The 65107-nt window shown below is 35.3% G+C and overlaps 3 protein-coding genes, 1 long non-coding RNA gene and 1 other non-coding gene across 6 annotated transcripts; 3 read left to right on the top strand and 2 right to left on the bottom strand.

Annotated features, from left to right (window-relative positions):
- Positions 1–305: 305 nt before the first annotated feature.
- Positions 306–3823, top strand: LOC110784867 (protein FAR1-RELATED SEQUENCE 5-like). Its single transcript, XM_056839158.1, has 5 exons — positions 306–458; positions 1039–1550; positions 1851–2409; positions 2793–3323; positions 3618–3823. Exons 1-5 carry the CDS (start codon positions 311–313, stop codon positions 3821–3823), a joined length of 1956 nt encoding a protein of 651 aa, XP_056695136.1. The 5' UTR covers positions 306–310.
- Positions 3824–8894: 5071 nt separating this feature from the next.
- On the bottom strand, positions 8895–11018 carry LOC110781298 (uncharacterized). The gene is made up of 2 exons (XM_056838057.1): positions 10568–11018; positions 8895–9834 (listed from the first exon to the last, which is right to left on the bottom strand). The coding sequence occupies exons 1-2, from the start codon at positions 10936–10938 to the stop codon at positions 9729–9731; spliced, it is 477 nt and encodes a 158-aa protein (XP_056694035.1). The 5' UTR covers positions 10939–11018; the 3' UTR covers positions 8895–9728.
- A 1512-nt stretch (positions 11019–12530) lies between these two features.
- On the top strand, positions 12531–33096 carry LOC110784878 (uncharacterized). 2 transcript variants are annotated; one of them, XM_021989328.2, is made up of 10 exons: positions 12533–12909; positions 13299–13355; positions 14821–14898; positions 17130–17183; positions 27150–27229; positions 28737–28836; positions 28928–28990; positions 29634–29858; positions 32534–32594; positions 32755–33096. In XM_021989328.2, the coding sequence occupies exons 1-10, from the start codon at positions 12673–12675 to the stop codon at positions 32850–32852; spliced, it is 1053 nt and encodes a 350-aa protein (XP_021845020.2). In that variant the 5' UTR covers positions 12533–12672; the 3' UTR covers positions 32853–33096. The 2 variants fall into 2 exon arrangements, with proteins under 2 accessions (XP_021845021.2, XP_021845020.2); XM_021989329.2 differs by lacking the exon at positions 17130–17183 and having other exon boundaries at positions 12531–12909.
- A 3881-nt stretch (positions 33097–36977) lies between these two features.
- On the top strand, positions 36978–41214 carry LOC130469052 (uncharacterized). Its single transcript, XR_008929431.1, has 4 exons — positions 36978–37352; positions 37445–37529; positions 38030–38094; positions 40858–41214. It is a non-coding gene; the product is annotated as an uncharacterized lncRNA (long non-coding RNA).
- An 11956-nt stretch (positions 41215–53170) lies between these two features.
- LOC130470912 (small nucleolar RNA R71) lies at positions 53171–53277 on the bottom strand. The gene has a single exon (XR_008931628.1). It is a non-coding gene; the product is annotated as a small nucleolar RNA R71 (small nucleolar RNA).
- Positions 53278–65107: the final 11830 nt, after the last annotated feature.

A 65107-nucleotide genomic window follows, 5' to 3' on the forward strand; every position in this document is an offset into this window, starting at 1 on the left:
ACCGGATCAAGATATTGTTGGAACACTGATGGGATACACTGCTGAAACAGTGGAGGAACTTCTAGGTTTCTACGAAAAACATGCTAGTGAGGTTGGATTTTCCATAAGGAAAGGAAACACGAGAATCAAAGTTGGGACAAGAATCGTGCTTGAAAATACATATGTTTGTTCAGCAGCAGGAGTAACAAACAATGGAAAGAACAAAAAGAAAAAAGTGCAAACAGTTGTTCCTATAGTGCCCAAAAAAGAGAGAAAACCAAGGCAAGTTTCGATCACGAGAACTCAATGTAGGGCTTGATTGAGAGTGAAAATGAATTCTGAAGGCAGATATGAGGTTGTTAATCATGTGATAATGCACAACCATGATTTAACTAGAAGTCAATGGCACTACTTGCATAGATCTGAAAGGCAAATAACGGAAGAGAAGAGGGAGGCAATTGAAACTATGCAAAAATCTGGTAATAGTTACATTTTGATAGTTAAACTTTTATGTTCTGTGTAAAAGTTATTGTTTTGATACTCATCCTTTTGTTACTGCAATCCCCTTCTAAGATGAAAAAAGTTGGAAATATAAAAGTCACACTCATCTCAGTTAAAGTTAAGCTTTTTAAAGTAAAAGTTAGGTTAGAGTAGAATGAGAACTGTCTTTAACTTTGACAATAATTTCCTTAACTTTAACCTACATAACCACAACTTTAACACAAAAATTAACTATAAGGTGTTAAAGTTAAGTTAATGACAATTAAAGTTTTAGAAGTTAAAGTTAAGCTTTTTAAAGTAAAAGTTAGGTTAAAGTAGAATGAAGACTGTCTTTAACTTTGACAACGATTTCCTTAACTTTAACCTAAATAACAACAACTTTAACATAGAAAATTAACTATAAGGTGTTAAAGTTAAGTTATTGACAATTAAAGTTTTAAAAGTTAAAGTTAGCCTTTTTGTACTAAAAGTCAGGTCTGAAGAAGTAAAAGTTGAGTAAAGTTAAACATTTTGCCGAAACTATTATTTTATTTACATTCTTTTATGCTCAACTGACAGGTCTGTCATCCACGGCTTCCTTTAACTACATGGCAATTGAAGCTGGAGGTGAAGAAAATTTGGGACACTCGAAGAAAGACCATCTAAATTACTGCACGAGGTTAAAAATGAAGCAAATAGAAGGAGGTGATGCACAAGCAGTAACTGACATAATGTATTTAGAGCTTGAAAGTGACCCAAACTTCTTTTTTAGATTTAGATTGGATGAAAAAGGTAAATTGAGGAGTTTGTTTTGGAGGGACTCTATGATGATGGAAGACTATGGAATTTTTGGAGATATAGTGGTTTTTGACACAACGTATAGAACAAACAGGTATAACCTAATTTGTGCTCCAATAGTTGGAATAAACAACCACTGGAACAATTGCATGTTTGGTTGTGCATTCATAGGGGATGAAAAGATTGAGTCGTTTGTGTGGCTTCTACAAACTTTCAAAAAGTCAATGGGGGGAAAAAGTCCAATATCAATCTTTACAGATCAAGATGCAGCAATGAACAATGCCATCAATCAGGTAAAAATCCAAGATTTATCCTTTTCAGAGTCCTTAACTTTAACTTCATATTCCTCAACTTTAAGTTCATAGTCCTTAACTTTAACTTCCAAATCTTTAACTTTAAGTTCAGAATCCTTAACCTTAAATTTAGAAATCTTAACTTTAATTTTTGAATCCTAAAGTTTAAATTTAGAATACTTAACCTTAACTTTAGGATCCTTAACTTTAACTTTAACTTTAAAATTCTTAACTTTAACTTCAATATTCTTAACTTTAACTTCAAAAATCTCAACTTTTAAGATTGGGTTGTATATGCAGGTCTTTCCAGATTCAAGACACAGATTATGTGTATGGCATTTGCATCAGAATGCTATTACCAGATTTGGGGCATTGAAACGAGATCCAACTTTTAAGAAGACATTCAACTATTGCTTGTATAAGTGTGTCACAGTAGTTGAATTTGAAACCAATTGGAGATCAATGCTGCAACAATATGAGCTGATAGGGGAAGAGTGGTTTACAAATGTATACGATTTGAGAGAAAAATGGTGCCCTGCGCTAAGCAAAGACTTCTTTTCAGCTGGGATTTTGTCTTCACAACGAAGTGAAAGCACTAATCACGCCATCGGATTTAGAGCAAACAGAACAACAAGTTTAACTGATTTCTATAGATTGTTCAAAGGTACAATACAGCGTTGGAGAAGTACAGAAAAGCAAGCTGAATTCTCTTGTAGTAAATCGGTTCCATCCTCGGCTTTACCACTATCTGGATTGCTGAAACATGCATCAGAAGTTTACACATTGTCACTATTCAGAGACTTCGAGGAGGAATTTGGATATTCAATTGCAACAACAGCAAAATTAATTTGGAAACAAGGTAAATATCAGAATTTAAAGTGTCCATTTTTGAAAAATTATAAAGTTAGTCTTTTTAGTGTAAAAGGTATGCCTTTTTTTTATTAAAAGTTGATAAACTGAAATATAAAGTTTATTAACTTTTACTTCACCAGGGCTAACTTTTATACATATTTTCATAACTTTAAGTAAAAAGTTAATGTTAGGTTTTTTGTTTTAAAAGTTAAGATTTTGAAGTTAAAGTTTAGGCATCTGAAGTTAAAGTTTAGAATTCTGAAGTTAAAGTTAGGTTTTTTGTTTTTAAAGTTATGTAACCTGAAAAATTAAGTTTCATAACTTTAAGTACACCAGGGCTAACTTTTATATTGATTTTCCTAACTTTAAAATATGGTACTACTAATGCAGAAAATACTGAATTCTATGTTGTGTCCATTGATGAAGAACCTTGGTCTGCACAGAGAGTAACATACATCCACGAGAGCCAAACAGTATCATGTACGTGTAAAAACTTTGAAGCTTCAGGATGGTTGTGCTACCACTGCATTAGGATATTGCACCTTCATTCGGTTAACCGGATTCCAGAACAGTACATCAAAAAGAGGTGGACAAAATCTACCAAGTCATCAGTTTGGAACAAATTAGAAAATGAAAAACCAGAAGAGGTGCAGTACACACCTTGGCGCCAAACCATGGCTAGGAAATACTACAACCTTACCTTGAAAAGCCAGTCAAATGAGGAGACAAGAACCCTTATGGAGGATGGTTATGCCGCTAGTGTGTCTCTGGTTGATGAACTTCTGGCGTCATTAAATGTTTCAAACACTGACGACGCTTCAACCACAGAAACAAGTGCAACAGCAGCACCTGAAACAAGTGCAACAGCAGCACCTGAAACAAATGCAACAGCAGCATATGAAACAAACTCAGCACCAGCAGGTAAAAGTTAATTGTTTTTTGGTTAAAGTTAAGATATTCCCTGTTAAAGTTAAGTTAGAGATGATGAAAGTCTGTCTTAACTTTAGAATAAATTTCATAACTTTAACCTACAGAACTACAACTTTAAACCAAAAAAACTATAATGTGTGAAATAAAAACATATTGGAACTCACATTTTCTTAAAAAGGAAAATATGTAAAAGTTACAATTTTATAAGTAAAAGTTAGGGTTTTATATGTTAAAGTTTGGGTTTTATAAGTAAAAGTTATGATACAGTATGTTAAATGTTTGTAGGTACTCATGCAACAACAACAAGTGATACAAGTGTACAACAAGCAACAAGTTCTGAACCTGCAACAAACACAGCAACTGAACCTCCTATGGTGTTTGATCCTGAACGTTGCACAACAAAAGGAAGGAACAAAAGACCACGAGGACCATTTGTCAAAAAGAAGAGGGAAAAACTGCAGCGCCTCCAACAGCAGACTTTGGAACAATAACTCCAAATTTGAGATTATTTTGATTCTTTTAATGTTTCTTATCAAAAATAGAATTTAATTTTTTATTAAAGTTAAAGTTAAGGTTTATGAAGTTAAAGTTTAACACTCTGAAGTTAAAGTTGACTAGACTTGAGAACTTAGTAAAAGTTTGTTTTTACATTGAAAGTTTGAATATATACATTAAAATTTAGTGAAGTATAATATTTCTCTGAAGTGTATATATCTTTTAATCTGTCTTTTTTTCAAAAATGTAAAAGTTGAGATTTATATATTAAAAGTCAGGCTAGATATAGTAAAAGTTGAGGTATATTTGCTTAACTTTTAGCATTAAATTAACAACTTCGAATATGTTACGTAACTTTTTCTAAACATCGCCAAAACCCATGTTACTTGGACTGACTTGGATACGTGTCCAAGTGTCTAACCTAGATAAATTGTGAAATTTTTTTTGGATTTAAGTTGAAAATAAAGTTTCAAAGTGCATGGATACTTAACGTACAATGAAGAATTGAAGTAATATACCAAAAATCAATATTATACTTAAAGTTGAGAGTTTTGTACTTAAAGTTACCCTTTTTGTAATAAAAGTTAGATAAACTAATATTAAATTTTCTTAACTATTTCAATAACAGGGCTAACTTTAATTATGATAATCTTAACTTTAAGCATAGAATCAACAACTTTAAATACATGTTTCAGAATCCTAAACTTTAACTTTAGAACCCTCAACTTTAACTCAATTATCCTAAACTTTAACTACAGAATCCTAAACTTTAACTTTAGAACCCTCAACTTTAACTCTAAAACCCTAAGTTTAACTCTATAATCCTCAACTTTAACTTAATTATCCTAAACTTTAACTGCAGAATCCTAAACTTTAACTTTAGAACCTTCAACTTTAACTCTAAAACCCTAACTTTAACTCTATAATCCTCAACTTTAACTCAATTATCATCAACTTTAACTCAGAATCCTAAACTTTAACTTTGGATTCCTTAACTTTAACTTCAAATGCCTAAACTTTAACTTTAAAATCTTAAACTTTAAGTTCAGAAACCTTAATTATAACTTCAGACTCCAAAACTTCAACTTCAGATGCTTAAACTTTAACAACAGAATCCTAAACTTTAACTTAAGAACCCTCAACTTTAACTAAATTATCCTAAACTTTTACAGAAACTGAACATTACCAAAAATATTGATCTTAACTATAACAATAACAGGGCTAACTTTAATTATAATATTCTTAACTTTAACCATAGAATAAACAACTTTAAAAATACATGTTTCTATGTTCTACTGAACATCACCAAAAACCAAAATTATATGCCATATATACACAAAAATGGCATTATACTCTAGAGAAATATTTTTGTGAAAATGTAAAAGTTAAGATTATTGTACTTAAAGTTTTGATCAACTTTAAAACTAATATTAAAATTTCATGCTACAGGTTTCTTTGCCGTCCGTTTGGTAGGAGCTTGCTTCTTCTCTGGTTGTCCTACATTTTCGGGGGCAGATGCATCTGCTACATTCCTTTTAAGATGTTTTCTTGAAGTAAAAGTCTTCAACGGTTGTTTGTTGCCCTCTGCCGCATTATCATTCACATATGCCACATTGTTATTCACCTCTGCCATATTACCCTCTGGTTTCTTGTTCTCATTGGCATTCTCCTCTGCAATATTACCCTTTGGTTTCTTGTTCTCATTGGCATTCTCCTCTGCTTTCTTTTCAAGTTCCTTCTCCTTTTTGGCAGCTTCTTTCTTCAACTTCTATCGTCTGCCAATTTTTTCTTCCTCCTGGTTACCACATGTGGATAGACATCTACTCGTTTGGAATTGAAATCAGCAAGATTATTGAGAACTTCTGCCCGTTTGTCATTCATGTCAGATAACACAAGTGTGGCACATATTTCGGCACACAGAACAATCCTTTTACGGGGCTGTATTGTTTGAAAAAAAAAGAATAACATTATCAACATCATTTTAAATTCCAAAATAAATAAGGCTAATAAAAGTTAAGCAAATTGCAGTAAAAGTTAGGAATTTTGACTTAAAAGTTATGATTCGAAAAAATTCTAACCTCTTTCAAATCAGGATAGCTACATTTGATTCCTTCAAATGTCAACATACTAATCATCGTATAAATTCCACAGTCAAGGTCAGAACCTTTTGCAGTCTTCCAATCAAACTCAACCTCCTCCATGGGGTACGTTCCAATATCACCTTCATGATTATTGCCTCTATCATCAAGGAAAGTACCCAGGAGATCACACTGAAAACAATATTAAACACATTTATTGGTTTGTAACAGAAAAAAGAAAGTTGAACCGGTAATTCAACATTCTTAAATTGACTAGAGGTAATTACCAGAACTGTTGAAAAACTTTACAACTCAATGATTTGAGCTTCATCATACACAAGATTGTCCACGTGTTGCATCGTTTTGGTTTTCAAATTCAACACAAATAGGAAAAAGTGGCGTTCTCGAAAAAAAGGAACAAAAACCTACAAAAACAAAACATATTGTGATGTTAATAGATACACAAAAACTTAAACTAGTGAAAGTAAACTTTAACTTCAGAATCCTAAAATTTAACTTTGGATACCTTAACTTTAACTTCAAATGCCTAAACTTTAACTTTAAAATCTTAAACTTTAAGTTCAGATACCTTAATTATACCTTCAGACTCCAAAACTTTAACTTCAGGTCTAAACTTTAACAACAGAATGCTAAACTTTAACTTTAGAACCCTCAACTTTAACTCTAAAATCCTCAACTTTAACTCAATTATCATAAACTTTAACTTCAGAAACCTTAACTTTAACTTTAGAATCCTTAACTTTAACTTCAGGAAAATTTAATGTTAGAAGTTAAATTTTAGGATTCTAAAGTTAAAGTTAAGGTTTCTGAAGTTAAAGTTAAGGATAATTCAGTTAAAGTTGAGAATTTTAGAACCCTCAACTTTAACTCTAAAATTCTCAACTTTAACTCAATTATGGTAAACTCTAACTTCAGAAACCTTAACTTTAACTTTAACTTTAGATCCTAAACTTTGACTTCATAAAACTTGACTTTAAATTTAGAATCCTAAACTTTAACAACAGATGCCTTAACTTTAACTTTATAATCCTTAACTTTAACTTTAAAATCCTTAATTTAAGGTGATGCCAAGTAATAACTTACCAGATCAATACAGGTGATGTCAAAGCCATTGTTGTGAATATCAGTCCACTCTTTCCAACAAGTTAGAAGCTGATCCATAGCAGCCTCGTTAGTTGAATCTTGCCAAAGAAGTTCCAAAATTTCCTACAAGGGAAAACAAACAAATTAGTACAACACAAACATTTCCTAAAAATACGTTAACTTTTACTAAACTACTACACAATTTAAGAAACTCACACTTTGGCGGACACCAAAACAAAATTTTGAAGGCGGTGAGGCATGCTGCATTTCATTTGCATTTATCATTAATGCCCAACACTCAATAATAGACAAATAGATCTCTTGATCTTCAGCAAGTGACAACATATCCTCTCTTTCAATCATATGTACGGTATCAAACCAGACCAAAGTTTCCCAAAAAAAAAAGTTAAGATTTATTAAGTTAAAGTTAAACCTTTTGTACTTAAAGTTAGGACAATGTATTACCCTTCACTTGGTCAAAATTAAGTTACATTATATAAAACAATTAAAAGACTTACTCTGCCTTCACTACGACAGGATCATCCAGAAGGCAATAATCAGCAACTTCTTGATACAACTCGGGCAAACGTTTCATGTTCCTCTTGTAGAAACGCATGAAATGTCCGACAAGGAATGGTTCAGTGTTAACCTTTCCACATGGAATTCCAATTTTAGCCTTGCCATCAGTGAAAGAAGAGTGTATAATGGAATGATAACCGAAAGTAGGCTCGGAAGAGGTTCAACAATTCTTTTGGAGCAGTTTCAGCACTTGGAAGAGGTTCAACACTTGGAAGAGGTTCAACAATTGGAAGAGGTACAACCAGCTGCTCAGATAAGCTTGGCTGTACATCAACCTCCAAAGTTGCGCCTGTAGTAGAATAAATGATTTCTTATCATTTAATGTGAAAAGGTTAAAGTTTTTTTAGATATTTCTAAGTTTTGAACATATAGTAAACTGAAATAGAGTAAAGTTGCACCTTCATTGGTCTGCTGAGCTGGATCAGTGGTAGCATCAACAATACGAGGTTCTTCACACTGTACAACAGTCTTGTTAGCAGTTTCATTGACATTAATTTCATCAAGAACTCCTTGGATCTTTTTATTTGGACTATCATCTTGAGGTATAGCATTAGGTTTTCCATCACAATATATGTTCTCCAAACCTCCTGGCATAGACTGAACTGAAACTACCATCTCAGCCAATTCTTGCATCATGGCATAATACCTTGGATCCAAATCATCATCCGGCAGCGATGGAGATGAACGACGCCTCAGTGCTGATACAGCTTCAAGTTGTTTCAAATGAAAATTTGAAACAATTTCCAAGTTCCTCTTCATTCTCAAAAACTCCGCATGCATTTCCTTCAAGATTCGGGAAAAGTTAAACTTTTTGAATTAAAAGTTAGACTTTTGAACTTAAAAGTTAGACTACTGAAACCTAAACTTTAACTTCAGAAACCATAACTTTAACTTTCGAATCCTTAACTTTAACTTTAAAATCCTAAACTTTCAAGTTCAGAATCCTTAACTTTAACTTTAATATCCTAAACTTTAAGTTCAGAATCCTTGAAACAATTTTAGAATTCTAAACTTTAACTTTAGGATCCTTAACATTATCTTCAAAATCCTCAACTTTAACATTAAAGTCCTTAACTTTAAATACATAATCCTTAACTTTAACTTTAGAATCCCTAACTTTAACTTCAAAATCCTCAACTTTAACATCAAAGTCCTTAACTTTAAATACATAATCCATAACTTTAATTTTAGAATCTTTACCTTTAACTTTAGAATCAAATCTCAAAACTACAATAAAAAATTTAATAAAAGAGAAATAACTATAAAAATGTTGAGAAGAAACTTACATCAGTTGAAATTGATTGAATTGCTGAATTTGACAATTGTCCATCAGGAATGACGAACCGTATATGGTTCTCATCATCGTTCACAACATCATGCCTACCACAAATCTTGGCAAAACCTTCTTCAAAACCCAACTTCTGACAAACAGGGTAGGTCACAGTATTTAATAAACCACTGCCAAAGCAAGCTGAATCCTTTTCCAAAACAAGCCTTTCATGAATTTTAGTACCAGACCAATGCTTCATCAACGGAAGACTACAACTCTCTGCAATGCCCCTAAATTGAAGACGATGAAAATAGACAACTTGTAAAACCCATAAACAACCACCAACATTACCCTGGCAGCCTGAAGTTTTATGCTTCCTAATAGCTCGACAAAGTCTCTCATGGACATATCCACACCAATCAAGATTCTTTATTTCATCTACATCCTCAAGAACTTTAACTAAACCCAAATCAGCAGTCCTATTAGCTATAGGAGCTAAGAAAACAGAGAATGCAAACATCACAAATATTCGCTTGAACATTTCTCCACCTTCCACTAATTCACCCATCTTAATCTCCAACAGACGCAATGGAATGGTTGCATTTTTTTAACTTTAAAGTAGTCTCTCCACTGATTTTTCAAACCTACATCCTTAGTCCTAGTGCTGCTATCTATAATAGGATTGTCAGAATGTAATGGGAGAAGAAACACATCATGCACATCACATGGACTAAATATGAATTCCTTTCCAGCTTCAATTTTAAACAACCAACTAACAGGATCAAAATGATCAATCAACCAGGGAAATAATGTTGTATCTAACTTAGAAGTTTGAGTAGGTAAAGATAACAACCAACCGAATCCAATTTCTTAAACAGCCTTAATTTGATTTGAATTGAATGTTTCTATGACAGCTAACAAAGCAGTTGGTCTACACTGGGTAGTCAAGTTTGAAGTACTGCAACCCCTATCCAAGCTGAAAAAAAGTTAAACAGGTAAAAGTTAGACTTTTAGCAGTTAAAGTTTGGTTATTAACAGTAAAAGTTAGGTTTCTGATGATGGAAGAATTTCTTAATATTTACAACAAATACCATAACTTTAACCTACATAAGTACAACTTTAATATTTAAAAGGAAAAAGTTGACTTTTAGCAGGTAAAGTTAGGAGAAAAAAGTCAAAATCCTTAACTTTATATTTAGAAATCTTGTTTGTAAGATTTGACTTTAACATCAAAATCCTCAACTTTAATTTCAAAATCCTTAACTTTAACTTCAAAATCCTCAACTTTAAGTTCAGAATCCTTAAACTTTAAATTTAGAAATCTTAACTTTAACTTTAGAATCCTAAACTTTTAATTTAGAATCCTTAACTTTAATTTCAAAATCATAAACTTTAACTTTAGGTTCCTTAACTTTAACTTTAAAATTTTTAACTTTAACTTCAAAATTCTTAACTTTGAACTTCAAAAATCTTAACATTAACTACAAAATCCTTAACTTTAATGTCAAAATCCTCAACTGGAGTCCAGAGTCCTTAAAACTTTAATTTCAAAATCATAAACTTTAACTTTAGGATTCTTAACTTTAACTACAAAATTCTTAACTTTAACTACAAAAATCTCAACTTTAACTTCATAGTCCTTAACTTTATAAAACAACTTTAACACAGAAAAGTTCAAATTGAGAAATAAAACAAATTGTAAAACTCACATCTGGACATCATTTTCAGCATCAACAGGAACATTAGCATCAACCTCAGCCTTAATCCTTGCCTTCTTCCCTTTGGTTTTTATTTCAACCAACTCACTCTTAACCATTACTTTCTTCTCCATGACTCCCGGCTTCTTCTTCCCTTTGCCTGTCGGTTTAACCAAACCAGCATTAACATCCTCGTCCTCGTCCCCGTTCTCGTCCTCTTCCCAGTTCTCGTCCTCGTCCTCATCAGTATTAACATCCTCATCATCTTCATAAACAACATCGTCATCATCGTCATCATATTCCATATTTTCTGAATCTGGATATTGAATGTCATCATCTTCTTGTAAAATCTCCTTCACATTAACAGTTTTACTTCTCGGCATGATTCAATGATGTCAAAAATCACTGCAAAAGTTAAACTCCCATTAGATGAAAAATTTGTAAATATAAAAGTAATAGATTTAACTGTTAAAGTTAAGATATTAATAGAAAAGTTAAGTCTTAAATGATTGAAAACTGTCTTAACTTTTATGCCAATTTCCATAACTTTAGTATATAAAACTATAACTTTAACACAACAAAGTACAACAGTGAAATAAAACAGACTGAAAGACTCAATTTAGTTGTAGAAAGGTAAAAACGTGAAAGTTAGACTACTACCAATTAAAGTTAAGTTATTCAAAGTTAAAGTTAACTCAATTATCCTAAACTTTAAGTCAATTATCCTAAACTTTAACTACAGAATCCTCAAATTTAACATTAGAACCCTCAACTTTAACATTAGAACCCTCAACTTTAACTCTAAACCCTCAACTTTAACTCAATTATCCTAAACTTTAACTACAGAATCCTAAACTTTATCTTTAGAACCCTCAACTTTAACTCTAAAACCCTAACTTTAACTCTATAATCCTCAACTTTAACTCAATTATCCTAAACTTTAACATCAGAAACCTTGCAACTTTGATACAGATTCAATGATTCACGTGCTTGCAACTTCGAATACAATGTTCTTCACTATTAGGTGAATAACCTTAACTTATTAACAGATTTATAAACTTTAACATTTATATAACCGAAATTAAAGCACATAATTGAAATCGCAGCAAAGGAACAAAATCGCAGCAAAGAAGCTATCTGTGCAAAGGAACAAAATCGCAGCAAAAACAAACGATCGTTGAAGAAAAGCCTAAATAAAAACACACAATTACAAATTCGAAACAACACAAACAAAACGCGACATAATTCGAAGAATAATTCAAGTAGAACAACTAAAATAGTTAAACCTAATTATCAAAATACGAAAAATTAAAGAAAATAGGTAGAAAACTAACATGGATGAACAGTCGAGGTAAATGTAGCCAAATCGCGAAGAAATTGCAGAAGAAATCGCGAAGAAGTTGCGGTTGAGATGCAGAAGAGAGAAATTTCGGTTGAAATCGCGAAGAAAATGCAGCAGAAATCGCAGGAGAAATCGCAGAAGAGAGAGAGAGGAGAGAGAAAAGAGAGATCAGGGAAGAAGAGAGAAGACCAACTGAATACTTCCCCCAATTCGAAAAAAAAAAATTGAACTAACTCACTTCACACGTGCCAGTTGTTTCGAAATGCCTAATATTTTTTTTTTTTTTTTTGGTTCTACTACGAGGAGTTCCCCTTGCCCTCGGCGAGTGGACTAATCTCCCGCGGGAGTTTGCATGGGTACCTCGATGGCAGCATCCCTCCCAGTTGAGATTTTTTCCATTCCCAAGGCTCGAACCGGACCTTGGTTAAGGAGCAAGAGGCCCTTAACCACTCATGCCAACCTCAATTGGTCTCGAAATGCCTAATATGGGCTTGGTGTACAATAATTTATTGTACACCCATTTTAAACAAGATTTTGTGTATCGAAAATATTGTATACGATTTAGGGCAGACAAAAGCGGAACCCGAAAATAGCTAGTTTACCAAAATAAATTAATAGTAGCCGTACCCGAAATTGCAGGCCTGACCAGAGGGTCGCGGGGAGAGTGTGAGACCCAACACCCAAAGTCTTTAAAACTTTAAACAATTAAACCCCATGAATTCATGATTTCAAACTGACCGGAAAACCCTTGAACTAAAGTGAAGTTAGGAAAAGGATGATTTGTAGAGACGGATGTGCAGAACCAACCAATTCATCGTATAGCGGCGAGGCCGGAGACCAACCTCAACGGCCGCCCAAGATCCCCAGGATTGAAGAAGAAGATCAAGTTGAAAGTATGAAGCCACCAAAACCTGGATTACAAAGGTATCTTGTGGCATTTGAGTATATTGGCACTCGTTTCTTCGGCTCACAGCAACAACCCCATCAAAGAACTGCTGTTGGTGTTCTTCAGGTCTCCCCAATTCCTCTCCTCTCTCATTGCACTTTTTGTCATTTTAAGGTTTATCATATTGGATTTCTGTTTCTTATTCACTCATGCCTGATTTGCTCTTTTTGTTTGTTTTGAGGTTAAGTTTATGGGATTTTGTATAACAAAATGGTTGCAAGTACACATTTTTGGTTGATGGGATTTATGTTTTTGTGAGTGTGCATGAGTTTGAGGTAATTTTGTGGGGGGTTTCTTAAATTTGCTAATGTAATTGCAATTGTCCGTAATTGGTTGACATGCTTTTTTGTGAACTTTAGGTTAAGTTCATGAGAATTCATTAAATTTTCTAATGAGGATTTTGCAATCATTCATGTTTGTTTGAAGTGCCTTTTGCATTTTTATGCTTGGTGTAGGATGCTTTTGAGAAATTTGTGGGACAACCAGTTTCAATCTCTGGCTCTAGCCGAACGGTATGTTTATGTTTCTTCCCCTTCTGCCTCGATGTAAACATGTTTTTCTTTGACAAAATACATGAGAAGGTCTTATGAGTTAAATATTAAGCTAAAAAAAGTGAAAACGAGCTGAAAAGCCTGCACCAAACTGAACTTTATTTATGCTCAGTAATTCTTGCATTTTGGTTTGGCATTAGCTAGACATTTTGGTTCAATCATAATTTTTTTTCATTTGGGTCTGATCAACCACATTGATTAAAAGATCTGGTAGCTCTTGTTGAGGCCTTTGATGGGTATCAAACAAACTAGGCTTTCCCAAAATTTTATGGGACAACAGACACCTTGTCCATGCAGTTCAACAAAATATTGTGTGGAGTGTGGTTGCTCAAACCTAATGACCTTTTCTCTCTTATCAAATGGCTAGATACGTTTGGAGTTGTGTTCTTATTAAGTCGAACAAATGAGACTAGGGGAATATGGCACGGACATGGTGCCCCTTGTTTTTCCCTCTATCTTCTCAAAGCTTAATTATACTCTTTCTGTCCCGAATCACTTGCCCCGCTTTGACTGGCACGGGGTTTTGGCCTTTTGGGCAATATAATTGAATTCATATTTAATTAGGTGGTAGTTGATAGTGGAGTTTTTTTCTTAATATAGTTAGTGGGAAATGTGTCGGACCTTTTTTGAAAGTAGGAATACAAGTGGGTCCTTTAAGGGAAAGAAGTTATATAAAATTAGTAAATTCATGCCATTTATAGAAACGGGGCAAGTAAATTGGGACGTCTTTATAAGGAAAACGGGGCGAGTAATTCGGGACGGAGGGAGTGTTAATCTTATTTTTTGATAATATTATAAAGAAATAGTATAGAAAACATAACAAGTGACAACGATGCTATTAAAATCGCGATTTTACTTTGATTCAGAAGGGAAAGAGTCGATCGTAAGATTCTACCAAATTTGCGGAAATAAGATGCTATGCAAGTGTTTACTCATTTTTTGCATTTAAATAACAAACTCATGTACACAATAAATTACCTTATAATATACTCCCTTTTTTTGTTATACCCAATTACTATGGACTCTTGTTTCGAGGAGAGCTCAGTGGGTGTAAGAAAAAAGGTGAGAAAAATAAGAGAGCTGTATTAAATACTGGCTAGTAGTGAATTGGTGTAACAAAAATGTGGGTAAAACAGGAGATAGATGATTGAAAGGTGTAATTATTGTGAGAAAATGGGGTAAGAAAATAAAATATGTTTGCAAGTAGAATAAAGAAGAAGTGGGTATAACAAAATACACCTCATTTGGAAAGTAGGTACATAAAATAATCTATCCCTAATTGCAAAGGTATTTTAATACTGACTAGCCAGTATTTTAATACAAAATAATCTATCCCTAGATTGCAAAGGTATTGCTTAATCCAAATAAGAAACATCAGGGATAAGGAAAAGCAGAGGGAGATTTATGTTTGTCTTTTCTTATGCAGGATGCTGGCGTTCATGCCTTGTCAAATGTTTGTCATGTAGATGTTGTACGAATTAGTAAGAGGAAGCCAGGTGAAGTGGTAATGTTCCCCCATTTATTATACATCAAAGAAGTGTACATATCTTATTGGCTGTGAGTCGATTTGATTTCAGGTCCAGCTTACCATTTGGTGTATCAGTTATCATGCTAATTTCTTATATATGCTAGTTTATCTGAATATATAGATCTAGTTTGAGATTGTGAAGTTTGGCATTCTTAGTTTAATGGTATTGTTGCAAACCTTGTAGTGACCTCCTCCAACATTTTCTTTCCCTTTTGGGCGGTGGATGAGGCAAAGGGGGAAGAGTGTGACACTGGGACTATGAAAATAACCTTCTTTTATGACAGTAAATAGTTATATGGATTTTCTGAGTGATAGGAAAATTGTTTTGTATTCCTCCGTGGTAGTTATTTTATAATTGCATTGTGTAGGGGATGAATAATAATATTTGGAGAGGAGGTAGATAAAAAGAGGGGCCCATGTGATATGGAACAAAACCCATTGCCAAAAGTAGTTATTTTACAATTTGTATGCAACATTCAAATAAGGGAAACACTGCAATCATAAAAAAAATGGAGGAAATATTTTGCGTAACAGGCTATTTTCATTTCCTGACATTGCTAGACTCCTTGTCCATTTCCGATGGAGCCAAAGATTCATTTGTTCTTTTGGCTGTGGGATGTAATGGACTAAATCAAAATGGCTCTTAATACCTCTTCGCTTCATTTCCATGAAGTAGGAAATGGTCGTCCCGTTATCGCTTTTGGGTCAATTGGAAACAACCTCTCTACAATTGTAGGGGTAAGGTTGCTTACGTCCGACCCCCCCTTACCCTGCTTCTTGCGGGAGCCTCTTTGAGGCAATGGGGTAGTGATAATGAAATGCATTGGGAAGACAGACTCTTTAGTAATGAAGATAGTATTGCTGCTTATGGAAGTGGAATGAGCTTTTACAAGTAAACACCTCCAATAGATTTCTGTTTTTCCTTAGTTATCACAATTCATGCATCACAAAGCAATCTTTTAGTCCAACTACACTCTAACAAGCTAAATTTTGCTGTAATGCTTGCTCATTAAGTCCATACTTGGATGACTACAAACACAATATGCCTTGTGGTTGTTTGGTCCTCCTCTTCTCAAGATTTGAGCATCATAGAATAAAAAGTAGACGATTCTTATTTTCACAGATACGCTTTTCCATCTAGATCTTTTTGTTACATGCAGGCCCTCCCTTTCCTTATCTTCCTTAATCCATCCATGTTTACTTCAATGTAACATTTGCCTTTTTGTGAGATTTGTGAGTCTACAAGAAGCAATACCTTTGCAATCTAGGGATAGATTATGTAATATTGCACATTCCCTACCCTAGATCAGGCTGGTTTTTGCATCAACTGGTTCAGCTCAACGAACTTACAACATTGTTCATCCAAATTCAATGTACTGACATTTTATGAAACAGCCCCATATCATAAACCTTATTGCTTAGGCTTACCATAAAGCTTTTGGAATTTTAGAAATATCCACTATGGGTCAAAAGATGCTTGAATGATTGTTAGGTTTTATGTTGCATTAAAAAAGAAATAGTTCCTTCAGGCTATGATGCTTGGAGCCTAGCTTGGACTAAATGAAGATTTGAGTTTTTTGGGATTTTCGGGTGCTTATTAGGGTAATCAACTTATATTTGGTTTGCTCTGTCGGTGACCACTGTTTGGAGTAGTTCTGTTCAGAGCACAGCAATACTATCAGTTCCTTCTTCTTTCATACCAATCGATCCCTGTGGCTTTTCTTATTAATGTGGGTTTCCTTTTAGTCATTGTACATTGAGTTGATTTATCAGATCTCTATTGTTTCATTCTCAGCAATTTTATAGACTATATAGGATATTGTCCCCTATTGAGTGTTGAGTAGTTGGTATATAGTAAGGCCAACAATTTCTTCAACAGCTGGTATAAGACGAAGAAAGGAGAAGGGGAGTTGTATAGATTAAGGACTGCCATCAATTGTTATTTTTAATAACATCATGTATAGGGTTCTTACCAGTTTTGTTATATTCTGTGTCTCTTGGTTTCCTTTTCGTTCTCAGGTTGGCACAGGGCATCTTGTAATATACTGCTTGATTTCCCCCCTGCCCTATTTTCTCTTGACCCTTTTTTTTTTTTTTTTTTATTTAAAATTTAAATATAAACAGTTTACTACATTACAATTTATTATTAGTCTTTCCTTTTTTCCTGATCGATATACAAATTCTTTATTTTTTTCTTCTTATAATAGTTGGAACCGCACGAACCTTCTGTTGTTAGAAGAGCTGTGAATCATTTTTTACAGGTAACTTTACGTTGACCAGATATCTTTATGTCAAATCACTTTGTTCATTTAATTACTTTTAATTCGTTGCCATAATAAGGATTAAGGAGTGCTCACACCTTGTCGTGTACTGGTGGATACATGAAATACCCTCTTGTCATTCATATTTTGGGCTTTCTCAGTTGATAACTTCAATAATGATGACGGTGATGAGCTACGAGGTTTCTTTTTCTATGTAATTGCTGTCATATGTTAGAAAGAAAGAGTTAGCTTAATAACGGTAAGATGGAATAGGGAATAACATTTATTGCCTATGAATACATTTTTGAATATCCACATATGAGGTCTTATCATTTATTTGATCACAACAAGAAACGAGCTTGTTTTCTCCCCTACCACCACTCACTCATGCAAAAGAGAAAACATGGAAAGACCAAATAAAGAAAAGTTAAACTATGCCCTCTTTTATTTCCTACCTTGTAGTATAAACCAGATCTTGTCATATGACCAATTTGAGTTTAAGGAAGATATCTATGTGGCAGTCCTATCATTTATTTAAATGAGGCGGTGAGGCCAATAAGTACAACAATTTTAGATGGTGTAACGAATTAGGTAGGTCTAGTAGAAGGGTTATAAATAGTGGCACATTAGGTTATGGGAGGTATGTTGAGAATTTGGTAAAGCTTAGGCTTTGGAGAGTGGTGACCTCAAGTCACTAACCTAGGGATTGGTGGCCTCAAGTCACTACTTTTATCCTCTTTTGTGTTCTTCATCCACCTTTGCATCAAGTGTGCTGACTGTTTTCCATGGCTGATTCTTTTTCTTTTTCTCTCTTCCTTTTTTCTTTTCTTTTTTTTTCGAAAAAAAAATCAATAATCCCTCTGATACCAAGTGTAACGAACTGAATATTTTGGGCAGAAAAATAATGACAGAAATATGTTTAATTTGATTGAAAGATGAAGAACACCAAACTGAGATACCAAAGTAGTGACTTGAGGCCACCAATCTCCAAGGGTTAGTGACTTGAGGTCACCACTCTCCAAAGCCTAAGCTTTACCAAATTCTCAACATACCTCCCATAACCTAATGTGCCACTATTTATAACCCTTCTACTAGACCTACCTAATTTGTCTTCTACCTAATATCACTTATTACCTATTATTCCTTCCCCTTGCACTTAATTCATTACAGATGGTGGACAAGGGTGCATTGTGAGCATGGTGTACCAAATGAATGAGCATGGTGTACCAAATGTACACATGTGTTTATGTAAAAGAACATAAGTTATGCTTTTCATTTGGAACGGAGGGAGTATATATTATGTTCCTTTTCCTTTGGAACGGAAGAAGTATATAATACTCCTTATAATACTCCTCCCGTTCCATGACGATGTTCCTATTTAGAATTTTGAGAATATTCACAATTGAAGGGAATCTATAAATTATTTCTCATACATAAGAAACAACATATTCATGTGGGGTCTTGATTGGTTTGTCTCAGTGAGTACTTTAATAATATCAAAATTTTATATTTTTTGCTAATGTATAATTAAATATATACTTCCTCCGTTCTTATTTACATGACACAATTGGCTTTTGGACACTATTCGCACAAGCTCCTTTGACTTCCTTTTGTGGTTTATACTTAAGAAAAAACATAGATGTGTGGGTCTTGTTAGATTCGTCTCAATAAATATTTTATAAATATCAAAATTTTGTAATTTTTTCTTATCCACAATTGAATATATTAATGTTTGAAATCGTGCGTTTGCAAACGTGCCTAAATAATTGTGTCATTTAAAAAAGAACAGAGGGAGTAAATGATACAAAATGTGCATTGATACACGTGAAAAGTAGAAATTGAAAAATCATTATGGAACGTAGGGAGTATATATTATGTTCCTTTATCACAATGTAGTGTTCTTATTTACTTATGCACTTGTGTTCTTTTATTGCATCATGCTCTGTACTCTTGGGTCCACAAATTGAATAATAAGTACAAATGTACAACCGATAAATGAGTGTTAAGCTAAAGGTTAGGGTCCAACCTTTCACATTTTCACCGTTTGGGACGTATACTTTTTTTTTCACCTTTTAGGACGTATTGTTCATTTTCCGGTCAATTAACCAAAACAAACAAAAGGGTTAGTCCCTTGGGTTAAAAGTTTAGATCTTTGACTTAAAAATCTGCGTGGCACTAGCATAATGTTTCCTCCCGTGGTTAAAATACACATGGCACTAGTAAAGTTAAAAGCTTTTCAATCATAAACTAGTAGTTATATTTGAGATTGAGTGATTTGATTTACTTTTGTTGGTGTAATAATCTATTATTGAATTTTCAGTTTATTGTTTTAGTTAAAGGTATGTACAAGTAGTGTTCAAATTAAATGAAGTAATAGATGAATTTTGGTAAGCATTTAGAGTATTAATTATACCGAGTAATCATTTTATATAAGGGTTACATCAGATGAGAACATACTAGGCCAAGAAAAGAAATTCGAACTAGCTAGACCAGATATTTAGTCTGATCAAATCTCTTTGTAGTTAATGCAACATTAGCCGAGCAAAGTTGACTTGTGTAGGAGAGAGGTCCGTTGACATTATTTGAAGAAACGCATACAATTATAAATTTAATCTGCACAATTTGGACGGTACAACGCTATGATAATACGTAGTATGTGCTTATATACTACGAAGTACTATACTTCCTCCGTTCATAAATACTCGTAATGTTTGTCAATTTCACGCATGCCAATGCACAATTTAGATCGTCAATATCTTAAATTCTCTTCAAGCAAAAATTATAAAAAGTTGATATTTTGAAAATACATATTGAGACGAATCTAACAAGATCTCACATGACTATGTTTTATTTGACATATAAATCACCAACAATAGTCAAAGTGGAATATGTGAATAGTGTAAAAATAGCAAACGTTGCGAGTATTTATGAACAGAGGAAGTATATGACAACAAAAATGTTTTGTTACAATCAACTATTTCACAAGGACCTTAGTTTTAAAAAGCGCGCCTAGCCGCCTAGGCGCAAGGCGAGTTAGGGCGCGCATGAAATCGCTTCTACAACCCCAGGCGAGGCGATCTACAAAAGGCGCAATAAAGTGCTTGCTTTTATGCATTTTTTCTTTAGCACATGCTGTAAAAGCGCACACTTTTTGCGGTGAGGGGTGCTGGTTGAATTTCTTGTGAGAAAGCACTGATTTTATTTAAAAAGAAGAAGGCCATGTGATGTTATGTTACTACCCAGGCCCCACCTCATCCCATCTACAACTTAGCTTGTCAAAAGTACATAGAAAAGTGTAACTTTTCATTTTTTATTATTTTGCCAACCACCTAGGTAGTAGTTGATGCCTCCACTTGTTGACAACTCTATGTTTCTTACTGGCATAAAAAGAGCTACTTTTCTACCCCACGGCTCCGTCGCACCCCTCCCAACCCCGTTTGATTTTTTTTTCAAAATGCTTTTATAATGTTTATAATTTTTACCTTGTTACCGTTCTTCAAGAAAAGTGTTTTTGAACTCTTTACAATTAACAAAAAACAGAAATTGTTAAAAATATTAGGAAAATTTGAGAAAAAATAACTTTTATCTTAGTTTTAAAAAGCGCGAAGCGCTCCAAAGTGTACAAGGGCCCTGGACACTAGGCGCAAAGAGAAAGCACACGCTTTTCATACGTGAAGCGCACCTTAAGTGCCAAAAACCTTTAAAATCATTTCTAGAACATATTTTGTAGTCAAAACAACATGATACTTATATTATAAATGCATAATTAACAAAGGGAAGCATAATCCATTACTAGACACCAAACCGGGATACCTCTAAGAGGCTAATGTACTAACCAAAAACTTAGAGTAAGCCACAAGCTCACAAAAGTCACAACTACCATTGTCATCCAACATTACAACTCGACGAGAAAATTTAGGAGTAGAGGTACTAGCCGAACCCTTTCCTTTATCAACTCTAGATAAGGATGACATGGACTCCCTAGCAATCCTTGTTGCTCCTCTAGTGCCATAGATTGGATAATTGGCTCCGACAGCTCTACTAACCATAGCTCATGTCAAGCCATCGCCGTCAAACACAAGATGACCTTCATCATCCGAACAGTTCTCTTCCATTCTCCCAAGTAACCACTCAGTACTCTCATCAATATCTCTCAAAAGAACAAGATCAATGGTGTCTTTTCTCTTGTATCGGCGTTCTAAAGCTCGGTTAGCTTTCACATACACCATGTCATTTATCCGACTTTGTGCCAACCGGTTCCTCTTTTTGGAGTGAAGTTGTTGGAAAACGCCCAGTTTCTATCACTAACTTTTTTTTTTTCACGCGAGTTACCCTTTCTATCTTTGGTATGTTATGGTCTCACTCCCAATTATATTAATATTTCTCTCTATCCTTATGATCCCCACATTTACTTATATCCTCTTTTTTCCAACATAAATAATCCACCCACTATCAATTTCTTACAATATATAATAACACACTACCCACACTTACTCACATTCTCTTTTTCCCACTATAAATAATCCACCCACTTATATAAATAATAACACACTACTCCACTTCCATCTTATTTCAATAAAGTCAATTCACCCTCCTAAATCTCGTGCCGGTCAAACTGTAACTCATTTTAAAATACGCAGAGAGTATAAAAAAAAGAAGGAAAAAAAAAGTTAGTGATCAATTATTTTTCAAACATAAAACAGTTGATGTACTTCAAATTTTATAAACTTAGGGTTGCTAGTTTATTACCCGACGATTTGATTTTTCTTTGTCTCTTAGCCTTATAATGACCAAAGAGACCGGTGACATTTTTAAATGATTCCAATTCCACAAGAATATTGTCTTGAGTTTCAACATGCAGAACTAACCATTCCATGCAATCATATAAACCCTTTATCACTTCTTCATATTCGACATTTTCAACATTATCATACTGAATCTTTTATCAATGAAAATAACCGACCGCATGGACAATTCCATCTTTTATCAAAGAAATCAAAAGCTTGTTCCAAAAATCTTAGAGATAGCCTCCTTAGCCCCATCCATGGCATCATAAATACACCCTGCAAGAGGCTTTTGCTCTCCAACAACATTCCTAAGTACCTTAACTAGTGGACCGGTCAACTTAAGAGCATATAAGACATTTCTCCTAAAAGTGTCTTGCAAAAAATATATTGCTATTTTCTTTTCTCTAGCATCCTTTGATCACATAGAGGTATTCGCTTTTGAGAAGTAACCATCTTCCTCAACCTACTCTTTTGCTTATGGAATTGAGCAAGAGCAATGAAAGATGTAGCAAATCTTGTAATTGTCGGCCTATGCAAAATCCTTTGATTTATGAACTTTCTCATCAAGTTCACAAGAGATATATGGTTACATATATAACCATTCATGAAGATGTATTTCTTCAAAACATTCTTGACCATAAGAATTTTCCGATATCTTCCAACATCAAGTCCAAACAATGTGCGCACAAGGAGTCCAATAAAGATGTTGTCTTTTAGCCTCCAACAGTCTTTCTACAAGTATATAACGAAAGAAAATGCATTTAGTTTCTTAGTTTCAAATAAAAGGAAATAAAATGCAGGGCAAAAAGTAAGAAGAAATCCAAAAAGATCTATATTTCTTACCAGCCTTAACATAATTGGATGCATTTTCCGTCACCACTTGGATCACATTTTGTTCTCCAACTTCCTCTACCATGTCATTAAGCATATGAAATAACAAATCTGCATCTTTCACAACATCAGAAACATCCATGGATTTTTTGAAGAAAGATCCCTTTGGAGGGTTGACAAGAAAGTTCAAAATATCTTTTGAGGCAATCGAATCACACCATCCATCGGACATAATTGAACAAACTTTTGTTGCCCACTCTTTATCGTGCTCTTCCTTTTGTTTATCAATCACCTCTACTTCACTCTTAAGGAGAGAAACTCTTATCTCATGCATAATTGGTGGCTTGAATCTCATGTCATATTGCTCGACGGAATCAATCATGACTTTGAAACTAGCATAAGTAGTTGCATGAAAGGCAATTCTCGCATCCAAAAACCACTTTAAAACATCCTTACACATCTTGTCTCTCAATTGTTTATCACAAGCACCAAAGATACCTTTTCTATCATTTCTACCTTTCAAAACTTTCGGGAGGAGAAGTGACAAACATATCCATGGGACCCTTTACTCTTGGTTATTTACGAATTGGTTGGCTATTTTTTGAGTTCACAATTTCACAATCTTGCTCTTCCTCATCATTATTTGCATAACCACTGGCATGATTCGACTATCAATTTTAGCTTGTGCTTTCTTTATCATGAAATCACATGCTCGGGACAATTAGGACATTCAGTCACATTTCTAAAACCTCCTACCAAATGTTGCTTCATTGGTTGAGCCCCTCTTGTTACTTTACCACAAAAGCTACAATGAAAATTAGTCTTATTATTAGGTTCCGACCTACCATATTTTCTTGCCTGATCCATAGTGTCTATTGTTCTCATGGAAGGTGTGCTAGACCCCCTTTCATTGGTAGCCATCTTACTCTAATCCAAATATCCAATAAATCCTATATGAAGAAGAGCAATCGAAAGAGAAGATGGAAATCGAAGATGAAGATGAGAAATTGAAAAAGAAGATGGGAAAATGAAAAAAATCGGATAATAAGGGGAAAAAAAAAGAAATCGAAAACGAAGATGGAAAAGAAATTAAACATACATGAAGATGCGGAATTTTCCGGCAAGAAGGTGGCTTGACGACTGGAGAATTCTAACAGCAAGAGAGTGGCTGGAAGACTTCTAAAATCGCAGCACTAGGGTTTCCAAAATCCCCAAATCGTAGTAGGATTTTCTCTCTTAAAACTTACTCTTCTGACCGTTAAACAAAGTAAAAGCAATTAAAAATGGGTCACATGAGTATCACGCAATCTTTCTTTTAAAATTCAAAATGTTATTTCTTTCTGCTACCGGCTACCCTCAGGGGCAAGAAGCGCTGGCTTCCATCGGCCGACGCCTCCCACAAAAGCGCTTACTGTATATCGCCCCGCTTTATCAAACAAGAGTGATCTCAGCTGCGCTCCCACTCGCTCCGGTTAAAACCCTTTTTTCTCACTTTTTTAGCGAAAGAACACCTTTTAACATTTTTTTTGAGAATACACATTTTCTGTTAATAATTTTAAATAAACGCACATTTGAGCAGAAAAATATGTTTTCCGGCGTCAATTCTCACTTTTTTCCTACAAACATATACGCGCATTACACTATTAGCAATTTCCCTAGCAACCTACGCGCATAGTTGGAGGGAAAAGTGAGAGTCAATGCCCAAAAACTTGACATTTTGGCAAGAATCTGGCTTTAAGGTGTGTTTATTAAAAACTACTAATATGAAAGTGTTTTCTCACAAAAAGTATTAACTACAATATCCTAAATTCCTAAGACTAAGACTACTATAGATATATTTGTTAAACATGGGACGTCTTAACAAATAACAACCAATGATATCAATTTGTCATTGCAAAGTCGCAAAGTGAAATCATTAACTGTTTTTCATAATCGCTTTGTTCCCTTTGCCAAATTCATGAAGCTAAATTCACAATTCACAATTCACAATTTGCCATTTATTTATTTATTTCTGATAAAATAAAAATAAAATATTATTTTAAATGATCTCAATTTTGGATTAACCACCAATGAGTTAAAGGTGGGTTAAATGACCAGAAAATGGGAATGAGGTCCCAAAAGGTGAAAGAAACGGTGCAGGGCCTGGAAGGTGAAAAATCAAAAGGTTGTACCTTAACCTTTAGCTTAACTCGATGAAATGGTCTCTCTTTTATTCCAATTTCCAGGTGAACCAATAAAGTGGCTCTTTTTACTTTATTATTGAAAAAACAATCTATTGGATAAGGCTGTGATACAAAATTTTGTTTTTCTAAACGAGTGACTAAACTTTTGTGTTGTGAAATGCGAAACCAACAATTTATCTTGCATTTGGGAGTTGCAAACCAGAATACGGAAAACGTGTTAGAAATCAGGATGACTGTTCCTATAAGGGTCAGGTGGATGTACAACTCCAAAGACAAATAACATTAACTTCATGTTTTGGCATATCTTACTACACTAGACTGGTGTAGTTGCATTTGGTGATAATTTATTTAAACCCCTCTTACGATCTTATATAAAATCAATTTTAAGCTTGTAAGTTTTCCACAATTGTTAATCAATTTGCCTACTGTCAATGACTCAATATGTTCTCTTTTTCTTCCCCCCACCAAAAAAGAATTCAATTTATAATCATTAGTATTCCTTCTGCCCTAACTTCTTAGATTAGAATCAAGTGCTTTGATTTTCACTCCTTTTGACCAAATATCCACGTGCATATACAGTACACAAGATTATGTAACTGAAAAATGCCTATATGAGTATGGAGAGATCATGAATTATCTCTTTTTGACTCGTTGGATTATCTAACACATGCATTGGTAGATATACTCTTATACTTCTGATGCCACCTGCCCAGAAAGATAAAGAAATTTCACATATATCATATTAGAGATCACTTTATTTACCAGGTAGCATTGGTCTCATGACTCTCATTGTAGTTCCCAAAACTAACTTCAAAGGAAGACCTCTTGATAATTTATAAAAGACCTAAAAAGTATGCCAAGTTCGTAATCCTTGATTGGAAGAGCTTTAAATGGCCCAATATCACCTGGATTAGAGCCATGAGAAATGCATATTGAGATGTTTAATGGATAAACTATCCCTTTAGCACACAAATGTCTGGTAACTCCTGTGGAAATTGCCTATGGTAAACTCTGCCTCCTCTTCAATGTCATTAAGAATTAAGTGTCTTAATGCTAGGAAGGGCCCTTTATTCCTACAGGCTGCAGCTAAATAATGAATAAATGACACCAAGGAGTGGAATTCATATAAGTTAACAAGGTCAAGGACTTCATCATTAGTTGATAAGAGGTAGAATGTGAGGACCACAAGTCATGGCGAAGTTAGTGTGTCAGAGTTGGCTTGCTTTGTTTGAAGGAAAAGTATCCCCAAATTTGGAATTTAATAGATTTTATATGATATCCATTATTGAGTTGGTTTATGTATTTTCTTTTGCCTACCTCACCCCCAAAAAGTTGGTTATGCTTTCTATTTTCGCCCGTTCCTCTAAGTTGGTTACACTTTTTATTTTTTCATATTTCTGCAAGCTTTTTCTTACTCAAAAAGAAAATCCCACATACAACACTCTCTTTCTTAGTTTTCCTTACAGAAATGCTACTTACTACACTCTTTGTCCTACTTTTTCTTACAGAAGCTCCATTGTTTGCTCCCTATCTCCTTGATCTAAGTATCTACACTAAGTGTAGCCAACATTTAAGAATGGAGGAAGTAGTTTTGTATTCGAGTCTAGAGTTCTTCAATATGATGGACGGTTAACTGGTTGGCAATCTCTCATAGACATCTCTTGACTGTCTTATGAATCTGGTCTTCGTTTATGGGCGTTTACTGTGCTTAAACACAAACGAGTATTGTTAAACATTTAATATCAATATAGTTTTTAAAATATTGTTGATCTAAATTTACAATATTTGATTGTTGACATTTCATTTCAGACATTCAGGGTTCAGCCATAGGTAATTTGTATTTCTTAAATAAAAAAAAAATCAAATTTCAATCTCAATTTTTGATGGAGGCGATCAGAGTTACGAGGATAAGTTTCCTAGGTGTTATTTTGATGTGTACGTCACTAATTTTTCCATCTTAAATGAATCAAGACGAAAAGGCGAATGGTTTAGGAAAATTTCAAGCTCTTTAGTTCACTTACTTTGCTTGAATATTTCCAATGGGATGAACCTTTTCCCCCCTTAACGGGGCATTATGCCGACTTATCTCATTTATTTATTCTTTGCATTAATTTTCTCTCGATTTTTTTTCTTACAATACTTAAGTACATTCTACTATGTGGCAGAGAGAAGGTGACATAATGGTTATCGATGTACGTAGTGTTCCCTCTGATTTTCATGCCAGATATAAGGCCCAAGAGCGCACGTAGGTATTTGTTTACCCCTATGTCTATCTTTTATTCCCTCCGTCCCTATTTGTTTGCCTCGAGCCATTTTTTATTCTCTTAACTTTTGGTTGAGTGAAATTGAGAAGAAACAAAAGTGGTGGGACCAAATGTATTTTATGCGAGAGCAAAGTTGTGGTCCCTATAATCTGTTTTAGTATGGGGCAATATTTTACGGGACCAATACAGAAAATGGGCAAACAAAAAGGGAGGGAGGGAGTGTTTAGCAAGATTAAATGAGATATCTTTTTAGTCTGGAACCCTTTCTAAAGTATGATCAGATAATCAGTTTATTTCAACCCACCCATCACTTTTATGTATAGATCATGCGATGTGTGCTTCAAATATAAAAAGTATGTACTATCACTCATAAACATCATTAGAAACATTAAATTTTAAAAGAGTATATAAAAATAAGGGAATTTTACGTGGACTCCAAACTTCTCAAGTTGGCATATAATTTGTAGTTTTTTTTAAAGTATCAACTTTTTATAACTTTAACTAATACTCTCTGCGTCCCAAATTACTCGTTACACTTAACTTTGCACAGAGTTTTAGGTGATAAGTGGTTGTTTGGTTATCAATTGTTATTTTATTGAAAAAGTAGATGTGATGGGAGTTAGTTGGGTATTTTTTTAATTGAATGAGAGAGGGTGTAAGGACAAAAAAAATTTAGTGGGAAGAGAGAGGCAATATAATAATTGTGGGGTCATCCTAATTTAGAAGTGTAACATGTAATCTGGGATGGACGAAAAAGGAAAGTGTAACAAGTAATGTGGGACGTAGGGAGTACTTGGTAAGTATGAGATATATTGATGGTCAAAGATTTGCGTTGGCAAGTGTAAAAGTCAAAGTGTTCACAATAGGAATCTTGATATAATATGGAAAATATTGGAGATTACTAGCAAGCGATAGTATTCTACCAAAAGTACTCCCTATGTCTTTGTTTAATTGACGCACTTGCTTTTTCATGGTGTCCAATGCGCACATTCCCCATATGAAAGCTGTAATTTTTCATCAAAGCTCTTTGGCACGTAGTTTCAGACGAGGATACAGAGGGCATTGGCCAAATTTATTAAGTAATTTATAACCTTAATAACTCACCCTGTAACCGTTTTTTAAGCTATTTGATTTATTCGATTTACACTTTCTGATATCTTTCTTAAAGTGCGAGCCAAGGAGTTTGGTTGCAAACATTTCAATTTTGCCTTTTCCTCCTGTTTAGTTTAAACATACTTGTGTATTTCTGCGCTGAATCTTGCAGTTTGTTACATGCTGTATACTATCATGTTACGGATCTGCAAGAAGATTTTTTTGTCTTTAAAGTTTAAGAACTTTTATTCCTTTTTACAATATCGCAGATGGACATGTAAGTTGGTATTCATTTTCTTGTATCTATTGGGCTAATGGAATCCCAGTTCAACTGAGTAACATATATCAGATTTGTACGTTACATGCAAATCTGAGTTTTCCTAATTTTTTATGTAGGTATTACTACCGGTTGCTGTCAGGTCCAGAATCACTGTCAACATTTGAAAGGGACCGGGCATGGCATGTTCTCGAGGAACTAAACCTTCAAGCGATGCAGGTTGGTTTAAAGTTGTTGTCTTATGTTAGTACGAAGTACTCCTTATTAATTTACAGGCTGCTTCACTTGTGATATTTTCGTTTTTCAATAGGAAGCGTGCAAGGTTCTTGTTGGGCACCACGATTTCAGTTCATTTAGAGCTGCTGGTTGTCAGGTTCTTTCTCTCTTCCCTCTTAACGCTTGATAGTTTAAAGTTGTGCATTGTATAATTATAGGACGGCACTTGTTGGTTATGTTGTTTTTCATATTACTGGACTGATCTTTCTTATGAAAACTCAAAAGTGGTGTAATTGATTTATTTGAATGAAGCAAGCTAAAAGAGTGGTGTGGGTCTTTTTCGTCATAATGGTGTTCATTTATTATATATATTTATCTTTGTAGGTTTAAATATTTTCAAAGGATCAGTTGTCATAATTTTTACATTGAAATGACACATGTTACCTCTTACCAACATCAGGAACCCCCCCCCCCCCCCCCCCCCCTCCCCTCTCACAAAAATAATTCTTTTTGCCCATGACAAAACTGTCGTGCGTTAGACCAGTACGTCTTATGATTCATAAACAATTTATTAGTTGACCAAAATGGTTTACTTGGCATATAATTTCACAAACATAATTCTATAGTCTTGTCACCTGCAATACTTTGACCTTACATTGCTTTATAAACCTGGAAAAGGAGTAATAATGTGGTAATAGCTTCTGGTAACATAATAATGTAAAATAAGTTTTACATACTTCTATTCCTTATGATGTAAGCTATATTTATTATTATTGTTGTCGTTCTTCAATGTCTTTCAGGCTAAGTCTCCTGTTAGGACATTAGATGAGCTTCATGTTACCGAGTCTGTTTCTGTTCCAAATTTTCCATCCGTCACCGAGAGCAAACCGAGTGATATTGGAGCACAAGGTGTTCCAAATAATAGTGAAAAAGAGTTCAATGGATTTTGTCAAGAGTTTGGAATCAGGAGTGGACACCGCTGCTTGGTAGTTAAAGCACGTTCGCACTCCTTTTTATATCATCAGGTTGGTTTTTCTTTATTATTAGAAAATTTCAGCTATATTTTAAAAGACGAATCGAGGGAGTTAGTGGGTGCATTCTCATCTTTTTTCTTAATTTTATGGGATAAAATTGTGTCTGGCAGTATGTTTTCGTAGGACAAAGAGACGCCCTGATAGCTATGAGCAGATCATGTAGTCATAACCTTTATTACTGGTAATAGTAATGGAAATGAAATTCATATGTAGTGTATAGAAAATCAAGAATTTTATATTATATTGTCATAAATTGAAAATAACAGTAGTCGGAGAGGAAGGAAAGGAAGTTACTGATACTTGAATGCATAGGTTTTTTGCCTAAATCTCTATCAAATCCAATACAGTTTGTTTTGAAGTGAAATAAAGGGGAGCACAAATAAAATCGTTTAAATCTTTATTGTTGAATTGTCTTTGTTACTCCCTCCATTTTTAATTAAAATATACACTTTCCATAATTGGCCGTACTTATTAAAAGAATACACTTCCTATTTTTGGCATATCATGGTCCCCACTTCCAATTATATTAATTTTTCTCTCCCTCTTGTGGTCCCCACGCTCATTCACATCTTCTTTTTACTACAATAAATACTATCAATTTTTTACAATAAATAAGAGGAAAATTTGTAAAAAATAATCCAACCTTTGGCTTGTCTTCTTCTAAAAATAGTATCACCTTTGAGTAATTCATGAATAATCCAATCTTTAGGGTGTATCTTCCGAAAACAATCCTTAACTTGTTGGTTAACCGGATTGACAAGTAAATGTGACACATGTCACTCACACATTGGTCTAACTTATTAATTATTCTTTTAGTTTATTTTTTTTTAATTTTTTTTTTTTACAAAAGTTACTCATTTTCTTTCTCTTTCTTATCACCTCCTGTTGCTACCCTCTACCATGTCTGTCATCTTCTATCGCACCGCTCCACTACCTCTTCACCTCCACCTTAAAAAACCACCCCAATTCACCACCAATTATATGCTCCTATACATATTTTGCAAAACAAATATTATTGTCAACAATGAAATATTTCAACTTCATTGACATCAAAACTCCACCTCATATAATTTTCCCATCCAATTCTTCTTTTTGCTTACCTCTCAATTATTTCAACCTCCAGCCAAATGTTAATGACATTGGATTATTAATTTCCTTAAGCGGGGTGGCGGGAGTGGAAGAGAGGGAGAACAGGGGAGGTGAGAGGATGCAACTAGGGGATAGCTTCGTCGGATCTGGAAAGAGACGGAAGTTGCTCGCCGGTAGAGATAAAGGCGGCGTGGTTGGGCGATGGTGGCGCGGCAACGGAGGTGCGACGGAGGAGGGATGAAGGAAGCAGGGAAGCGCGAGGAGGAGAGAGAAATTAGGGGAGGTTGTCGACATGGATTGTGGATGGGCAATGGTGTTGACGCCGACTATGGATGGGGAGGATAGAGATGCCGGGTCTGCTATGAGAGAGGGGAGGAGCTAGAAAATCTGGTAGAGGAGGAAGAGATAGAGAAAAGGGGTGGGGGCAAAATAGTTTTTCTTATATAATTAATAACTAATAATTGCAAAATGATTTTTGGATCAATTATAGAGCGACAATTTATTCGCTTAACCTTTTAAAAAAGAAATTAACATGGTATTAAGGTTGTAGGTATAAAGGACTGTTTTAGCAAGATACACCCTAAAGATTGGATTATTCATGAATTACTCAAAGGTGATACTGTTTTTAGAAGACATGCCAAAGGTTGGATTAAATTTTACAAATTTTCCTAAGTAATAACCCACTTTCATCTTATTTTAATAAATTCAACTCACTGTCCTAAAATTACGTGTATCTTTTAATTAAATACGGATGGAGTAATTAGGTGAGTTATCCCTCAGACTCACTCCCAATCTTCAAACTCTGTCACATCAGCTTTCCACTATTTTTTTTCATTATTTAGACTCACACGAAACTCTCCACATTATCCCCATACTCGCCTCAAACTCAACTAAACTCCTAAAAAAAGATAATTAAATAGAATAAAGTATGATGATGTGGTGTAATTTGATTTGGTTGGAGAAAAAGTAGAATCTTAAGTGAGTCTTGAGTGAGTCTTGAATTTTCAAACTCACTTCAAGACTTGATGTAGTCTTTTACCACATTATCCCAAGATTTATACTTGAGACTCACCTTGAAACTTGGGATAAACTCACCCTTAACTGTTGATAATCTCGGTCTGCCTTTTCATTTATCTATCAAGATTGACTTTTATACATCCAATAGGTGTGAAATACAATGTTCAGGGGAATTATGAGTCAATTTTAATGGGGCGTTCCAGTCTATGTTTGGAAGTGAATTTCAGATAGATGGGCGTAACCGCACCAGACAACACATTTTCCTCAATAATTATGCTGCCTTACATATGATTCTTACTTTGAAAGAGTAGTAAAAGTTGTACAAAGTATGAACACAATCACTTTCTCTCCTTAATAGGAATAATGAATCTGTATTACCCAAACCTGAAATGTAAAATTCCAAACTCTCTTATGCCATTGTGCAAAAGTCGTGTAAATATTGTGTTGAATTTTTTTGTATAATACTTTTTGAAAGAGAAAGTAGCCTATGATGAATGAAAAGTATCTTTAATAAATTAATTTATTAATTACATGCTGATGGATATATCTGTTCTAACCAGGTGAGGCTGCTTGTTGGTGCTCTCAAGTGTGTTGGCACAGGACATCTAACAGTTGCCGATGGTGTGTTTTTCGTACTTGCTAATCCTTTTAAACATTTGAATCACTTACTTCAAAAACTTAATCGTATCTAACCCGTTAGTTCATTTCTATGTTTTTTTTTTCTCCTTTTTCTCGTTGTGAGGGGTTTTCCAGAGACTAATGTGATAAATTCCTGTTTCAGTGCAAAGAATCCTCGATGCAAAAACCGTGGCGGCTGCATGTCCCATGGCTCCTGCTTGCGGCTTATATCTTGGACGCGTGAAGTATGATTTAGACTGAAATGGGATTTAGAGTATTACTTTTAGCCGGAGAAACCAAGGTGATTCTGATTCTCTGGGTGGGAGTGTAGTTTTGGGATTCATTTTGACCTTTTTAAACCCTAGTTGCTGCAAATCAATATTGTAAGATTCCTTAATTGTTAGCTTGTGTTGAAGGATTTGGGACAATGCATTGATGGCGTTGCCCACCCCACCCACTATGATTCTAATTCATAGGATTAGATGAGATTTAATGACCATGATTAGTTGCATGTCTACTACAGGAATGGAAAATGACAAACAACTTAAAACTTGCTGGGATATATAATAAATTAGAACATCACTTTCTCTCCTCAAAACTTGCTGAAATATATTAAATTAGAAGACCACTTTCTCTCCCCTTAAATAGAATTTCCCCCTAAATTTTCTCTCCTAAAACCTCTATCGTTCTCTCTTAATTTCTTCCTATATCTCACCAAAATCATTCAAAATTGTTTATATTTTTCATAAAATCGATAACATCCGAATAATTTACTAAAAGAGAACAAAGAATTTCGTGAAATAGTATCATAGAAATCTCAAGTTTAAATTTCGAGCTAAGTGGCAAATGGAGTTTAGTGTCGATGATGCGCAAGTTATTAGAGAATATACTCATAGGGATATCAATGAGTCTGTCAAAGCTCGTTCATTAATAACGAGTCTGAAAAAAATTATTGCCAAAAAAAAAAAAAAAAAAAAACGAGTCTGAAAAAAATTTGAAGCTCGCCTAATAAATGACACTAGCTCGAATAATTTGGTGTTTAGCTTGTTTCAGCACGTGAATAGCTCGTTCATGTTCGTTATAAGTTTGTTTGTGTCCGTCTAAAAACTCGTTCAAACTCCTTCAGCTTGAATTTTAAAATTAAAAAAAATACGGCTAATTAAAATTTATAGTAAATAAAATAAAATATTACAAAAATATATATTATGCATATGTTGTGTCCTAGGATAAAGTTACCGAAATTATTATTCCCTCCATATTTTTAAATGCATCACTTGCATGAGCACATTGTTTTAGCAGGCTCGTAAAATTATTATTAAATGGTACAAAGGGCAAGTAGATAATTTATTTATTAAAGAAAAATAATACTGGGGACCATGATAGTGATAGCATGTGAGAGATGTTGGTTTTTTTTTAATTATTTAATTAAGTGGAGACTTTGAGAGAGAGAAATAATAAAATACTAGACTAGGTCCCGTGCAATGCACGATTAATACTAAAATAATTTATTATTTCAATAGTAGTTAAATAAAAAGACTTGTGGTATTAAGAAAACGTGAAAATAAAAAGGATATATGAAAAAGTATAAATTCAAAGTTGTATAAAAAATATATTCAAATGAACTAAAGTTGCATATGACAATACAAAGTTAAGAATTATAGTTGTGTACTTGTAGATCGATACAACAAAGTTAACCAAACCCGAATAACTGACCCAACACTAATTTTCGAAAAGATCCGAGCATAATTGTGTTAGTCAAATGCAACATAGTTTTAATTGAGTACAATTTTGATAAATGGACTTCTAATATTAGTCTATTTATCATGTATTATGATTTTAATTAACATTCGTACTTACCATGTATTATATTAACATTAGAAATAGACTTACATTAGAAGTTCATTCATCTATATTATTTAAATTTATTATCATATTACAAAGTCATAATAATACATAAAAATCATATCATAAAGAAAAAAATATTGATTCAGCTTTCCTCCAATAATATATATGTAGTATTCCCTCCGTATTTAAATAGGAGATACACTTGGCCGGACACGGTATTAAAGAAAAATAGTTGAATGAAAAAAATAATAAAGTTGGGTTGGGGTAAAATTTTTAATCAAGTAAATAAGTGGGACTATTAAATTTTGGAGGGGTGTAGGGTGGGGGGTTTATGAAATTAATTGTTTAATGTGGTAGTGGGGTTGGAGTATTATTTAATTAGATGTTAGGGTTGAAAAGTTACTAAAAATGGCAAGTGTAACTCCTATTTATATACGATCGGAAATGGTAAGTGTGTCGCCTATTTAAATACGGAGGGAGTAACATTTATGGTAATTAAATTATATTTTTATTTTATTTTTATCTTAGTTTCCTAATGAAAAGGTAATGTTATTATTTTTTTAAAGTAAAAAAATTATTTTGGCGGGAAAAATTGCACCAGGAAGTGACACATGTCATTCTTGGTGTCTGTTTTAGTATAATTTAATAGATGGTAGAAAGTTACCAAACGTAAAAGTACGTGTTACGTTTAAAAAACACATATTAAAGGAAGTGATTCATTTAAAAAAAACGGGCAGTAATTTTTACTTACTATAGGTTCCCCAAAAATCCCAAATTATATCCTAACACTTATAAAGCTTCATACTTTGATTACTATTCACCCAATAGTGCAATTACGTGCATGCCCCTCATTTACTTCTTTGTTTTATTTTGTCTTATTCTTATCAATAGAGCATTTACGGTTTCACCCTTCCCTCACACTTGATGCTCATTCTATTTGATGCCCTACGCTGGTTTCTTCGCCCCTCTTGTAGATTTATTTGATGAGCATTTCCTCCTCTTCTCCAACCCTGCTACTCAGCTCTTTCCTCTCTCCACATTTTCTCTGCAAACTGTACTCTCAACCATGGCAGAGCAGAAACACAATTGCGATGAAGAATCAACGAAGCATCCCTCACCTCATTCCTAACACTTATAAAGCCTTAAACTTATATTACTTTTCACCCAATAGTGCATTTACTATTTTTCCCTCATTTTGTGCCTTAATTTTTATTTTGTCTTATTCTTATCAATAGTGTTGATACATTTATACCCTTGGTCATATTGCTACCTTTTGTCTCTTTTTTTTTTCTTTTTTTTTTTTCTCTTTTGCCTTTTCTTTTTCCTTTTATGGCCAACCCAATAACTTACGGAATTTCTCCCGTCACTCTTACTAACCTAGCCTTCCTCTGCCCTCTCGTCTCTCCTGTCAATGTTTCTTGTGGAATGCTACAATATCAATCCCACAAATATTGTAAACGTATGTATGATTTCATATTATTAATTACATGCAAATCGAACTTTAGCATTGCTTTCTAGCATATATATAACGTAAATTTATAAATGTTAGTCTTTTACATAACATTTCTGCAAACTAAATTTGTATACCTTGGGGATCGTGCGCTAGCGCATATTCCAACAACTAGTTACTCAAATCTTCAATCAATGAATCAAGGTTTAGTTTCACATAGAAGTAGCAGTTCTTTGCCTCTTACTCACCCACCTCTTCATTCAAAATTCTAATTCTAATTCTAAAATTATTAGAGACTTTGAAAGCAATCAAATCTTCCATATGTCACATGCAACAAGTGTAATTTGATTTTATTTCGGTTATCCAACCCTTAATTTGATTTAGTTTGTTCATCGTTTTCTTTATCCATTTTTAAAATAATATTATGTCTTAATATGTTTTAAAATAATATTATGTTTTAAAATAATATCAGTTTGTTCTTGTTTTCTTTATCAGTTATCCAACATTTTTCAACTTTTGGAATACATATTCTTGCTATTGAACCGAGGGAATAAGGAGAGTGATGATACAAAATTTTGTTATACATAGCAGTTTTAGAACATAAGATATACTCTTTAGAATAATAGAAACATTTTTTAGAATATTAAATGACTATTTAGAACATAAGAAACACAATTTAGAACAAGAGCTTTAAATTTAAAGAAAATGACTAAAAAAGTTTAGAATATTATATTTAGGGATCAACAATAACGACAAGAGCTGTTTCATGTCTATCCAAACAAGGAAAACACCTTCTCTCTAAAAACAAAACACAAATCCTACCCCCGCCATGTAATCCCCCGTAATTTTATACATTTTATTTACATATTTTAACGTATAGATTATTATATTTAAATTAGAATTTACGAATTTTAGAAATAAAAATATAATTAACGTATATTTATTTTATTACATTTTGAATATTTTTAATGATTTATGAAATCAAGATAATTTTAGAATTTGAAGTTGAAAAAAAAAATCGAATTACGAAAACGGATTGAATTTATAAAACGATCCTATTCAGTTTTGGATTCGAATCATAAAAACCAAATCCTAATTCTAGCCCATTTTGCAAAGCCCAAACCATAAAAACCCAAAACAATTCTTCCTCCCCTTACTCTACTTCACGTAAAATTAAGCAAGCCAAAACCCACATCTCCCTCCTTCAATCTCACGTAAACAGCAAACCCCAAGAACCCCTTCCTCACTGCCGACTTGCCCAGTCGCCGGACCTCCACCGCTGGTAAGCCCTCTCATTCCCTTCTCCGTCGTTCCCCTTTTCTTTTCTTTCTTCTTTCTCTTCTCCCTCTGTTTCGTTCTTTCCCCTCAACCATTGCTTTCGGCTTTCGCACAACACCACTGTAAGCACCACCTTCGCCGCACCACTTAGCGCAGCCGCCCACGAACCTCGACCACCGCCGTGCACGGTAGTCCTTTCTCATTCCTTTTTCGTTTCTGATTTTCTTGCTTTTCGTTCTTGATTTTCGACTCTTGATTGAACCATGTCGTTGCTCCACAGCCCGAGCCACGCAACCACCGCCCTTGCGGCCACCCGCCGCCGTGCCCTGTCCGCCGGCCAATCCTTTTCTCTCCCTCTTTACTTGGTTATTTCTTAAACCTTAAGTAAACTAATTATTTTGATTATATTTTGTTAATTTAATTTATGTTTTGAATTAATAATTTTATGATTTTTAATTTTCAGATTATATAAATACATTGAAATATTGATTTTGATTATTTAAAGCATATATGAAAAATATTGATTTTGGTTATTTAAAGTATGAATTTCAAGGTTTTAATGGTTGTAAATCATGATTGGACGATTGTGGATTATTAAATTTATTGTTTCGACGTTCTAAGGACGTAGATTAACCTTGGTGAAGTTTTTAAATGAGTTTATATTGCTGAAAATTTAAAGTACGATGTTTGCAAAGAGTTTTCAACGAATTACAATCACTAATTCAATAATTATGATGCTAGAAAATCAAATGTTCAAGTTTTGATATTGGGGAAGGTTCTAAATATGTTTAGGATGCATTTAGAATGCTTTATTATGGTTGCCAATGATTAGAAATTGATTGAGATTATTTGTTGGTTGTTTTAGGCGGAGAATTCTCTTTAGGTGACTTTTGAAAGTGTTAAAGTGGCCTATCAGTTTGTTTACACAAGGTACGTACATACCTGTGTGCTTGGAATGTGTGTTATTTGTTGAAACCATGTTGAAATTTGTTGACGAACTTGGTTATGTTGGAATTACATGTTTAATATTGTTGGATGGACATGTTGAACATATATATTTCGTTATGAGAATTATAACATGTTAGTAGATGATTGATGTGAACATGTTGGTTAGGAACATTAGATTATTATATATATATATATATATATATATATATATATATATATATATATATATATATATATATATATATATATATATATATATATATATATATATATATATATATATTGATTCAGATCGATCGTTCGTTGTTCCCTTTTAGCTTTTCACTACTTTATGAGGGCCGAGGACCTTTTTAGTAAGTTGAAACCTTATACCCATATAGAGGGGTTGATCAATATTAAAGAAAATGTTGAATTAATTGGAATAAGTATTGATTGATACCTCTGTGATCACTTACTTAATTCCAAGTTAAAGTAGTTGAGAATGATTGTTGATTGTATGACTTATGTGATTGTTGAGTCATAACAGAGTTTTAAATTGTAAATCATGTAAAGTGAAATTGAGTAGCAATAGCTTTAGACTGTGCACGTCTGAAGTGATGGACAATAAGGAGTGGGGGTCATAGGTCGCATATGGCTTTCTCTGGGCCGGATTGATCACCGGTTCTATTTTAGTCAAAAGTTCCTCGATATCGCAGGTCATTGGGGTTACGGAGTCGCGCTCGTACCTCGTCTTCTTTAGTGAAGGCTTCTAGTAGACAACTCAGTCTATTGACTATTTCAACTAAAATAATGTTAATGATACAAAGGTCTAGTTCAGTCAAATGTAGTTTTCAAGTCAATATGCTTTGGTTATCCTTGCTTATGTTTTACTAGTCTTATATGTACGCGATGCGTGCGAAATATTATAAAAACTTAAATTGTGTAATTACAACTAATCGTAACAAATATTAGGCACTAAAATATCATTCACAAATTTCATATTTTAAAACACTGAGGTCATATAATATGTCAAACTTGCAATCTAAATTATGAAACAGTGTAATACTCATGTCCTTAGTCCTTACATGACAAAAAATCAAAATCTTAGTACCAATGTAAAGTAATTAAAAATATAAAAAATAGTGTGTTTCACTTTTGCAGTTTGTTTAAATATTGCCACAAAAATAAACCTTAACATGATATATATTAAGAATATATATCAGTAATTTAAACAAACCGCAATATGTTTTATATGGAATCGGTATGTTACTCAAAATAAAAGCCCCTAATCCCAAATTTTGCTTTATGTGATTTGTTATGTTATATATATATTTTTTTCTTTTATGGTTTTTTTCTTTGTTTATTATTATGGTCTCTCATGTTACCTTCACCTTTGTGGGAACTAATAGTATAGGTAATGATATTGATCCCTCGTTTGGGAAGGAGCTTCTTTTTAGATTTTTAGAGAACTTTGACAAATGTAATGACTAAACTACCCTTACAATTTTAAGTTACCAGGTATTCTTATTTGGGATAGTGTATCTTTTACCGGTAGAATGACAAATTTGGTTGCTAGTTTCACTAAAAGACGGAGACTCCAAGGATCTGTCTCACGGTCTCACCTCTTTCGTTGCTCCTCCTAGCTCTCTCCTCATACCTGAAGCAACGAAAGAGGAGAGAGCTAAACTGATGTTCTGAATGGTTCTCTTTCGTTGCTCCTCCTACCCCTAACGCAACTATATCCAGAAATCAATTATAATCCCCTCCTCCCTCTCACCTCTTTTGCTAACTCATCCCCTCGAGTCTCTCCTCTTTGTCGGTACGAACAACAACAATAAAACCGGCACAACCACCAACCACCTACAGATCAATTCAATCGAATTTCTACAAATTTTGGAGATTCAAGTTTTAATAGTTGCGAAAATAATGGAGGATGAGGTATGAAATCGAAACCCCAGATTGAAAACGGAGATATAGAAGTGTTGAGAGATAATAGGTTTAAGAAGATGAAGAAAATGGCGGAGATGGTATCCCTCGACATGGTGATGGGGATTGTTCCAAGATTTACAGTGAGTTTTTCTGTATTAGTTTGTCCGGTTCGTTAATTGTTTGAGGAAAATGATTGAGTTTTACATCTCTTTGATTTTTGGCGTTTTGTAATGGAATTAAGTGTGGAAAATTGGAGGCCTTTAAAGCTCTGTGATTTTAGGCGTTTTGTAAGTGAATTAATTTTGTGAAATTATGGAGGCCTTTACTGCTCTTTGATTCTAGGCGTTTATTAAGGCCTTTCTTGTTCTTTGATTTTAGGCGTTTTGACCGAATTAAAGCTGGATTAATATTTGTTTCCTTAATTTTCAAGCGAAAAACCAATTGTAATATTGTGTAATATTTTCTTTCCTTAATTTATTTTTCTTGCCTGATTTTAACTATCAATCAACGTGATTTGAGCATAGATATTATTCTGTGGCCATTAATCACGTTTTGGGCGTTAGAAATTGGAGGGGTCTGGCACACTGTTAAACAGTGAAGGGTGTTATTGTAAATTTGTTGGGGGACACGAAAAGTTACTTTACTAAAAAGCCCTCAGGAGCTGGCTTATAGAATAGAGATTAGTATCATGTTAGGGTTGTTCGTTTAATAGAATCATGTTAGGATTATTATTGTTTTAGTATGTAGTACTCATCTTTGCTGATTACGTGCTTTGTTTGTGTGTATTGATCATGGCTATGCCTTATTGATCCTGTTATGACCCATTTTGGTGAGCAGTCTCTAAGGATCAATAAGCATTGTCCATCTACAGGTTTGAAGATGATGCATCATTGGGATCGGGATTAAAGAGCTTGTATTTAGTTTGTGTTGCTATGTGCTTTGGGTTTTGTTAATTTGGACTTTAAACATGTCGTACTAATTACATTTCCTTATTTTCGTTGATTGGTTTTGAGGTTAAATCTGTAATCGATTATTTATAAACCTAAAGTTAGTTTTATGTTTTCCGCTGCAAAATTCTGAATAAGCCGTTACGTTTTCACACGGGCGATAATACTTTGGTAATTCTCCATAGTTATATTTATAAAAAGGGTTATTTTAGAAAAAAGGAGAATTGTCGGGGTGTTACAAAGTGGTATCAGAGCTAAAGGTTTTACTGACTTTTCGTGTCTACTTTTTAAATTTTTAGGCGCCTAACTAACTAGTTAATTACGTAAAACGAATTTCGTTCATATTTTCTTTACTATTTAACAAGGTTCGAAATTATTCTAAGTTCGATTCAAAATCTTTCGTTTATGTGAATTAAGCGTGTTTCCTTTTTTTTGAAATTAAATTAATATTTTCGGAATTTAAAACAAAAAAAAATAAAAAAATATATTTTACTGCTGCTGCTACAGTAACGTAATTTTTTTTATTAACATGTTAATTATTTATTCGTTTAATAATTATTTGTTAATGTAATTATTTCTTACAAATCATTCTTGTTTTATTCTTTAAATGCTTCAATGATTTGACATACTATGACTTATTATGAGAGATGGGTAGTGTAGGAAAGGGCATATAGAATAGAAGCATTACGTTTGCATTATATCAACATGATTGTATTTTCTCTGCCTGCTAATTACTATGTCTTTCCTATGCTTTGCGATTGCTATTTATTCTTACTTATTGTGTATTGTGGGATCGTACTGTAAGTGAGAGTACTAATTACTAACATAGAAACTATGTTTAATTGTTATAGATCACTAATCATGTCTGACATAGAAGAAAATTGAGTAGGGAGCAACTCTAACCCTATTGTTCTGAGCGATGATGAAAATGAAATGGATTATGAGTCTGACATTAATAGTTACACCAGCTACGAACTTATTCTGCGTCGATTTTTAAGAGCAGGAGAACCTGATAGTGATGATGAAGCCCTTCGTGAGTTTGATCGTGCTAGAGGGCAAACTAGGGTCGATTTTATCAAGCTGTTTTGAGACCTGATAGTGAGCCTAAGCCTGAGCCTGAACTTGAGTTTGAGTTTGAGCCTGAACCTGAGCCCGAGCCTGAGCCTGAGCCCGAGCCTGAGCCAGAGGAAGATAATCATCAACCTCAAGGTCCACGAAGATCCTCAAGGCCAAGAAAGAAAGCTTATTATTTTGATATGGATGATGATGATGAACTTAAATACGAGTTATTCACCCTAGAAGGTTATAGAGAATCAAAGGACAAGTCTGATGATGTCTCCCTCTAGCTTTGTTTACATATTTAGTCGTGTTTGAGAATAATGTTGGACAATTTGCCCAACCATGATTTATGTTTATATCCTAAAACCTTTTTATTTTATTTTGAGGACATGTGTGTGTTAATATTTAGGATTGTTATTGACATTCTTTTGAGGAATAAAAGTTAGATTATTGACTATCCAAAGGATCAAGAGTTTATTAGGGGCACGCAAGGGGAATGTTTTCTTCTTTTATTCTACCTTATTATTCGTGATGATTGAAGTTATTCTTTGTTTCTCAGTTGAATGTCCTGCATGCGAATATCATTCGTAAATGATTGTTCATTTTATGTGAATTCTGGATGTTGGTGTGATATTACATTGTTAGAGGATAATATAAGTGAAGTTTTGAACTTGAATTAGAGTATATTAATTTCAGGTCGCGCTCTAGGATGGCCAACGATAACGACCTAGCTGCTGCTATTCGCCTCTTGGCGGAAAGATTAACACAGGAAAGAACTGAGCTCCCCGATTCTGCAGGGGACATGTTTGAAAGGCTTGCGAAAGTTAAGCCACCATACTTTAAGGGGCAAGCAGACCCCACCTTCCTTGAAAACTGGATCAGGGAGTTTGAAAAACTATTTGGGGCGGTAAAGTGTCCTGAGAATATGAAAGTGGGCCAAGTTGTCCTTTACCTGAAAGATGAGGCCGACCTTTGGTGGAGGAAAAATGGAACTAGACTAAGTGTTGCTGAGGGGTTCAATTGGGATTCATTTATTGTTGCCTTGAGGGGGAAGTTTTATCCTCCTTTTATGCGAAAGCAGAAAGCGCAGGAATTCATCAACCTTAGGATGGGGAATATGACCATTACTGAATACTATAGCAAGTTTATAGCTTTGTCGAGGTTTTCACCTGAGGTGGTAGCTACTGAGGAGCTAAAGGCTCAGAGGTTCGAGCAAGGGTTGACCGATGAGATCCAACTGGGATTAGGCGGGGAAACCTTTACATCCTTAGACATTGTGTATGGGAGAGCTGCTCATATTTATGGCCTGCAGACCAGGAGAGACAAGAATATTGTTGTTGGGGATAAAAGGAAAGAGTTTAATGCTGGGGAAGTCAGGGGAACTTCAAAAGGAATAGAAATTGGAATGGGAATGGAAATGGTAATGGGAATGGTAATTTCCAGGGAAGAAATAACCAGGGAAATAACTACAACAACAAAAACCAATCTGAGAGAGTGCATCACTGTAAGATGTGCAATAGCAACCATCCTGGTAGAAACAGCAGGGGAGAATTGGTGACTTGTAATTACTGCCAGAAAAAGGGGCATTGGGAGTATGAGTGCTATACTAAGCAGAAGAGAGAGCAGAATGGTAGTGGGAGTAGTAACCAAGGGAAACCAGGGTTTAACTATTCAGGGAACCAAGGTTCAAAGCCAGCTGGGGCACCAAATAACCAGGGAAACCAAAATAAACCTGCCAATGGGAACAACAATAACAACAAGGCTCCGGGAAAACTGTTCGTAATGAGCAGAAATGAAGCTGAACGTTCTGCAGATGTAGTTTCGGGTACTTTCTCTATTAACTCCTTACCTGTTAAAACATTGTTTGATTCAGGGGAAACTTATTCTTTTATTTCGTCCTCTATTGTTAAAAGTTTGAAGTTAGTAGATTTTGAGGCAATTGATTTACCTGTTAGTATGCCTACTGGTGTAACCATAAGGTGTACAAAATTATTTATGAACTTGCCTTTGAAGATAAAATATTGCACTTTTCCTTCTAATTTGATATAATTTAGTTTGGGGGACCTAGATGTGATTCTGGGTATGGATTGGCTAAGTTTATACAAGGCCAGGATAGACCGTGAGATTCAGAAAGTGAGCCTAAGGAACCCTATTGGGAAATCGATATCATATAGGCGTTTTGAGAAGTCTAAGAACTTTGGGGTGATCTCTGCGATGCAAGTGAGGAAGTTGGTCAAGAAGGGGTGTGAATTATTTTTATGTAGTGTCCAGGATGTAAGTAAAGAAGTTGGGGTGAAGATAGAGGATGTTCCAATTGTAAATGAATTAATGGATGTATTTCCGAGTGAGATTTCAGGTATGCCACCTGCTAGAGCCCTTGAGTTTACTATAGAGTTAAATCCCAGAACTGCACCCATATCCAAGGCACCTTATAGAATGGCACCTCCAGAAATGAGTGAGTTGAAGACCCAATTGCAAGAGTTGTTCGACAAGGGGTATATTAGGCCTAGTGCATCACCATGGGGAGCTCCAGTATTGTTTGTCAAAAAGAAAGATGGGAGTATGTGGTTATGTATCAAAAACAAATATCCTTTGCCTAGGATACATGACCTGTTTGACCAGTTGAATGGGGCGAGTGTGTTCTCAAAGATCGATTTACGTTCGGGGTATCACCAGTTGAGAGTAGCTGAGAAAGACATACCTAAAACTGCATTTTGGACTCGTTATGGTCATTATGAGTTTACGGTAATGCCTTTTGGGTTAACCAATGCACCTGCCATATTTATGGATTTGATGAATAGGATCTTCCACGAATTCCTAGATAAGTTTGTTGTGGTATTCATTGATGATATTCTGATCTATTCGAGGAGTGAAAAGGAACATGATGAGCATTTGAGGGTTATCTTAGAGACTCTTAGGAAGAACCAGTTGTATGCAAAGTTCTCTAAGTGTGAGTTTCGTCTGGAAAAGGTAGCATTTTTGGGACATTATGTGTTAAAGGAAGGAGTCTCTGTGGATCCTGCCAAGATTCAAGCTGTGAGTGAGTGGCCTACTCCAAAGAATGTCTCTGATATCCGGAGTTTCCTAGGCCTAGCTGGTTATTATAGGAGAGTTGTGAGAGATTTCTCAAAGATAACAAGACCCATGACCAATTTGATGAAGAAAGAATCAAAATTCGAGTGGAGTGAAAAATGCGAGGAAGCTTTCCAAATTCTAAAAGAGCGTTTAACCTCCGCACCTATTTTGACCTTGCCTGATGGGAATGAAGGGTTTGAGGTGTATAGTGATGCGTCGAAGAATGGTTTGGGGTGTGTGTTACAGCAAAATGGGAAGGTGATTGCATATGCGTTGCGTCAATTGAAACCGTATGAGGCTAATTACCCTACCCACGATGTAGAGCTAGCTGCGATTGTTTTCGCTTTGAAAATTTGGAGACATTACCTCTATGGGGCAACATGTAAGATCTTTACAGACCACAAAAGCCTAAAATACATTTTCACCCAGAAAGACCTCAACATGAGACAAAGAAGGTGGTTAGAGTTGATCAAGGATTATGATTTGAACATTCAGTACCATGAGGGGAAAGAAAATATGGTAGTCGATGCATTGAGTAGGAAATCGAGCCATAATATGAATGTCTTGGTAGTTCTTGAAGAGTTGTGTCGAGATATGCAGAGACTTAGCCTGGAAATAGTGAATCCTGGGGAGACCAAAGCAAGACTGAGTGCATTATCATTGGGGTTGTCCATATTCGAGGAGATTAAAGAAAGTCAAGCTGGGGATGAATACTTAGAGAAGATCAAAGAACAAATGGGGCAAGGGAAGGAAGTAGATTTCAAGATTCATGATGATGGTAGTTTGAGGTTCAAAGGGAGATGGTGTGTACCGCAGAAGTGTGAAGAACTCAAGAGACGTCTTATGGATGAGGGGCATAATACTCCATATTCTGTGCACCCTGGGGGTGATAAGCTGTACAAGAAGATCTATTGGTGGCTCAATATGAAGCGGGAAGTTGCTGAGTTTGTGTCTAGATTCCTAACCTGTCAGAAAGTCAAAATAGACCACAAAAGACCCATGGGGAAAGTTCAACCTTTAGAAGTGCCTGGATGGAAGTGGGGTTCCATTTCTATGGATTTTGTTACTGCCTTGCCTAGATCAAAGAACGGAAATGATAATATTTGGGTGATTGTGGACCGTCTAACAAAATCAGTCGTGTTTTTTTCCAATTAAAGAGACATGGAAAAAGAAACAGCTTGCAAAGACTTACATTAAGCATGTAGTGAGGTTGCATGGGGTCCCAACCGATATTATTTCAGACCGTGATTCAAGATTCCTCTCGAAATTTTGGTAAAAGGTCCAGTTGAACCTTGGGACAACATTGAAAATGATCACTGCTTTCCACCCTACAACCGATGGTCAGACTAAGAGAACTAACCAGACCATGGAAGATATGTTGAGGGCTTGTGCTATTGACTTTAAGGGTAGTTAGGAAGACCATCTAGACTTGTTTGAGTTTTCATACAACAATAGTTACCATGCAAGCATTAAGATGGCACCTTTTGAGGCACTATATGGGAGAAAGTGTAGAAGTCCCACCTGCTGGAATGATTTCAGTGAAAATATAGTTTTGGGAACGGAATTCATTGAGGAGACTCTCAGGAATGTAAAAATGATTCAAGCTAGAATTCAGGCTGCCCAGGATAGGCAAAAGAGTTATGCTGATTTGAAAAGAAGACATGATGAGTTTGCAGTAGGTGATAAAGTGTTCTTGAAAGTATCACCAACCAAGGGTGTGATGAGATTTGGGAAAAAGGGCAAGCTAAGTGCCAAATATGTAGGCACATATGAGATTCTACAACGAATAGGGAAAGTAGCATACAAGTTAACCTTGCCAATGGAGTTCGAAAAGATGCACGACGTGTTTCACATTTCCCAACTAAAGCGCTATATCCCTGATGAGCGTCATATCTTAGAGCCTAAGAGAATCCAGATTGATAGTAGCCTCACATACGAGGAAAGGCCTGTGAAAATCCTTGACAGGAAGGTGCGTAGTACACGCAATAAGGACGTCAACATAGTGAAAGTGCTTTGGTCGAACCACGAGTACGAAGAGGCAATGTGGGAAGCCGAAGCTGAAATGAAGATCAAGTATCCAGAGTTATTTTCTGAGGTGAGTTACGAGGGAGTAACTCGTTTTCTTTAAAGGGGGTAGAATGCGATAGAAATTCACGCTTTTTACCTATTTTATGGTATTTTTATGCATATATTTTATGCTTATTTTTAGCAACTTATACATGTTGATGCAAGTAAATAGATTCTCCGCATAAGGAAATGTGTTCGTGAATATTGCAAGTAAGTCTAAGTTGGCAAAAGAAGTGCACATGAGTGGCACAAATATTTCTCCAATAAGAATAAGTTGAAAAGTTAGGAATAATATGTGAATTTACGTGTTAAGTTTCGGGACGAAACTTCTTTTAAGAGGGGTAGATTGTAATCCCCCGTAATTTTATACATTTTATTTACATATTTTAACGTATAGATTATTATATTTAAATTAGAATTTACGAAGTTTAGAAATAAAAATATAACTAACGTATATTTATTTTATTAAATTTTGAATATTTTTAAGGAAAATTTGATGGGAATAAGTCAACCTTTGCCCTATTTATTAATAATAAGTCTAACTTTTAATTATATATGATTAAGTTAACCTTTTATACCCATTTATTTTTAACAAGTTGTATTAAAATTTACCGATTGTAATAGGTACCATGTATGACATGGCAGTGGAAAAATGATATGTTGCGTGATTTTCAACAATTTTGGGTTCTTTTAAAAATTTCTTTTGTTTATTTAATTCTATCTATTTTCCCTTCCTCTTCACTTCTTCAGCGTCCCTCTTCTACTTCCCCTTTCTTCATAATCCCTCCATTAAACTTCATCCCTCCACTAAACTATCCCCTTTTTCTCTTGTATTTCCAGATTTTTTTTCCCAATATGGAGTATAAAATCTCCCATCATGCCAAACTTCAGAATAACATCATCAAGCACACCCGATTTCACGATAACGTGCAATTACAACGAGGTAAGTTTAACTAATTAAGCAAAATTATTCCAGAAGGGGAGAGACAAATCCCCTGTTTTTGGTAATTTTGTGAAATTATTGCACTTAAAAAAGCTTAACGATTAATTTTTTTTTAAAATTTATACCATTTTAACGATTGCCACAATGCCCACAACAGCTACCATGGACGTAAGAATGGTTTGGGTAGTAGCCATATGGCTGGGTAGTGGGTACTCTAGCTACGGCCATGCCAATCAAATGAGCCCCAATTCAATTCCATTAACCCAAATCAATGGAGTATAAAATTTTGTTAATAATTCCCCCACCAACACCTAAATTTACCCAAGAATATGAATTTTATTCCTATGATTAAGCAAATTGCTTTTTTAAGTAACACAATTAACCCATAATTCATAATTCAAAATAATTAGGGTTAGCAATTTACACCTGCAAATTTTGCTTGGATTATGAATTAATTTCTCTTGAACTTTCATTGCTGCATCTCTATCACTTTTTCCCGATGATTACATCAATGAAGAAGAAGATGTGAAGGTGGGTGAAGCTCATTAGCTATGGCAGAGAACGATGATCGGCAAAAAATATTGAATGCTCTTATTTTATTTAATTTTCTATTGTTGTCGTATACGGAGTAACTGTATAAGTGAGAAAATTGTAAAGTGGGTGAGCCGTGCGTATTTGTCACAAGTTAATGCCACGCAGACACATTTTGGGAGTTGAAAGTGGAAGTTTACCGGTTCACAATTAATTTAACCGGTTACCGGTTAATTAACTTGTTAAAAATAAATGGGTATAAAAGGTTAACTTAATCAGATATAATTAAAAGTTAGACTTATTATTAATAAATGGGGCAAAGGTTGACTTATTCCCATCAATTTTTCCTATTTTTAATGATTTATGAAATCAAGATAATTTTAGAATTTTAAGTTGAAAAAAAAAATCGAATTACGAAAACGGATTGAATTTATAAAACGATCCTATTCAGTTTTGGATTCGAATCATAAAAACCAAATCCTAATTCTAGCCCATTTTGCAAAGCCCAAACCAGAAAAACCCAAAACAATCCTTCCTCCCCTTACTCTACTTCACGTAAAAATAATCAAGCCAAAACCCTCCTCTCCCTCCTTCAATCTCACATAAACAGCAAACCCCAAGAACCCCTTCCTCACTACCGACTTGCCCAGCCGCCGGACCTCCGCCGCCGGCAAGCCCTCTCATTCCCTTCTCCGTCGTTCCCCTTTTCCTTTCTTTCTTCTTTCTCTTCTCCCTCTGTTTCGTTCTTTCCCCTCAACCATTGCTTCGGCTTTCGCACAACACCACCGCAAGCACCACCTTCGCCGCACCACTTAGCGCAGCCGCCCACGAACCTCGACCACCGCCGTGCACGGTAGTCCTTTCTCATTCCTTTTTCGTTTCTGATTTTCTTGCTTTTCGTTCTTGATTTTCGACTCTTGATTGAACCATGTCGTTGCTCCACAGCCCGAGCCACGCAACCACCGCCCTTGCGGCCACCCGCCGCCGTGCCCTGTCCGCCGGCCAATCCTTCTCTCTCCCTCTTTAGTTGGTTATTTCTTAAACCCTAAGTAAACTAATTATTTTGATTATATTTTGTTAATTTAATTTATGCTTTGAATTAATAATTTTATGATTTTTAATTTTCAGATTATATAAATACATTGAAATATTGATTTTGATTATTTAAAGTATGAAAAATATTGATTTTGGTTATTTAAAGTATGAATTTCAAGGTTTTGATGGTTGTAAATCATGATAGGACGATTGTGGATTATTAAATTTATTGTTTCGACGTTCTAAGGACGTAGATTAACCTTGGTGAAGTTTTTAAATGAGTTTATATTGCTGAAAATTCAAAGTACGATGTTTGCAAAGAGTTTTCAACGAATTTCAATAATTAATTCAATAATTATGATGCTAGGAAATCAAATGTTCAAGTTTTGATATAGGGGAAGGTTCTAAATATGTTTAGGATGCATTTAGAATGATTTATTATGGTTGCCAATGATTAGAAATTGATTGGGATTATTTGTTGGTTGTTTTAGGCGGAGAATTATCTTTAGGGGACTTTTGAAAGTGTTAAAGTGACCTATCAGTTTGTTTACACAAGGTACGTACATACCTGTGTGCTTGGAATGTGTGTTATTTGTTGAAACCATGTTGAAATTTGTTGATGAACTTGGTTATGTTGGAATTACATGTTTAATATTGTTGGATGGACATGTTGAACATTTATATTTCGTTATGAGAATTATAACATGTTAGTAGATGATTGATGCGAACATGTTGGTTGGGAACATTAGATTATTATATATATTGATTCGGATCGATCGTTCGTTGTTCCCTTTTAGCTTTTCACTACTTTATGAGGGCCGAGGACCTTGTTTAGTAAGTTGAAACCTTATACCCATATAGAGGGGTTGATCAGTATTAAAGGAAAGTTTGAATTAATTGGAATAAGTCTTGATTGATACCTCTGTGATCACTTACTTAATTCCAAGATAAAAACAGTTGAGAATGATTGTTGATTGTATGACTTATGTGATTGTTGAGTCATAACAGAGTTTTAAATTGTAAATCATGTAAAGTGAAACTGAGTAGCAATAGCTTTAGACTGTGCACGTCTGAAGTGACGGACAATCAGGAGTTGGGGTCATAGGTCGCCTATGGCTTTCTCTGGGTCGGATTGATCACCGGTTCTATTTTAGTCAAAAGTTCCTCGATATCGCAGGTCATTGGGGTTACGGAGTCGCGCCTGTACCTCGTTTTCTTTAGTGAAGGCTTCTAGTAGACAACTCAGTCCATTGACTATTTCAATTAAAATAATGTTAATGATACAAAGGTCTAGTTCAGTCAAATGTAGTTTTCAAGTCAATATGTTTTGGTTATCCTTGCTTATGTTTTATTAGTATCATGTTAGGGTTGTTCGTTGATATATGCGTTTTATATAGAGTTTTTACCCCCGTCCCTTAGTACTTTTATGTATCAAACGTGCTCTTAGGAGCCGTTTCTAGTACTAATGTGTGTTATTGAGTGTGCCTTGAGTTTCAGGTTTGATTATGAGAAATTGGTCGTTTTAGACCCGTTTCATTGTTGATCAAGGCCACTATATGAGTCCGAGAAGTTCGGGACTTCCATCGTCGACTTTCGGGACCTTAGATGCTTATGGTTGAGCCCCGGGAGTTAGACTTGGTGATACGGGCGAGATACATTGAAGATTGCAAATCGCCCTGGAAGCTGAGAGCGAAATGCAACCATCGGGCGGAATTATAAGCAAGCCAAGTTCATCAACGCGCGCCCGATCGGGCGCAGCTCGCCCGATCCGGATCGGGCGGTCAATCTGGAGGCTTTGTGGAGATTTCGCAATCCGCCCGACCGGGCGGATTTTGGCCCGATCAGGCCGACTATCGAGTGATTCGCCCGATCGGGCGAAGCGTCGCCCGATCGGGCGACGCCAACCTCCAGCAGTTTTTCGCGTTTTTAATTCCGTTTTTAGGCCTTATTTTGGAAAAACTATATAAGCAAACTTGTTTTATTTTTTAGGGACATCTTATTTTCCAGCACTAAACCCTTAGTTTATTTTTCTAAGTTTTATTTCCTCTCTACATTAATTCAAACACTTAGTTCGATTTATATAAAAACACAAGCTTTCAATTTTCATTGTTCGAGAATTAGGTATTGCTTCTTACTTTAATTTATTCTATTGCTTTGATCATGTTTTCCATTATGTTAATCGCTTTGTTATTAGTTATCATGAGTGAGTAGTTTAATTTCTAGGGTTTAGGGGATCCATGAATGCATGATTGGGATTATATGTGGACTTGATTATTTGATTGATTGATTATAATTTCTATAGCTTATTATTATTGCTCGTCAATTCTGTTCGGCCGGACTATTTTGATTTGAGTTTGATTAACCTTAGATTATGCGCCGAGAGGTATAAATCTGATGTTTTTGGTCTGTGGCTATTAGATAGGAATTATTTCTAGTACGTAGCGAGAGCCCGCTAGTTGTTCTATCCTAAGGAATTCATAAGATTCGAGAGATGCATGTTTTCCTAGTTATGATTGTTAATTAATTGTTATTGTCCGTTGTCCAATCCCGGTCTGCATTTGTGGTGAACCGCTGCCCTAGATTCCCTTAATATTGTTATATTCCAGTTTGATTATTTGCCTTAGCTTAATATACAAACCAATCCAATTCTTTGTTACCAGTAGTCTAGATTAGTTAATTAATAGTAGAAAGAACATTGTTTCCCTGTGGATACGATCCCTGCTTCCCTTGCTATATTTTTAGTTGGTGAACGTTAGGTTTATCTTTGATAGGAGTGCGATTTAGCCTGTCAAATTTTGGCGCCGTTGCCGGGGAAACGGTTTTATTTTCTGTTGTTGATTGATTATCCTAGATTATTGTTTGTTACTACTCAAGGAACTCACGTTCCTTGAGACCGGATCTCACATTGTTTTGTAGTCTTTGTCTATGCCCAGGACCGTAGGTACTAGTAATCTTACTCCATTCGATCCTGAGCCCGAAAGAACCTTTCGTAGACGAAGAACTTTCATTGCACAGTGTGGGAATTACTCTGATTCTGATCATAATATTGGCGATCTTTTTCCTTCAGATACAGATTCAGTTTCAGAGATAGAGATGGGTGACGAAAATCTGATACCGCCACCTACCCCTCGGCTTACGGACTATTCTAAGCCAAGTCTGTCCGTGCTGCCAAAGGCGATCATGCCTTCTATTGCAGCTGAGACCTTCAAGATTGAGCCCGCATTGATTAACATGATCGAGAGACTCCAGTACGGTGGGGGAACCAGGTGAAGACCCGAATCTTCACATTCAGTCCTTTATCCAATATTGCTCCACCATCAAGCAAAAGGGATTGACTCCGGAGCAGACTATGGAGATACTTTTCCCGTTCTCTTTGAGTGGGAAAGCTAAACTGTGGATTAATGGGTTGAATCGGGCGGCTTTGAAAATCAATAATTGGGAATCCTTGGCTCTTGCTATTTATGTTAAATATTTTCCACCTGAGAAAACGGCTCGTCTGAGGGGTCAGATATTAGGTATCTCACAACAAGCGGATGAGAGTTTGTTCGAGGTTTGGGAGAGATTCAAGGATTTGCAAAGAGAATGCCCGCACCATGGTTTGGAAGATTGGTTCTTGATTCAACAGTTTTATAATGGTCTGGGCAATGAGTCTAGATGTTTGTTGGATTCAGCTGCCAGTGGGAGGTTCATGCAACTTGAGGTGCCTAGAGCTATGGAGGTGATTGAGGAGATATCCATTCACAATGCCCAGTATGGAAATCCTAGAGGTCTATCTAACAGGGGTGGTAAGCATGATTTAAATTCTATTGAACAATTAACTGCCCAATTGACTGCTTTACATTATAAATTCGATAATATGCAAGCGGCCAATGCTCAATCTGCCCAACCTGTTAGTGTAGCTGCTATGAGTGCCCAACCTACTACTATTTGTGAAAGTTGTGGAATATCTGGTCATTATGCACAGGAATGTAGAAGCTCTATTGAACAATGTAATGCTTTTCAATCCTACAAACAAAACAACCCATTCTCCAACTCTTACAATGAGGGCTACAAAAATAACCCTCTGCTTTCCTACAGGAGCAACAACATCCAAAACCCTCACCAAGTTCAACATCCACCACCACAACCATATCAACCCCCACACCAACAATCTTACCAACCCCGAAACAACTACAACCAACAGTCTAGTGGGCCACCTGGGTTCTCTAGACAACACACATCACCCCCACAACCACAACCTCAAGCCACACAGCCTGACCCTATGCTAGCAGAGATGAGAAACATGATGCTACAAATGCAAAAATCTCTAAGTGAAAAGGATGCAAAAATCGATGCTCTTACTGCTCATAACAAGATCATTGATACACAGTTGGCACAGATGGCTACTACTATTGCAGGGAGGCTACCAGGCCAACTTCCTTCACAGCCCGAAAATAGGGAGTCTGCTAATGCAATTACATTGAGGAGTGGTAGGGATTATGATGGTCCTTCTATGCCGGTTGAGGTTAATTCCGGGGTGTCTGCTAGTGATCTGGTCAGTGAGGAAATCCCGAAGATAGTTATGGGTGAAAAGGAACCAGCTGAAAAGATAGTCAATGAGAATGAGGCTACAACTGCGGTTAAGAAGGGGGCGGATATACAAATACCACCTATTGCACTCCCCTTCCCAAATCGACAACTCAAGAATAAGCTAGACAAGCAGTTTGGCAGATTCTTGGAAGTGGTCAAAAATTTGCAGGTAACGGTTCCTTTTACTGAATTAATTTTACAAGTTCCTGCTTATGCTAAATTCATGAAGGATATTTTGACCAGAAAACGTGCTTTTTGTGAGGTAGAGACTGTAGCTTTCACTGAGGAATGTAGTGCTTATTTGCAAAACAAGTCTCCACCTAAACTTAAGGACCCCGGGAGTTTTTCCATCCCATGTAACATTGGCACCGTATTTATTGATAAAGCTTTATGTGATCTAGGTGCTAGTGTGTCTGTCATGCCTTTGTCTGTCTGTACTAAACTGAATATGGGTGAGCTTAAGGTTACCAATATCACTCTACAAATGGCCGACCGTTCTGTCAAATACCCCTTAGGTGTTTTAGAGGACGTCCCTGTTAGAGTAGGTAAATTCTATATACCTGTGGACTTTGTAGTATTAGACATGCAGGAGGATTCTCAAATTCCCATAATCTTAGGTAGACCCTTCCTTCATACGGCGGGGGCGGTAATTGATGTTAAAAGTGGGAAATTGACATTGTCTGTTGGGGATGATAAGGTGACTTTTAATTGAATAGTGCCATAAAAAGTCCCATGCTAGAGGAGGAACGATGCTATCACATAGATGTAGTCGATTTTATTACTCGTGATAACGTCTCCCAAGTTCTCGAAAGAGACCCTTTGGAGGTAGTGCTTTGTTGTGAGTCTTCTGCAGGTGATAGCAGTTCTTGGAGTGCTGAAGTGGATGCTCTGGAGTTGGCTCTTAATGGTGGAGAATCTGAGCCGGAGAGCACCAAATTGAAGAGGTTAGTTCGGCCGGTTTGTTCTGTTAAAGAGGTAAAGAAACCCGAACTTAAACCTCTTCCTACTAACCTTAAGTATGCGTTTTTAGATAATGAACAACTTTGCCCTGTGATCGTCAGTACTGCACTTGATGCAGGCCAGTTATCCCAACTTCTTATTGTGTTGAAAAGGCACAAAAAGGCCATTGGGTACAGTATTGATGATTTAAAGGGTATTAGCCCTGACTTTTGTATGCATAGGATACATCTAGATGAAAATCATAAACCATGCATTCAACCCCAGCGTCGTTTGAACCCTGTCATGCAAGATGTTGTAAAAGATGAAGTTATGAAATTGCTTGATGCGGGTATAGTGTATGCTGTGTCTGATTCTAAGTGGGTGAGTCCCGTTCAGGTAGTGCCTAAGAAAGGGGGGACAACTGTGGTGAGAAATGAAAAAAATGAGTTGATACCAACTAGGGTAGTCACAGGTTGGCGCATGTGCATTGATTATAGGCGTCTTAATGTTGCTACTAAAAAGGACCATTTTCCCCTTCCCTTCATTGATCAAATGTTAGAAAGGCTAGCCTGTCACAAGTTTTTCTGTTATCTGGATGGTTATTCTGGTTTCTTTCAAATTCCCATACATCCAGACGACCAGGAAAAGACCACCTTCACCTGCCCCTATGGTACCTTTGCATATCGTAGGATGCCTTTTGGTCTGTGTAATGCGCCTGCTACTTTCCAACGTTGCATGATGAGTATCTTTTCTGATTTTATTGAGTCTATCATGGAAGTGTTTATGGATGATTTTAGCGTCTATGGTACTTCTTTTGATTCTTGCTTGCTAAATCTGACTAAAGTTTTGAAAAGATGTGAAGAGTGCAATTTAGTCTTGAACTGGGAAAAGTGTCATTTCATGGTTACTGAAGGGGTGGTTTTGGGACATTTGATATCTGATAAGGGCATTCAGGTGGATCGAGCTAAGGTCCAAGTGATTGAACAATTACCCCCTCCAGTTAATGTGAAGGGTGTTAGAAGTTTTCTTGGTCATGCGGGGTTTTATCGCCGCTTTATCAAGGATTTCTCTAAAATTGTTAAACCACTTACCCAGCTCCTTCTCAAGGATGCCCCGTTTGTGTTTACTGATGCTTGTCTTGAAGCCTTTGACAGGATTAAACAGGCACTGATTTCGGCTCCCATCATCAGTTCTCCCGAATGGGATATTCCGTTTGAGATAATGTGTGATGCAAGTGATTATGCAGATGGGGCAGTGCTGGGTCAGAGAAAGGAGAAGGTTTTACATGCCATCTATTATGCAAGTAAGACCTTGGATGAAGCTCAAGTTAATTATGCAACTACTGAGAAGGAGCTTCTAGCTATAGTCTATGCCTTGGATAAATTCCGCACCTATCTGATTGGATCCAAGGTGATAGTCTATACTGACCATGCGGCCCTTAAGTATCTGCTCTCTAAGAAGGAAGCCAAGCCTAGGCTTATTCGATGGATACTACTGCTACAGGAGTTCGATCTAGAGATCCGCGACAAGAAAGGGGCTGAGAATGTGGTTGCAGATCACTTGTCTAGATTGAGGTATGACGATGGTAAGGGATCTACACCGATTGATGATTCATTTCCGGATGATCATTTACTTGCACTTGCCAGTCAGTCACCATGGTTCGCAGATTTTGCTAACTACATTGTAGGTAGAATTCTTCCGGCCGATCTTTCATATCAACAGAAGAAGAAATTCCTACATGATGTCCGGTTCTACTTTTGGGACGATCCTTATTTTTTTCGTGAGACTGCTGAAGGGTTATACAAGCGTTGTATTCCAGAATGGGAAGTTCAAGGTGTTATCAGTAGGTGTCATTCTTCACCTTATGGTGGCCACCATGGACCGTCGAAAACAAACGCTAAGCTGTCACAATGTGGTTTTTACTGGCCTACTATGTTCAAAGATGCACAGGCTTTTATTATGGCTTGTGATGCGTGCCAGAGGGCCGGCACTATTTCGAGAAGGTATGAGATGCCACAGAACGGGATCCTTGAGGTTGAGATTTTCGATGTGTGGGGAATTGATTATATGGGACCATTCCCATCGTCCAAGGGTAACTTGTATATCCTTGTTGCTGTAGATTATGTGTCAAAGTGGGTGGAAGCCGTTGCCTTACCTACTAACGATGCTAAGACAGTCATCTCCCTGTTCAAGAAGATCATTTTTCCTAGATTTGGGGTTCCGCGCGCTTTGATAAGTGATGGAGGGTCACACTTCCAAGAGAAGCATCTGGATGCGCTCCTGCGCAAGTATGGAGTTTATCACCGCACTGGACTAGCCTACCACCCTCAGACGAGTGGTCAAGTTGAGGTCTCCAACCGAGAGATCAAATCTATCCTTGAGAAAGTGGTGGCAAAGTCTAGGAAGGATTGGATGTTAGGTTATGATACATATGACAATTCATAAATCATGCGGAAAAACCATTTAGCCAGGAATACATATTATTTACACATAATCATATAGCATAGTTTAGATGCATACTCTTTGTTGCGTGCCTTCCCTAGCTGCGCCCGAACCGAACAAGAACAAGTCTTTAGGACTCCAAGTGTCGTCCCTCCGTAGATAGTCCACAGCACGTCCGGATCCGCCTTAAGATTGACCAACTAGAGTCGCCCTTAAGGTACTAGACTTTTCGGCACTCTTAGGTAAGAAATATGGCTGAATTTTTCTCTCAAAACTCACTTTGAATACTTGAATTATCTCTGAAAATATGTGACCCTAGGCACGTATTTATAGAGTTATGGAAAGGGAATTGGAATCCTATTAGGATACTAATTTATTTAATTATAACCCTACTAGGACTCTAATTAAATAATCATTATCTAATAGTTTTAGGATTTAATCACACTTCGAATCCCGATTGCTTCAGGATTCCCGCACAAGCATTGCACGAGCACCGTACACCCGCGCAAGCCTTGCGGCCCACGCTAGGCGCACAGCGCTCGGCCCATTGCTGTGCTCTTGCGCGCGCGCCCAAGGCCTTGGCTGGGCCTGGCCTTGCGCTGGGCCTGGTCGAGGCTTGGCGTGCGATGGTGCGCGTTGGGTCGCTGGGCGATGGCCTGGCTTCGTGCTGGGCCTTCGTCTAGCGGGCCTCGTCCGATGCTAATTCGTACGATACGCTTCCGATTAAATTCCCGATTCCGGAATTCATTTTCGATACGAACAATATTTAATATTTCCGATTCCGGAATCAATTTCCGGTTCGAACAAATATTTAATATTTCCGTTTCCGGAATTATTTTCCGATTCCGATAATATTTCCGATTCTGACAATATTTCCGTTTCCGGCAATATTTTCGATTCTGGCAATATTTCCATTTCCGATAATATTTTCCGATACGTACCATGTTTCCGTTTCCGGCAACATCTATGACTTGGATAATATTTATATTTCCGATACGATCCATATTTCCGTTTCCGGCAATATCATCGTTTCCGGAGTATTCATTTCTTGCCTGTGACGATCTCAGCTCCCACTGAAACCAAGATCCGTCGATTCCGAATATCCATAGATGGAGTATTTAATGCCATTAAATACTTGATCCGTTTACGTACTATTTGTGTGACCCTACGGGTTCAGTCAAGAGTAAGCTGTGGATTAATATCATTAATTCCACTTGAACTGAAGCGGCCTCTAGCTAGGCATTCAGCTCACTTGATCTCACTGAATTATTAACTTGTTAATTAATACTGAACCGCATTTATTAGACTTAACATAGAATGCATACTTGGACCAAGGGTATTATTTCCTTCAGTCTCCCACTTGTCCTTAGGGACAAGTGTGCATTTCCTAATTCCTTTGTTGCTCGATGCTTGCTCTTGAACATAAGGTAAGAGTTGTCATCCTTATTATGTCCAGGGGTGTTCCTCGGTTTCAGAGTTCAACTGATCAAATAAACAGATAATCATAGCCTATGATTCATCCGAGCACGGCCATGCATTTCACAGTTTCTAGCTCTCCGAGTGGCCTTGTACAACTTTTAAGCATCTCATCCCGATTTATGGGAGGACAATCCCAATCTTGCGATCTTGAGATTAGACTTCGTTTGATAGGTGATTACCTGAGCGTTGCCTTTATAGCCTCCTTTTACGGTGCGACGGTTGGTCAACGTCAAAGCAACCAGTTCTCAAACAAGTAATCTCAAATCACTCAGGTATTGAGGATTTAGTGTCTAATAATTTTAATGAAATTTACTTATGACAGATTTTCATCTCTTACAGTAAAGTTTCATAGGTCTTGTACGATACTAGTCTTCCCAAAGTAAGTATCTATGCAAATGATTATGACATTGCCATGTCCACATAGTTCAAGAAACAGAACTACTAGTCATCTTGCATTCTAATCGTCTAACGTTTTCTATGCGTCCAATTTTATAGAAAACTCCGACTAGGGACCATTTTCAACCTTTGACATTCAAGTTCACTTGATAGACATTTCTTAGTCACAGGACTGGTCCTGACAGTCTATCTTGAATATATTGTCAAATTGAAGGGACTCATCATTTAATACTAAACCAAGATTAAATGGAATATGAAAATACATTTCATATATGATAAATGTTTAACCCCATTGTTTTACAACCATGGGCCTCAAACCCATCTTTAAAACAGTTCATGGAATTCAAAGCTATGCTTGATTTCCAGTGCTACAATGTGAGTGTTGCTTCTCACTTGTTGCATAGGTTTAGTTATCATGCTTTGCCAATCTTAATATCCTTTTCATCGAATGATATTCGAGATAGGATGATAAGATCTTTTGAGTTTGTTTATTATGTGATCTAGTCTTTCTTACTTCGATAGTGGTTCTACGCATTTTGCAATGAAGAGCCATCAAGTCAGCAGACATGTGATCCACCCAAGTTCAATGAAGAACTCATTAATATAAACAACTCTGTTTTATTGCTTCTTAGGCAATAAGTACTTTTACTTCAACTGTTTAGGTTGCTAGTGATGCTTTGTTTGGATTTACTTATCCAAGCAGTTCACAGACATGTGGAAGACTTTCCAGCTGTATCTTAGAACATAGAAATTAATATTTTAATTTCCCACGCAACAACTCATGGTCTCCAATCCATGTTGCCATTTCAAAACACGATGCTCTATAGCTCGTCCTTATCAATGGTTAACTCCAAAGGGTCTTGCTTGATCCTTTGCCAGTGTTTATGCGTGTAACATCAATATTTAGCATATCTTTATTTCCTTGAATCAAGAACTATTCCTATGTACCTTTTCAAGTACCATAAGTATTCTTGATCTCAATCTAGTTGATCTTTACTTAGATCAATAGAGATTGGTATATGTTCGTCATGGCTAAAGTCATACGATACGTTTTTGGCGATCCTCATATTATATCATACATGATAAATTCTTTTGCAGAATAATTCCCAATTGAATTCTATTCATGTAACTTTAGCTCATCTAGTTTCAGTAGATACTAAATCCAGCTAAATTCTTTGACATATAATATAGGTTTAAGAATATTAGATTCTTTGATGTTTAACTTAGTAAATGCTTATACATAGTTCAAACATCCTTTACTTAGATTTATTCATATGGGTCGAATATCTCCAATGGAGTCTTTCGTGTTTGATTTAGTAAATGCCATTACTTAATCCAAAACAATATCATAAGATCTTTGTAAATAGATCTTAATACCCAGTATGTACTAAGTTTCGCCATGGTCCATCATTGATGAATAATTTCAAATCTAAGTCATTAGCATTTGAATGTTATTTCACAATAGAGAGATATGTGTGTGATACACATAGGACCAATTAAGTTTTACGTACTCCCACTAAACTTCTTATTTATCTATAAGAATCATGTACATTTTATGAAACTAAAATACTTATTAGCTTCACTAAAATACAGTTCCAACTCCCAATTGCTTGCTTAAATCTGTACTTAGATTTCGTAAGCTAGCTTTCTTTTCAAGCATTTATTTGGATCCACAAATCCTATGACATTCCATGTACATAGTTTCTTCCATCATTTGATTGAGGAATACGTTTTGTCATCCAATTGTCATATGTACCAATATGCAATCATTGCTTGAATTATAGACTTGAGCATTATGCATGAGGTTTCAACACAATCCATGCCATGAATTTGCTTGTAACCTTTAACAACTAATCTAGCTTTGTGTATGAACACAATTTCATGTTTGATGGTTTTTATCCTTAAAACAAACTTGCAACCAATAGGTGTGAAACTATTCTTGCAAATCAACAAAATTTCAATTTTGTCATCAAAACATTGAGTACGTTTTATGGCCTCTAACCATTTAAAACATTTGAGTCTATATATGGCCTCTAACCATTTTAGGGAATCTGGGTTTCGTCATAGCTTTCTTACAAGTCACAAACTCATTAATCTACATGATAATAGTTTGACTGCAAGTTGTAGGTTTCTTCACTATCTAATAGAAGAATTGCATAGTTTCAGTGACCTGAACTCTATGTTTCTTCAAGGGTATAGAACATCAAACAACAGAATGTCAATAGCCACTTAAAAGTCCTTTGAATATTCTGTTCTCCTTGAAGCACTTGTGAAGTCTTCTAAGAGATGTCTATTCTTTAAAGCCACTTCTAAAGTCCTTAAAGAATACGTGTTCGGATTTTCTAAAGAACTTCGAAAAGCCTCCGGAATGTCCGTTTATGTTTGTTGTTCGCCTCGAAGACTTTTGAGGTCTATTTTCTCCCACTTGTCATTTTGAAAACGAATCTCCAAAAGGACATTATTTCGAGCAAACAAACATTATGTTCTCAAAAATTCGTGGTAGAAACAATATCCTTGTGTCTCTAGATATATTTTGCAACTCTCTAGATATATTTTATGAAAAGTTATTCTGAAATTACTTTTCAATAGCTTTGACGAATTTGGTTTAGTTTGGTGGTAGTTGAGCATTTTGTTTTAGAAATTATAGGAAAGGTCTTTATGATTCATCATTAATCGAATCAAGTACTAATTGACTTCGATTATTCCAACTACGATATGCCATATCTTATGGACCTAGATTGTGAAATTACAACACACAATCATTGATGATCATATTTGGTCTCAAGTAATCATCAACATGATCTAACCTAGATCTTTATGATTTCTTGCCAAGTGGATTTTATACTTCTGAATCTTTGAACTAGCCAAATAGATTCAACTTATATCACATTTGAGTCAATAAACATATATTCACTCAAATCCATGTGAAATAATAAAGTCATAAAATATTTCTTTAGCTTTGAACTCTATCGTCTAGGCGTTCTAACAATAGTTCATATCTTTTGTTACTTTCAACAAGTAAGACTAGCTTGTCTTAAGTTGATCTAGAAATCAACCAACTTTCAAAAGTCCATTAAAATAGAGCTTTTGAATGTTAACTTGTTGATATGGTCTAAGCAACAATGCCAAAGATTAGTGGAACTCAAATCAAGGGGTTGATTTGAACTTAGTAAAGTTCTTTAAAGAGTTGTTTGTTTTAATCAAGCATATTGACTCAACCTGTAATTGACCATTTCATTCAAATAAACAAACAAACATTGTTTTTGTTCTTCTGAATGTGAGTCTTTCTGTGTTTGAAACAGAAATTTAGGTATGCTGATTATGGAACAAAATATCCATTAAGTTCCAGCCTTTGAAAGGACTTAAAACAAACTAGATGACCCTACAACTAATGTAGCATTGCCATGCTTCATTTCCCACTTGTAGGTCATTAGTGTAGCCTAGCTTCCATTGTTTGAGTTATTACCGAAGTAAGAACCTCAAGCGGTATATGATACCAAGGAAGTTTGATTGCTAGGTCACTTCTCTTTAAACATAAACTTATAGGTAGAAACGGAATCGTAAATTCCTTTCATTTGTTCCTTGTTTTCCTATTTCTTGTACACTTTCTTATAGTCTTAAGAACTGAATTCTATAGTGTTGACTTTTATACTTTGTTAGACATGTCCAATGTCACCAACAAGGTTCTTTACCATTTTAATTTATGTTGAATATTTTGTTTCAACTAGATGATCTTACCAGAAGCTTCTAAAGTTCTCTAAGTATCGATCTATTCGAATGTCTAGGAACTAGACTTATTCGAGAATTAAATGGACAAAGATATTAGGTTGTTAACCATTGGTAAAGCTGAGCGTATTAAACTCAATGCTTTATGATCTCAAAACTACAGTGTATTTTGAATTCACAAGCACCAATTGGTTTTCCATTCGACTTTGATATTCGAAAACAACCATAAAAGTCGCTATAAGAAACGTACATTTTAAATTGCTCACTTTCTCTCATTTCCGTGAATCGTTCTTGGATTCACTACCAATCGAGGAAATTTACTGTTACCTTTCTAAAAGGATTTAATGAAGTGCAAGATATTTAATTATAAACAATAATTAGAACATACATTGAAGCATGCAAAGTCTAAACATTTATCATGAGTAATAACTTGAAAATTAAAGCAATCATGCAATTTCAACAAGTTATTAGCATTTTATTCGAATTTATTGTTCCGGCAGGTGTGAATAAAATGATTCCAAGACCCTAAAACCATTGAAAAATTAAGCACAGTTTGTCGACTCAATTCTAAAACATTTTAGGTAAGCAAAAGCCTTTTGCTAATAGTCTAGAAACTACTCTTGGTTGATAGGTAAGTCTAAGAACTTATTAGGTAAACCTATCGATTTTGCCACGACATAAAAGGACTCCTTACTTATATCGTTGAGTTTCACCAAAACTAACGTGTACTCACAATTATTTGTGTACCTTGCCCCTTTAGGACCAATAAGTAACACCTCGCTGAGCGAAAACTATTACTAGATTGATGTAAAGGATATCCAAGCAAGTGTATATTTTGGCATGGCACCTTTTAACTCAATTTTTAAGTTTGGAACTTAAGGCTCTTACTATGTTGGTTAGATTTTAAGTGAACTAAAATCCTTAATCATGCAACATAATCAAGCCACAATCTTATGCATAATTAAGACATATTTAAAGCAATAAATAACTTAAAGCATGCATAAGATAAATGTGATCTAGTATGGCCCGACTTCATCTTGAAGCTTTGATTTCAAAGTCCGTCTTGAAAATCTCCGTGGGAGGCACCATTTTCTTCAAATAGGATAAGCTATAACTAATTACAACTATTTGATGGTACGCAGACCATATTTGAATTGAAAAATAACTTTGGTACTTTAGACCAATTACATTCAAATTAATGGTGCGCAGACCATATTTTCTATCCTATTTGGGCCATACTAGTCACTTCATAACCTGCAAAACTGTACATATACAATATATACCATTCACCCATTCATTATCATGAATGGCCCACATAGCTGGTTAGTAAAACACATTATGCATCACGTAAACATTTGCAGCAATTAATCAAGGGCACCAATAATCTACCAATTATTCAGTCCTTATTAATTCTAATCAAGTTGTTTTAACCTTAAGGATTTGTAGACCTAATCAAGAGTTTTATGACTAAAAGGGCTCCCACTTAAACCAATAAATTCATATGCTTTACTAATTTTAAACATAAAAATGTATTTCAAGTCTAACCGGAAACATACAAATTTAATTAAAATTTAAAGCTCATATAAATTTATAATTGAATCCAAAAAGTTTAATTTAATTTCAGTCGTATTTAAATTAATTCATGATTTCAATTTTAGTAAAATAATTAGAATAAATAAAATTTATTATAATTACAATATTCAAAATTAAAATCCAAGAAAATAATTTAAATTATTAATTTTAAAATTAATTAAAATTACGTAAACTGAAAAATTTCAAATTAAACATTCAAAACGATCTAATCGCAACGCAAACACCCTACGCATCGCACGCATATGGGCCGCACGCACACAGCCATTGCTGGCCATGTGCGCGCAGC

Source organism: Spinacia oleracea, chromosome 3 (assembly GCF_020520425.1).
Source record: "Spinacia oleracea cultivar Varoflay chromosome 3, BTI_SOV_V1, whole genome shotgun sequence".
NCBI classification, from domain to species: domain Eukaryota; kingdom Viridiplantae; phylum Streptophyta; class Magnoliopsida; order Caryophyllales; family Amaranthaceae; genus Spinacia; species Spinacia oleracea.

Coding starts and splice junctions, on each gene's coding strand:
- LOC110781298 (XM_056838057.1), bottom strand. CDS start 10,938: ATGCCGAGAAGTAAAACTGTTAATGTGAAGGAGATTTTACAAGAAGAT. Junction 9,835..10,567: donor GCTGAAAATGATGTCCAGAT/GTGAGTTTTACA, acceptor ACTTTTTTTCAG/CTTGGATAGGGGTTGCAGTA.
- LOC110784878 (XM_021989328.2), top strand. CDS start 12,673: ATGATTTGTAGAGACGGATGTGCAGAACCAACCAATTCATCGTATAGC. Junction 13,356..14,820: donor TCTCTGGCTCTAGCCGAACG/GTATGTTTATGT, acceptor TTTCTTATGCAG/GATGCTGGCGTTCATGCCTT. Junction 17,184..27,149: donor CTGTGAATCATTTTTTACAG/GTAACTTTACGT, acceptor ACTATGTGGCAG/AGAGAAGGTGACATAATGGT.
- LOC110784867 (XM_056839158.1), top strand. CDS start 311: ATGAATTCTGAAGGCAGATATGAGGTTGTTAATCATGTGATAATGCAC. Junction 2,410..2,792: donor AAAATTAATTTGGAAACAAG/GTAAATATCAGA, acceptor CTACTAATGCAG/AAAATACTGAATTCTATGTT. Junction 3,324..3,617: donor AACAAACTCAGCACCAGCAG/GTAAAAGTTAAT, acceptor AAATGTTTGTAG/GTACTCATGCAACAACAACA.